The sequence below is a fragment of the Adiantum capillus-veneris genome, chromosome 24 (assembly GCF_014529385.1).
Source record: "Adiantum capillus-veneris isolate H3 chromosome 24, ASM1452938v2, whole genome shotgun sequence".
NCBI lineage: Eukaryota > Viridiplantae > Streptophyta > Polypodiopsida > Polypodiales > Pteridaceae > Adiantum > Adiantum capillus-veneris.
Genome location: NC_140954.1, coordinates 128,459,919 through 128,532,007, shown reverse-complemented (window position 1 = coordinate 128,532,007; position 72,089 = coordinate 128,459,919).

The following is a 72,089-nucleotide window of genomic DNA, read 5'->3' as shown; positions in this document are numbered from 1 at the left end:
GGGTCTTCCAAGAATGATAGGGTAGCCCTCCCCTTTGTGTGGCATGAAAAAAATGTCTACCTCCACTTCTGTGTTGAATGCCTTCACTTTGTTTGCATTCACAATGCCTATGCATTTGACTCTGATGTTATTTGTCATTTTGGCTCGGCAAGGTGCTGGCCTACTTACCTCTAGGCCTAGATGGTGCATCATTTTCTCACTCACGTGACGCATATATGTGTGCCACCATCTATGTAGACATTTGAGATATGTTGCCCCTTGATGTGGGTGTCCATGGTTGGCAGGATGCTGTCAAGGTTCCTCCTAGAGATAGCCCTAGCTATCCTTGGTCTTGATCTTCTTGTACTTACCATCTTCGTCCATTATCTCCTCATCCTTGGTGCAAGATGAAGTAATTGGGGCCAGGTTATCTTTGGACCCTGCATCAATACATCCTGAACTAGGTCATATAGTTTAACATACTCACCCAATGAGAAATCCACGATGTCGATCTTCCACTGAGGCTTAGATGCCTACTTGCTAGACTCGCCTTTTCCTTTCATCTTCTCCTCTCTTTGAGAGGCTTCTTCGTGCCTGGCATGCTTCACTCCCATGCCATCCACTTCTTATACCTTTCCTTTTCCTTTGTTCTTCTCTCGGACCGGCTCTTCTATCTTTGCCTTCCCTTTAGCTTCTAGGCTAATGACACTTACTTCTTGGTTCCAGCAGGAGGTGGAGGTATCGGCGGAATGAGAGGTTGTGGTGGTGGTGGTTGTTATACAGGTTGTCAAAGGATTTGAACCGCTAGAACCGGCCTTGGTTTCCTAGGTGGTGGTGGCCCTACCCTTGGTAGGGAGATTTGATTCCGTCTCCCTCCTCTTATGAAGTTCTACCTTCTTGGATGCTGGGAGATTGAAGAATGCTAGGTTGAAAATCAAGGACTACTTTGATAGACGCCACATGCTAAGAAGGAAGGTAATTAAGCAAGGAGATTGGGTTTTAGTGTATGACAGTAGTCTTGATAACCAGCATACTGTCATGCAAAAGGTTGCAAAACGATGGTTTGGACCGTATATAGTCAAGTACGTACATGACAATGCCACTTACACCCTGGCTGAATTGGATGGAACAGAGATAAAGATACCCATTGTAGGAAAACGAATCAAGGTATTCAAAAGAAGAGAGGATAGTCATCCGACTAATCAAGTAAGCGACAATGAAGGTTTGGAATCACCAAGTGAAGATTAAGAAGAAGAAACTCCAAGAGAGTCGAACCTGCAAACATTGGCTGTGGCACACACCGGAGGATGTTGTGAGGTCCCAGTCCCTTTTCGAGAGGACCGGAGTACCTTTGATAGGTCTCCAATCCTGAGAAAGAAAAACCAACGGACATTGCCTTAGCTACTACGTAGCCACGGGCATGAACCGTTAGTGAAGGATTGGTCCTATCTCGGTATGGCGGAGCGTGACCACCATAACCCTATCTAAAAACTATCTATAATCAATTATACCTAAAAGTATAAATCTTAGAGTGACCAACCTCTACGCTTTTTTCCCCATGTTTCAGAAGCATAGCCGCCAAGGTTTGTCTCTTTTAAGATTTATGACTAATAAAAAAAAATTCTAGCGTTGGAAAGTTACCCGAGTCATCAGGTCCACCCGTCCATAGAATGATACCGTCGGGTATCATTCTCCCACTTTCCACCCCGCACTCACCCTTCTTTTTTTATCTAATTACTACCACACTGTTTAAACATACATGTTCCTTTACTTTATTTATGATACTGGTTCGTTAAAACAGTTCTTCAAACAGTATTACAAACAATAGTCAAACAAGAAGTCGTCCAATTTTAAACCAACAACCCTTGGATTAGGTTCACTCAAGAATCTCTACTGACGCTATTATGTCCGATTGGTATATACATTATTTATAAAAACCCTTGTCCTCATGAGCGTCCCATACCGCTCGACAAGTACTCGTTGTGCTAATCTGGACACACTCCTGTCTGTGCAACAACGGTGCCAATCTGGGCGTCATCCTCACGCCACAGCAAAACAAAACTGCAGTATTCAACTGGGCTAATCTGGGTGTACTCCCACCATAGCATCAGTGGTGCCATCCTGGGCGTCATCTCACGCCTCGGTAACTGCCACATAATACGAGCGCTAATAAGTAGAGAGACTTGAGAGAAACCATACCGAAGGTTTTGGACAAACATTCGTTCCTATAGAAACCAGTTTAAGCAGACAATCTTTCCTACTTGTCAAACATATGACGAGTTTCTTGGGGTTAAGCCCCATGGTTTCGGTCCGTGTTTTCTTTTCATAAGGTAAATAATATATTCCTATGGTCTCGCATATGCAATGATGCATAACTTGAAATTGCAATGCTAACCTGTACCATAGCTCCGAATTGTCCGATTGGTGGAGACATAGCATGTTCCGCAGGAGTTCCACCATTACTTGTACTTGCTTCATGATCATTAGCACCTTGTGTTCGAGCACGCTTTGGAGCCATTTTTTGTACTTATTAGTCCACTAGAGTTTTTGCTCTCTTAGTGGTTTGTGGACGCCTTCTCTCTAAGAGAAGTGGCAGCACTTCGGGAGCGCTATAGAGGCAATCTCTGTCTAAAGTGTGAGCATGGATGCTCTATTTATAGCAGAAAGAAAAACGTCCAACTTGTTTTTCAAAAAAAATATATTTTTTAATAAAAAAAATAATTTTTTAATTTTTTAATTTGTTTTCAAAAATCATACCCGCGTTTTTGGTACCCTTGTGGTATCCATGAGCTTGACCATTTTGTCATTATCATCAAAAGATAAGGCCACACAAGGCCCCCCTCATTAAGATTAGTCAAGAGTAGCCTCTCCTTTTTCATGTGACAGTGTGTCCCACTTTGTCCCCTCCTATGTGATCCATGTGCCTTCATTTGTCATCCCCGTGTATTCTTTTGTCTTTATAATTATTTTATTTATTTCCTTAATGATAATTTACTTTACATTTTTAAGTTAAACTTTACAGTCTTATATTAACTTTACAGTAGTAAAAGAAAATTCTACAATCAGTAAATAAGTCTTGCAATAGGTTAGTTAGTGATTCATATAGCTAAACATGTCAGAATTTTGTAGCGTAAATTTTAATTTCTAGGTTTTCTCAACCTACGATTCATAATTTGAACTCGAATATCTTAAATAAGGAGTGATGGTTTAAAAAAATACAAATGCGTAATAGAACTCGTGTGCAATTTGAAAGTAGAGACCTTACAATCTCCCCAACTTAGAATTTGAGATGCCCTCATCTCAAGAACAGTGAAGGGTAATCCTTAAGAAGGGATGTCTCATCTTCCCAAGTAGCATCTTCTATAGGGGAATCCTTCCATAAGATAAGATGTTCTTTGATGGATCTATTCCTAAGCTTTCTCTCTCGAGTTTCTAGGATAGTGTCAGGTTGGAGTTGTAGAATATCTTGAGTAGGTAAAATGATTTGCTTATCATCAAGGACATGGTCAGGGTTATATACATAAGGTTTTAACAGACTTACATGAAATACATCATGCACTTTGAGATGAGAAGGGAGTTTTAGTCTATAAGCTTGATCACTTACAACCTTGATTATTTCGTAAGGTCTACAATATCGGTAGCTAAGCTTCTTATACCTTCCGAGAGACAGATTTCTCTTTTTGGGTTTTACTCGTAAGAAAACTTTGTCACCTTCTTTGAAAATCCGATCAGATCTTTTTAAGTCGGCGTACTTCTTTTGTCGATCTTGAGCCGCTTGAATATCCCTTCGAATAGCTTTGGTTTGAGCTTCCATTTCTTCAAGCATTTTCTTTGAGGCTTCTACCCTTATAGTGGGATCAGAAAAGTTAAGAGGTGATAAACATTCTTGACCATAAAGAGCATTAAAAGGTGTCATTCCAATACTTCTATGAGTAGAGGAATTGTATGCATACTCCACCAAGTGTAGGTATTGAATCCACTTGCGAGGTTCTCTATTGCAATAGGCTCTGAGGATGTCTTCAATTACTTGATTAACTCTTTCAGTTTGGCCATCAGTTTGAGGATGATAAGCAGTACTAAAACATAACTGGGTTCCAATAGCTTGAAACAATGATACCCAAAACTTTGAAGTAAACTTGGCATCACGATCGCTAACAATCCTCTTGGGTAAACCATGAATTCTGAAAACCTCCTTCACAAACAAACGAGAAATATCTGAAGCTGTAAAGGTTGTCTTGACTGGGATCAAGTGAGCCACTTTAGTAATCAACTCGACTATGACCATGATTGAATCATATCCAGCTTGGACAGAAGGAAACCCGGTGATAAAGTCCATGCTAATACATTCCCATTTCATTTGGGGAATATCTAAAGGATGTAATTTACCTGGCATCTTTAGTATCTCTGCCTTAATCCTTTGACAATACAAACACTGCTTGACATAGCGAAGGACATCACCCTTCATACCTTGCCAATAATAACTTCTACGAATTGCATTGATGGTTTTGGCATAACCTGGATGTCCTAAAGTTGGGCCATCATGTGCTTCATATAGGATAGCATTCCTTAGGGTAGAATCCTTAGGTATGCATAGTCGATTCTTGTAGTAAATTTTCCCATCTTCTAAGGAATAATGTAGAGGTTTAGGTTGATTTGATGATACCCTCTCTTCACGTAGGATACTAGCAAGCATCTGGTAATCTACATCTCTGATAGCAGCATCCAAGACCTTGTCTAAAATAGGGTTGTTAACCATGGAAATTGCCCCCAGAAAAGCTTTACGGCTTAGGGCATCTGCCACAACATTATCCTTACCTGGTCTAAATTTAATATCAAAATCATATTTGTGCATGAGCTCTATCCATCTCCTCTGTCTCATGTTAAGGTTAGGTTGGGTAAAAATCCACTTAAGGTTCTTGTGATCTGTTACCAATTGGAATTTGCGTCCCAATAGATAATGTCTCCATAGCTTGAGAGCATGAATAACTGCTAGCAATTCTAAATCATGTGTAGCATAATTCACTTCATGAATCCTAAGCTTCCGAGAAGTATAAGCTACAGGCCTTCCTTCTTGAGTAAGGACTCCTCCTAATGCAAGGTTACTAGCATCTGTGATCACCTCGAATTCTTGGGTGAAGTCTGGAAGTTTTAAGAGAGGTTCTGAAGCAAGATACTCCTTAAGCTGTTTGAAGCAAGATTCATGTTTTTCTTCCCAAAGTATCGTTTCTCCTTTCTTTAGCAAGTCGGTATGTGGTGCAGCTTTAAGAGCATAGTCCTTTACAAAGATCCTGTACCACCCTGTGATACCTAAGAACCCTCTGACTTTGGTTTGTGAAGTGGGTTGAGGCCATTCCACAATATCTTTGACTTTGTCAGGGTCAACAGAGACTCCTTCAGGTGAAATGATAAACCCTAAGTAACAGACCTTAGGGGTAAAGAAGGTACATTTGCTTTTCTTTGCATACAGCTTATTTCGGCGTAAAAGCTCTAACACTTTCCTAACATGTCCTTCATGCTCTTCCTCTGATTTGGAATAAATTAAGATATCGTTAAAGAATACTAGGACAAAATCGTCCAAGAATTCTCTAAAGATATCGTGCATCAGACGATTGAAAGTTGCAGGAGCATTCGTAAGTCCGAAAGCCATAACTGTAAATTCGTAATGACCATAACGAGTGTTGAAAGCTGTTTTGGAGATATCAGCCTTCTAGATCCGAATTTGATGATAGCCAGATCGAAGATCGATCTTTGTGAATATTTTGGCTCCATGTAATCTATCCAGCATCTCATCAATACGAGGAATTGGATATTTATTCTTGATGGTAACCTGATTTAAGCCCCTATAATCTATGCAAAGTCGAAGAGAGCCATCCTTTTTCTTTTGGAAGAGAACAGGTGCACCCCATGGAGATGTACTAGGTCGGATAAACCCTTGCTCAATCAACTGTTTGAGCTGCTCCTTGAGTTCTATAGCCTCTGGAAGTGACATCTTGTACGGCGCTCTTGAGACTGGTTCACTACCTGGAAAATTTTTGATTTCATGGTCTACCTCCCTAGGTGGTGGTAGTTCAGAAAGTTCACTGGGGAAAACATCCGAAAATTCTTCTAGCCACATTGGTTCAGGGTTGGAAGAAGATTTTTCTACTTTGTTTAGCTTGACTACAAAAATTTGTTGACCCTTGCGTAAGCCTTTCAAAAGACGATTAGCTTTGACCAAGTAAGCTTTTGGTCGTCCATTCTGGCCTTGAATAGTGACTTCTTGAACTAGGTTGTCCACAAAAGTAACACTTCCTTGGGCACAATGGATATTGGCATTATGACTGGCTAACCAATCCATTCCAAGAATTCCGTCATAGATTCCTATGGGTAAGGTTCAAAAAGTAGCAGAAGTAGAGTATTCTCCCAACTTGAAATCTATTATTCCCACAGTGTACTGAGATAACACGTCCTTTCCATTGGCTAATTCAACTCTCATCTTTCTTGCAGGGTGTTGATTAAGTCCTAACCTCCTTAAACATTTAGGTGATAAGAAAGAATGAGTACTACCACAATCAATAAGAAGCTCAAATTTTTCACCTTGGTGATTTGCAGGTGTTTGAATGACAACATATTGTTGTCTTGCTCTTGGGTTATCAATTGCAGCATGTAGAGTTGCTCTTTCCTCTTGTTCTTCTCCCAATGTTGGTTCTCCTATGATAGCATTGACTCTGGCAGCCATTTCGCGCCCTAGACCTCATCCTCCATTTCTTCCTCCACGATTTATTAATTGTCCTCGTCCTCTAGCTCGAGTAGGTGTATTTGTTGCGGAGACTCGCTTAGGAAATACATTCCTGAAATGTCCTAGCTCGTTGCATTCATAGCATCTAAGATCTGCATTTTGAGCTCCATTTACTGAAGCTGCAACTATTGGATGAGTTTGGTGAACTGGGTAAACTTGCCTTTGGTTCCACATCATAGGCCGTCCTCTCCTTCCAGCATTCCTTAAATTTCCATATCGTACCCTTTGAGAGTTTGACATCTCTTTAGCTAAGGGTTTAGCTCTTAAACGAGCATCTTGAAAATTTACAGGCCTCATGGCTTCTAGATGAGTATTTAAAGGAGAATTTATCCCTTGGCAGAAACGGGCTACTTGTTGATCTGCAGTCATTGGCGGAGCATAGCGCCTAAGAGTTACAAATTTGGAGTAGTATTCTTCCACTGTAAGATGAAACTGACGTAAGTTGAAGAATTCATTCATCTTAAGGGATTCGTGTGCGGGTGAAAGATAACGTCCTCTGACAGCATACTTAATGTCTTCCCAAGTTTGAGTGTTTTGAGCTACTTGGTTATCTTTGCAGTGTTGTTTCCACCAAAGCTTGGCATCCCCCGTGAGACGAAACATAGCCTGGTTATCGGGAGTAGTACCAGCAGCAACAAAATAATCCTCCATCTCTTCGAGCCACACTTCAGCATCGCGCTCAACTAGGGCTCCTTCCCCTTTGAAAGAGGGAAGTTTAGCTTGCTTGAGAAGTAGCTTTTTCTCTTGAAGAGATGTGTACACCGCACTCTGTGCAATATAGATTAAGTGAAACTTTATTGGGTACTCTAATTTTAATCCACTTTAAGGCAAGACTTGATCAGACAATAATACAAACAAAAGATAATATTAATCCAAACTTTATTTATACACATATTATTTGCTACCAAGGTTGGTAGTCTTTAGGTACAAGGATTGTAATGTCTCTATATTTTGAGTTTAGTGACTACAAAAGGATAGGCTAAAGGATCAAAATAATAAGTTTCTTTTGACCCCTGAAAGCTATGAGATACACATATGGATCGAATCCTACCACCATGGATAACTTTTGTAACTTGGTTATAGACCCATTGAGTCTGAGATATATTTTCTCCTCCCAAGGTAATGGTAGCATCCGGATTCTTAGTACCAATGAAAAGATAAACTTCAATGACTTTTAACTGCTCTGCCCATCGAAGTTTCTTGAGGTTGGTATCCATGCACCATATCTTGTCAGCATCGATGGTATAGATTCCTCCAGATGGACTCCAGTTGATGCCCCATCCTCTATGCACCCTTGGAATAGGTGGTGCAAACATCCTATCCAAAATCATCATCACCCTTTTTTGAAACTGATAATTTGGTGATTGGCATGCATTTTCAAACATGATGGTGAACACCTGGAATTTCTGGTAGGCTAAATGAACATTTTCCTGTACCAGGAAAGTTCAGTCTTCAATACCATATAAAAACTCAAAACAATTTTTCTAGGTTCTTCTATTATTTCAAACATTCGCATCCTTCAATATCCAAACATCAATCTAAAAATCTCCCCAAGCTTTAACCTAGGCTCTGATACCAGTGTGAGGTCCCAGCCCCTTTTCGAGAGGAGCGGAGTACCTTTGATAGGTCTCCAATCCTGAAAAAGAAAAACCAACGGACATTGCCTTAGCTACTACGTAGCCATGGGCATAAAACGTTAGTGAATGATTGGTCCTATCTCGCTATGGCGGAGCGTGACCACCATAACCCTATCTAAAAACTATCTATAATCAATTATACCTAAAAGTATAAATCTTAGAGTGACCAACCTGTGCACTTTTTTCCCCATGTTTTAGAAGCACAGCCGCCAAGGTTTGTCTCTTTTAAGATTTATGACTAATAAAAAAAAATTCTAGCGTTGGAAAGTTACCCGACTCATTGGGTCCACCCGTCCATAGAATGATACCGTCGGGTATCATTCTCCCACTTTCCACCCCCCACTCACCCTTCTTTTGTTATCTAATTACTACCACACTGTTTAAACATACATGTTCCTTTACTTTATTTATGATACTGGTTCGTTAAAACAGCCCTTCAAACAGTATTACAAACAATAGTCAAACAAGAAGTCGTCCAATTTTAAACCAACAACCCTTGGATTAGGTTCACTCAAGAATCTCTACTGACGCTATTATGTCTGATCGGTATATACATTATTTATAAAAACCCTTGTCCTCATGAGCGTCCCATACCGCTCGACAAGTACTCGTGTGCTAATCTGGACCTACTCCCGTCACAGCAACAACGGTGCCAATCTGGGCGTCATCCTCACGCCACGGCAAAAAAAAACTGCAGTATCCAGCTGGGCTAATCTGGGTGTACTCCCACCACAGCATCAGTGGTGCCATCCTGGGCGTCATCTCACGCCTCAACAACTGCCACATAATACCAGAGCTAATAAGTAGAGAGACTTGAGAGAAACCATACCGAAGGTTTTGGACAAACATTCTTTCCTATAGCAACCAGTTTAACCAGACAATCTTTCCTACTTGTCAAACATATGACGAGTTTCTTGGGGTTAAGCCCTGTGGTTTCGGTCCGTGTTTTCTTTTCATAAGGTAAATAATATATTCCTATGGTCTCGCATATGCAATGATGCATAACTTGAAATTGCAATGCTAACCTGTACCATAGCTCCGAATTGTCCGATTGGTGGAGACATAGCATGTTCCGCAGGAGTTCCACCATTACTTGTACTTGCTTCATGATCATTAGCACCTTGTGTTCGAGCACGCTTTGGAGCCATTTTTTGTACTTATTAGTCCACTAGAGTTTTTGCTCTCTTAGTGGTTTGTGGACGCCTTCTCTCTAAGAGAAGTGGCAGGACTTCGTGAGCGCTATAGAGGCAATCTCTATGTCTAAAGTGTGAGCATGGATGCTCTATTTATAGCAGAAAGAAAAACGTCCAACGTTTTTAAAAATATATATATATATATTTTTAATTTTTTTTAATAAAAAAATAATTTTTTAATTTTTTTAATTTTTTCCAAAAATCATACCCGCGTTTTTGGTACCCTTGTGGTACCCATGAGCTTGACCATTTTTTCATTATCATCAAAAGATAAGGCCACACAAGCCCCCCCTCATTAAGATTAGTCAAGAGTAGCCTCTCCTTTTTCATGTGACAGTGTGTCCCACTTTGTCCCCTCCTATGTGATCCATGTGCCTTCATTTGTCATCCCTGTGTATTCTTTTGTCTTTATAATTATTTTATTTATTTCCTTAATGATAATTTACTTTACATTTTTAAGTTAAACTTGACAGTCTTATATTAACTTTACAGTAGTAAAAGAAAGTTCTACAATCAGTAAATAAGTCTTGCAATATGTTAGTTAGTGATTCATATAGCTAAACATGTCAGAATTTTGTAGCGTAAATTTTAATTTCTAGGTTTTCTCAACCTACAATTCATAATTTGAACTCGAATATCTTAAATAGGGACTGATGGTTTAAAAAAATACAAATACGTAATAGAACTTGTGTGCAATTTGAAAGTAGAGACCTTACAGATGTGCAGGTTTAGAGGGGGTGGATGTCGTGCCGTGGCACGTGCATGGTGGAAACAGAAGCTAAGCCCTACAATATTATGGATTTTATGTGTATACCGTAGGTATGCATAAGTATATGCATTTTCTATTTAGCATGCAAAAAGCTAGTCGAAGTCTGATGTGTCACTCTTGGTGGGCATGGGCTTCGATCCCGGGTTTGTTTGTGAACGTCTTCTTGGAGCCATCATGAAATGAGCCTATAAAACTTACCTCCCATCTACTAGGAATCCTAGGTGGCGTATGACATGTATAGCATGGCCCAAAGTGGCTTTAGTCAGAGTATACCCCATGCGGTGTCATTCTACACATAGTAGGTGCACTTTGGAGTGATTATGGACCTAGAAAAATACCTTAGAAAAGTGGTTACGAGTTTCTTTGATGTCATCCATGATGTATTCCAAGCTCTCTCTCAATTTTTTATAAAGCTACTCTTGGAGGCTTATGATGACAAGGAGAAGAAATTTGGAGAAAGATCTAGAAGAACCTCTAGATATTTCTTGATGAGAAAGATCTAGAAATTTTGAAGATAATTTCAAGATATTTTTGAAAAGGGAGACACTTGTCACGCAAATCCCTTAGATATTTCTAAGCAAATATCTTCTTCAAGAGGCAACCTCACCTATAAATAGAGCCTCTTGCTCCTCACTTGGGCATCAAGCAATCAAGCGCTCAAGCAATCCCCATAATCAAGCCACTCTATCAAGCCATCACCCAATCTCCTAGCCATCTCCATGAGGAAAACTTTCTCTCAATTTCAGCCCACCACATCTTGAGCTTGCTACTTCATGCCTCAGGCCTTCTATCTCCTCACTTGTAATAGTCATACACTATATGTAACCTTCTTTCATCAATAAAGACGCATTGTTGGTGGCTTGCAAACGGTGTTGGGGACTACTACGCATCATCTACTTCATGAAGTTGGCTACAATATCACAATTCTTGAGGTGTGCTTCACTTCTTTCGATTAAGCTTGTGTGGGTCTTTCTGTGTTGGTTGTCTCTCTTATCTCTTTACTCCATTGTTTGACTGCTTTCTGAGCTTTCTTAGATGAATGACCCCAATGGTGTAACTTTTCAACCCTTTCACTTTGTGCAACATATTAGACTTAATGTTTGTATTAGCCGTAAAATCCACTTCCAACAGAGAATTGTGTTACTCTTTGGGCTAGAAAGACTGCAAGAAATTCTTCTTTCTCCACATACTCTTATTTTGCCACTACTGGACTACTCTAATTCTTTCGACGTGCACATATTTATTCTCCTCTAGGGGTTAAGTCTTGATTTCTTAATATTACTATGAACCAAGAAGACTTGTATACACGGCTCATTCCTATCGCTAAGAAAAATATCTACATCTTTGTAATCACTAAGTTACAATTTCAAAGAACCATTCGTAGTCTATTTGGAGCACAACAACTTGCTGTTATAAATGCATCAGTGAACCCTTTCATCTTACCTTTGATTAGATACGATCAAAGCCTTGATCTTTTTATCTTTGTCTTATTTTGAGGGTTTCACGTGTGCGTATGTGTGTGTCTGCGTGTAAGATCCCAATGGCTACACACAATGTATTTGTTACAACAAACACTAAGATTGCTTAAGTGAAAAGCTTCACAGTCTCCCCACAAACCCTCACAGCTAGAGGCCCGGCGTCTTCTTGGCAAGACCGCCAACTCTTTGACACACTTTTTGGTGAACCCGACGCAAAGTTTGTCAGGGTGAGTTAGTGGGGATCTATAATCTACTTCAACCATGGGTGATCATCATCCGCAGCAGCAAGGTATGCCTTTTGATCCCGCTACAATGCAAACGTTTCAAGCATTTGCCTTGTTTATGTAACAACAGCATGCTATAGAAAGAAGAGAAGTGTCAGCAACAAAAGCTATTCAAGCAGTGGTGCACAAAATAGATCACTTTAATGGGAAAGATGTGACAAAGTATCTTCATGGCTATGTAAAGGAGATGGAGTTGCATCGTGTGCCAGAAGATGAGATGCTCGAAAGCTTTGATCTTGTTGTGACTCCTAAGATTAGAGATCATGTGAGAGGAATCAGGAATGAGCATGGAAGAAATTGGGAGGAGTTCAAGCTAGCGATGAAGGAGTAGTATTTCATGGAGGACTCTGAGAGAGTAACAAAGAGAAATTTCCTGGAGTGGGTCGCCAAGCTGAAGGAGGGGCTCTCTCCAACAGAGCTACTCAGGGAGTTTGAGCGACGATATGCTCAACTCACAAGGATAGAGAAGGCCACACTTGACTCAGAAAAGACAGAGCTCTTCTTACAAGCACCAGGAAAGGAGCTCCAGGAGCAATTGGAGCTACTTCTTGAGGACAAATATGTTGAGCACGGACTGAAGACAGATTGGAACGATGTTGAAGCTACTGTTTCATTACTTGCCAAGCACCAAAGGAGATGGGATAAGATGGTTGTTGGTAGTGCACCATCTACCTCCACAGCTTCTGAAAAGATGGTAAAGCCTTCTTCCTTTATACTTCCAAAAGTTGATGACGCTGTAATAGATGAGCTTATGAAAGGTATGAGGGATTTAAAAGTAAAACTCACAAAGCTTGAAGAGAAGGGGCAACCATTGGCACCATCTTCAAGAAAAAAACAACAACCTAAAGAAGGTTTTGTTCATAGATGCATATGGTGTGATAGCACAGAGCATGCTAGGAGAGAATGTGATAGCTTCAGTGAAGCTTTGACAAAAGATCTTGTCTTCTTCAAGGATGGGAAGATTCACTTAAGGGAGACATGTTTACCCTTAAGGACTAACTTTGGGAAATGAGAATTCAGAGTCTGGTAGAGGATATGGCCACTACCCATGCCATCTCTGCATCTGAGGCATCTACTTATACAGTCAAGATTGAACCATTGAGGATTTTTGAAGAAAATGGTAAGCCGTGGCCAAGTGCTATGGAGCTAGCAAGGAAAGGAAAGCTTACAAGAGAAGTCCTACATGAAGCAGGTGACTGTATTCGTCTAGAAACAGGATGGAATGATCCTGTGGACTCCTTGTCAGTGCATGCCTATATTGTAAAATGTCAAAACAACGAAGTTTTTGTGGAAGAAAAGCGAAGGCGAGAGAGTGGTCACGAAGGACCATCAAAAAGAGTTACTAGAAGAAGCGATACAATACCTCCTCGAGCGCCTCCAACACAAGAAGCAGCCCCACCTGAAGTGATTATGGAAGAAAGTACAACTGGGAGGAAAAAGGAGTCATCAAAAGGTAAGCCTAAAACTCCAACTTATAAGTTACAGTCTGATATTGAGGCTGCTACAGACTTAAAGAAAGTTCTAGAAGAAAGAATTTTGAGTTGACCTTGGGAGAAGTCCTTGGCATAGCCAAATGCGAGTTTCATGAGGAGATCATTGATATCATCAATAGAAAGAGGCAAACTCTTGTTGACACCACTCGCCCGCAATGTGAGGGAGAAAGCTGAAAGACACAGGTAATACAGGTGGAAGACATAGAGCATGATGAGGATGTCGTAGGGTGCTACCATTCTTTTGGAAGAACAAAGCAAGTACAATTTTCAAATGGAGATGAAGGGTACGAAGCCATTCCAAGAAGTCACGTTTCTAGAAATCATTGGGCAAGAGCTACGACAGAGACAATGGTCAAGGTGGGTGATCTTGAAGAGCCATTTGTTGCCTTAATTGACCATGGTTCAGAAATAAACATAATGCCAAAGAGCTTATTCAACAAGTGAAGATTACCAATGGACACAGATCATGGAAGGATGGTTAAGGTAGCAAATAATTCATCAGGTGAGTTATATGCAGCTTGTCCAAGTGTGAAAATAACTATTGGAGATGTAAAGGAAGATCATAATTTCTTTGTACAGGACACATCTTCTTATGATCTCATCCTTGGACAACCCTACATTGTAGGGGTTAGAATGGAAACAAAGGTAATGGATGATGGTTTTGCTTATGGTAGGATAAGAAGTAAAGATGGAAAACATGCTGTTCAATTTCTCACTGTCTGTGTGAACCATGAAAGAAATCGTGACAGTCTCCGAGAGCGCCCATTGCCCAGGTTGAGTAAAGAGTTTTATGATCATCATCGAGAGAATGGGTTTTGGCTAGGTACCATTGTAGAGCAGGATTACAATGGTACAAAAAGGGAAAGGTTCTCACATAAGGAGGATTTCTGTACAGGTTTTACAGGTCTAACAGAATATGGATATGTCTCTTTTCTAAAATGTGAGAACTTGAGTCGAGGTTCCCACAAACATATACACGGTCTACAAAAGGAGTGGAAAGAGCATGGTCTGCTAGGTAACAATGAAAACATAACAGGTATGTTTGAGGAGTTTTCTTTTGTGGACACATTACACGATCTGCAGTCTATAGTAGATTATCCTTCGCATGACCAAAATGAGATAGTGAAAGTGTGCTCCCTGGAAATGTACAATGTGGTTGAGGCATTTCAAAAGGAACAGGAGGATAGAAAGCAAAAACATGAAGTAAATGTGGACACTAAGTACAAGACTATGGCAAAGAAGGTAAAACCAGTGGCACTTCCTTTGCCAAAGGACTGCAAGGAAAAGCTAGAACATGCTTCTTTGCAACCTAGTCTCAGAGATCCAAAAGGGATTGGACACAAGTTTACAAAGGAGTCTCTAAAGCAATTGAAGATTGGGAATGAGGACTCATTGACACAGGTTGAAAGGGAATGTTTTGAAGAGATGCTCTCTAAACATGGAAAAGTATTTGTATTTGAGCCACATGAGATAGGATGTGTAGATCCTACCATTGTTTCTCCTATGGTGATCTTTACAATCCCTCATGTACCTTGGAACTTACGACCAATACCAGTTCCAAAGGCTCACTTACCAAAGTTAATTGAGCTACTAAATGAGAAGATCAAGATGGGTATTCTGGAGCCTTCATGCGCTCCATACTCAAACAGGTGGTTCACAGTACCAAAGAAGAATGGAGCTTTGAGCTTCATCCAAGATATGCAGTCGGTCAACAAAGTCACAATCAGGAATATGGGTACAGAGCCAATTGTGGATGAGTTTGCAGAAGCATTTGCAGGAAGGGCAATATATTCTATGGGAGATTTGTACTCAGGGTATGCTCAATTCCAACTAGCAATGGAAAGCAGGGATCTGACTACCATGAGGACACCTTTGGGTTTGGTGAGGATGTGTACTTTACCACAGGGAGCAACCAATTCGGTTGTGCAAATGATGAATGGTATGAATAAGGTCTTGTGTGACTTTATTCCCCAAGTAACTATGCCCTTTCTTGATGGTGTTCCTATCAAAGGATGTAAAAAAAGTAATAAAGACAAAGCTTTGGATTCCAAGGGGTGTCGCAACTTTGTGGCACAACACATAGATGATTGTGACAAGATCCTATCCAGACTGGAAGAGGTGAAACTTACCCTCTCAGGACAAAAGTCTGTGTTTGGAGTGAAGGAGGTGTTGATTGTTGGGCACATGTGTGGCCCCAATGGGAGACGACCTTGTCCAGCAAAAATTGATGCTATTCAAAAGATGAAGGAGGTATGCATAACTGTGAGTGAAGTTCGCAGATTTCTTGGTGCATGTGTGTTTTATGTTATATGAATTCCACATTATGCACATGTAGCAGATCCTTTGTATCAGTTTGTTAAGGAAAAACCAAAAGTTTCATTGGGGAGACGCACAAGCAAGGGCTATAAGAAAGCTAAAGAATTTTCTACAACAAGCACCAACTTTAAGAAAGGTAAACTATGAGTGTGGAAAGCCAGTGGAAAGCCAGTAATAGTGATAGTGGATACGAGTCCGACAGGAATTGGATGGGCAATAGGGCACGATGACGAAGAGGGACATAGATATGTGGTAAGGTTTGGAGCCAAGGTTCTAAGTACTCGACAAAGGAACTACCCACAAGTAAAACGGGAGTTGTAGGGCATGGTTACAGCACTAAGGTGTGAAAAGGAGTACTTGATTGGAGCATATGTGGTTGTGGAAACAGATTGTTTGCCACTCCTTGGAATGATTACAAGCTGCTGAACACCCGACATTGCCATGCTAAGATGGATTGCCTACATTAAGTCCTTGAATCCTGAGTTCAAGCATATTGCAGGAAAAGACAATCCGGTAGCAGATATGCTATCAAGGGCAAGGTATGAGGATGAGCAAGACATGGTAGATGATAGTAGTGAACATGTAGGCACATGGTTCTACTCCATTAATCATGTTGAGCATAATGATGTTGGCACACCTAGTGAACTTGAGTTGTTTTTAGAAGATGGGTATGAAGGAGATTGGTTGCTTATTGGTCATTATTTGAGTACTTTAACAAAACAGGGTTATTGGTCTGAGCATGAGTTTAAGAGGATACGCAGAAAATCATATGGGTAATTTCTGCAGGATGGTTACTTATGGAAACATCCAAAACAGAGGGGTGCTATACCACAAAGGGTAGTATGTAACAAACAAATTCAAGTAAAGCTCATGCAAGAGTTTCATGAGGACCTATGGGCTGGACACCGTGGTGTGTGGGCAACCTTTTCAAAGCTAAAGGAAAGGTATGTACAAGGATGTATCCCACTTTGTAGAATCATGTGTAACATGTCAAATGTATTCAAATGTGCGACATCGTGATGGTTTACATCCTACTTATCCACTAGCCATGCATTACAAATGGGTTGTGGATCTAGTCACCATGCCTTTAGGACTCTGGCAAATGAGGTACTTGGTTCTTGCAAGAGAAGACTTGACTAATCAGGTTGAAGGGCGAGCTTTAAGGACAAAGACTACAGAGGCAGTATGTAAATTTTCCCTTGAAGATGTAATCTGTCGCTATGGTTGTGTGGGGAACATAACTGTAGACAGAGGAGAGCTGGATGCCGAGGAAGCAAGGGAATTCTTTTCCAGAATAGGAATTAAGCTTTCTCGTACCACCGCTTACAATTCGGAAGGCAACGAGAAAAGTGAAAGAGGGCATCCGTCAATCATCAAAGCCTTGGCTAAATCTTGTGACGGGAGAATTAGTGAGTGGCCAAAACTATTGCCTTATGCTCTATGGGTTGATCGCACGACACACAGCTTAGTAAAACTGGCTACATACCTGCAGAATTGATGTATGGTCAAAAGCGTGTAATGCCTATTGAAGAGACCACTCCCACATGGAATGTGCTACCTTGGCAAGATGGGCTTAGCAGAGAAGAGCTCATTGCCTTGCGTATAAGACAGCTAGAAAGAAGGCCTGAAACATTGAGGTTGCAAAAGAAAGATTGAAGAATGCTAGGTTGAAAAGCAAGGACTACTTTGATAGATGACACATGCTAAGAAGGAAGGTAATTAAGAAAGGAGATTGGGTTTTAGTGTATGATAGTAGTATTGATAACCAGCATAGTGTCATGCGAAAGGTTTCAAAAAGATGGCTTGGACAGTATATAGTCAAGTACGTACATGACAATGCCACTTACACCCTGGCTGAATTGGATGGAACTGAGATAAAGATACCCATTGCAGGAAAGAGAATCAAGGTATTCAAAAGAAGAGAGGATAGTCATCCGACTGATCAAGTAAGCGAGAATGAAGGTTTGGAATCACCAAGTGAAGATGAAGAAGAAGAAACTTCAAGAGAGTCGAACCTGCAAACATTGGATGTGGCACATACCCGAGGATGTGCATGTTCAGAGGGGGTGGATGTCGTGCCGTGGCACGTGCATGGTGGCATTGGAAGCTATGCCCTACAATATGATGGATTTTATGTGTATACCTTAAGTATGCATAAGTATATGCATTTTCTATTTAGCATGCAAAAAGCTAGTCGAAGTCTGATGTGTCACTCTTGTTGGGAATGGGCTTCGATCTCGGGCTTGTTTGTGAACATTGTGAGTGGGATGAAAACACACAGAATGCCTCTATAATGACCTGACACACACTCTTGGGAAGATACACACACACACACACACTATGGGGCACCACTCGGCTTACACAACCCACCTGGCCGAGACAGGGAACACACCTATGGAGTGAGAGGAGAGAGACTATCCACTTGCCCACTCCACACAGAGACACACACACACACACACACACACACACACACACACACACACACACACACACACACACACACATCCAAAAAACTCAGATCAAAAGAGGAGAGTTTTTGATGTTTAGATACAATAGAGCTTGGGCCAACACCAATGGGGCAAAGAGCTCACACAGTATGGGTAAAATATACCAGATACAATCACAAATTGGAGCAGAAGCTTCGCTCATAGGAGAAACTTACACAGCCAAAACAACAGAAAAACAGTGAGGAATTTGGCAAAATGGACAGTGCCATCGCGTCCGGAATGGCCCAACATCCCAGTCTACAATGTCAAAGTTCTCAAATCTGCCGACCTCGGGATGAGCAATTTACGGCCAAAACAGGCTCCAAAAGTAGCTCCAGTGGCACCCCAAACTTGCAACATATTTCATCATACATAAATTTTTCCACATCCTTTGCAGTGATCTGTTTTACTGCTATAGCCTCTGCCCATCTAGAGAGATAGTCCACTGCAGTCAAAATATAGCTTTTGCCCCTGCTTGTGATAGGTAACGGGCCTATTGCATCAATCCCCCACTTTTCAAACACATCAAACGCCATAATGGTTTTTCGTAGCTTTGGATTCAACACTCTCTTCCCAAATGCTTGACACCTATTGCAAGACCTACACCAATGGTGAACATCCTTGTGCAAACTAGGCCATACATACCCCTCTTGCAAAATCTTATGCAAGGTGATCTTTAGAGCAAAATGGCCACCACATACGCCTTCATGATTCTCTTCCAACACTCTATAAAGCTCCTCTCACCAAGGTACATGTCTCAACATGAGATCAGCCCCTTTCATGTATAAGACATCACCAATCAATTTTTACATGTATGCTCTACGCACAAATCCATACTTCTTAGACTTCTGAATCTCCTTTGGAATGATTCCTATTAGCAAAAACTCCTCTTCTTGAGCCAAACTTTCCCGGCCATGATAAAGAGGTAAAGTGGTCCTCAACACAAATAGCTCCCCAATCATGCCTTGAGCTGCTTCATGTGCCTCTCCATTTAGAGCACGTTCAATGTGTGTGATGCTCCATGCTTTGAACTTTTTTAACAGGCCTTGAATTTTGAAGCACATTTCCTTCAATGAGGTGTTCTTGCTCTTCCACACACCCAGCACTTGCTTCACCACTAACAAGGCATCACCTTTTATGGTCAACCTTCGAACCCCATGCTTCAAACAAATGTGTAATCCGGCTTCCAGAGTAGCATATTCAGCCTCATTGTTACTATGAGCATCCAATTTGAACCCTCTCTTGCATACTAGCTTCCCCTCTGGATCATAAAGTGCTATAACCCCTGAAGCTGCATCATGGCTCTTTCTGTATGAACCATCAAAGAACAACACATGTACATTGCTGATCTGTGGCACTTCTTCAACTACCTTTCTCACCACCTCTTCCTTAACAATAAGGGGATTCTCCTTGTAGGTCAACAAATCAGCTAGGGTATCCCTTCTACTATCTTCCACTAGAAAAGAGAACTCAAACTCTTGCAACTCAATTACCCATTTCTTCACCACATTTGACATGTTAGTGCCATTAATTAACTGTGGCAAAAAGGCATAACTCGTCAAGAAAACAAAAGGTCATGGTAGCAAGTAATGACGAAATCGTCGACAAGCAAATATCACACTGGCCATCACTAGCTCTACTTCCGAGAATTTTCTCTCTGCTACCAGCTTCACTCGGCTTGCACAATACACTGGCCTCGTATAATGGCTGCCCTTACCCTTTTGCAATAGCATGGCTCCAATGGAATCATCCCCTACTGAGGGATTTACATAAAAAACTATCTCCCAATCAGGAGCCTGCATGGCTAACAACCCCCCTAACACCTCTTTCACCTCTTGAAACACTTCTTCATACTTGTCATCCCATTGCAATGGATCATGCTTTGCCACTTGTTGTAATGGATAAAGGAGCTGTGAAGACAAGGGAATAAACCGCGCCATGTACTTCACTTTGTGTATAAAGGTTGCCAATTGCTTCGTACTCGTAGGTGATGGAAGAAGAATAATAGACTTAACATTATCTGGATCAGCCTCAATGCCATTTTCTGACACCATATGGCCCAATAACTTCACCCTTGGCTATGCTAGATGACATTTCTTGGGATTTAGTTGTCCTCCACATTCATCATATCAAGCCAATACCATCTGCAACTTCTCATGATGTTCAACCCTACTGCTATGGACACAAAAGTCGTCCATAAAAGCTTTAACACAACTACCAATGAATGGTTTCAATACCCAATTTTCTCTCACTTGATAGAAAGATGGTCCATTTCTCAACCCAAACGGCAATACTGTGTAGCAATAGCAGCCCCATGGCATAATAAAAGTTGTCTTTGTGTGGTCTTTAAGAGCAATCTTCAATTGAAAATAGCCTGAAAAACCATCACACACACTGTACCTCTCATAACCTGCCACTGAATCCAAGATCTGATCAATGAATGGAAGAGGATATGGGTTCTTCTTAGTGGCTGAATTTAAGGGTTTAAAATCTACAAAAATCCTCCACTTTCCATCCTTCTTTGGACAAACCACTAGTGGACTCACCCATTCTGTGGTCTCCACTGGAACTATAAACCCTGCCTTCAATAACTTGTCCACCTCTTCTCTCAAGGCTTCCATTTGCTCTTGACCCATCCTTCTTAGCCTTTGACGCACTGGCTTAGCACCTTCTTTCAGCTCTATATGCATCTCTTTGCCCTTGAACCCTCTGATCTCTTCATATGAAGTAATGAACAAATCAGGAAAACTAGCTAGCATGTGCAAATATATCTCCTTCTCCATAGCTGAGAGGTCTCCACTGATCATTTGTGTCATCAATTCCTGCTTCTTTGACAATTCAACCTTCGTTTGCATCAGCCCTTTAATCACTTCATAAGGCCCTTCACTCTCATCTTCAACTTCATTCGCAAATGCAACTAAACCAGACTCCTGGATTCCTTTGTCCATCAAAAGAAATGCAACATCAGCATCCTCATCACTGCTGCTAGTGCTATCACTGTCCTCATCTGTCACCATGGAATAGTCTTCATCACTAGACTCATCCTCATCTTCATAAATCTCCTCTAATCGTTTCCGTGTGTCCATATTATAAAGCTTCTTCGTACATGTCTTTCCATAGAGGCTAATCGTACCATGTCGCCAATCTTGAACAGCTCCCACTGCACGTAGCCATGGTCTGCCCAGTATAATAGGATATGTTCCCAAACCTGCTGGCATCACATGAAAATCAACCACTACTTTTGCATCATATGCTTCCACTTCTAAGCTCTTTACAACACCCAAACATTTTACTTTCTGATGGTTTGCCAATCTGATCCGGAAACCTGACACCCCAGCCACTGTGAGACCCATCTTCTCAAGGCATGAGTGTGTTATGAAGCATATTTGGGCTCCGCCATCCACATAACCTTGTCCCAAATTTTTCCTTACCACACATCTACTATTGGACAAATGTCTGGTATCTCATCCATTGCCAACACCTTTACTGAACCTCTCTCTAGCTCTTTCTCCATTGGGTTAACCACCCTCTTCCACTGTCGCTTTAGCTTAGGAACCATCTCTATGAGCTGCCCAAAAGTAACATCTGCCTTCCTGCTTGTCAGATCCTCCTTAAAGTCATAGCTTAATTGCCCATCCCCTAGTGGAAAATCGGAAACATGAAACTTGCGACGATCCCTCCTTTTCCTCTTGGCCTTGACATCTTTGCCTTCATGGCTCTTTCCCTTCTTCTTGCTAGGACCTGGGGCACTTCTTCCTTCCTTTTCCTCTGTGGTCCTCTTCCCAATAGGCATCACCAATGTATCCTCTAGCTTTGATGCCTTCTCCAAGGTAACCACACTTAGCACTTTTGTCTTTCCCTTTTCCTCCTGGGTTAATCCACTAGTTCCTTCCTCTCCCTTAATTTCGATGCCATAATCATTTGACCTAGTTAGCGCCTGTCTTGGCAATGGATACATGTCTCCCCCCATCCTTGGTGGCTTATCACATTGCGGGCTGATGTGGCCCAACTCTCCGCAATTATAACATGTGGGCGTCTGCCTCCAGAACCTACCATTGCTTTGTCCAACACCATTCCTAGGCCTTTCCTCACCTCGTGGCTGATTTGCAAACCTGCCTCGAACTCGATTATTTCCCACTTGACCTAGTATGTTTAGGCTGAGATTCTTCATCAAATGTACCACTTGCCTCATGTCTTGCCTTAGCCCATCATCTTGCACCGATGTAGTGACCACTGCTGGCATAACCTGAGTAGTAACAGGAACCACTGGTTCGTGATGAACCCCTGGCATGCGACCTTGTAAAGAGTCCATAGGCTGAAATTGAGACCTCATGGGCAAAGACTCCACCCTTAACAGGCTCATTTTCCTCAACTTCCACTCTTTGTTCCTTGCTACCTCCAATGCATCTTCATATGTCCTAGGCTTCTTTAGCTCCACTCTCCAACGTATATTCTCCCAAAGACCAGCCAAGAACCTGTCCTTCTTCATCATGTCAGGCGGGGGTACCTGTGGTGCTAAGGCCTTGCACATTCTCTCCCATGCCAATGAAAACTTTCGTATGTACGCATCTATTGGCTCACCTTCCTTCTGCACCAAACCTTGTACTTCTTGCCACACTTTGTCAGGATCTTCTATCTTCACAAAATCCACTTCCAATCCACGCCTTAGATTGTCCCAACTCAATCTTATAGGTGGATCATCCACATGCAACTCCTCTTCAAATGCTTTGGACCAAACTCGTGCATCACTCTTCAAACAAATTTGGAGAAGACGTAACATCTGCACAGGGTCATGAATCTAGTTGCTAATGCAGGCAACCTCCATCTTTTCCAAAAAGTCTTCCACATCTTCATCACTTCTTCCATGAAACTCCGGATAAGAGAAAGCCATGGCTACCCAAGTTACAATGCTTTGAGAACCCCTTTGAACACACGTGCAAGAACCCAAAACTTTTACTGACTCAATTCCCAAAAACTTCAACGGAGCTCAACTTTAGATAAGGACAAACACATGCACATCAAATGAGTTTTCATAGTTGATCATCGAAATTACAACAGGCAAAGGACATTCCAGGATCTCTCTTAATCTTCTTGGCCCGAACATAAAGACTATGCGCTGCTGGAAAAAAATCTTCCTGGACACATGAACATTTATCTGGATTCTTTGAGTTAAATGAAATGGAGTGAATTGAGGGCCATTTTGATCATCCATTAAAGCCAACTATGCAGCTCCCAAGAAGGCACACCTGACTTATCCTCTGATTTTGCCAAACTTTCAGCAGCATAACAGCATAAATGGCTCAAAAGACCAAGAAACCAACCATTATAACTTGGAAAATTTTGACAGAGTTTCCCCAGAAGTAGAGCAGTAGGAACCCAAAATATAGACTGTATATGTATGCATAAACTGTCAAGAATAGAACCCGAGCATCAAATAGGACTCACTAGTACATAGCCTATGGCGAGGTCACCAAAAGGGTGCTCCAGCTACCTGTATCACCGAAAGGATCTCCATATTTGAGAATCCCCGAGCTCAATAAAAACCTCACGCTATCGACCCTCACACGAAGGCTAATGCAAATCGCGTATAGTCAAGTCTCAGAAATGACTATCTTCCACACCAAGTCTCAGAAATGGCTGGGACTACCAAATAAAACCAAATATGGCTCCACAAAGGCGTACAATGGCAGTTTCCACAAGTAACGTACAATCTAGCAGACAATGCGCTCAAACAGGCGCCAAATGATGCATACCCACAACAACTGCAAGTGACACCACTGCTAGTATATCACTGTACTCTAGTTACTTGTACCTGTGTGAATCACATGTACCTGTACCTATCCCTGTAACCTATAACCTGTAACCTATAGTCTACAACCTGTAAACCTGAATCTCGAAGCTTGAAGCTCGAAGCAGAAGATACTCGAAGAAGATCCTCCGTGGGGGCGCCAAAAGAATGTGAGCAGGATGAAAACACACAGAACGCCTCTATAATGACCCGACACACACTCTTGGGAAGATACACACACACACACACACACACACTATGGGGCACCACTCGGCTTACACAACCCACCTGGCCGAGACAGGGAACACACCTATGGAGTGAGAGGAGAGAGACTATCCACTTGCCCACTCCACACAGAGACACACACACACACACACCCAAAAAACTCATCTCAAAAGAGGAAAATTTCTGATGTTTAGATACAATAGAGCTTGGGCCAACACCAATGGGGCAAAGAGCTCACACAGTATGGGTAAAATATACCAGATACAATCACAAATTGGAGCAGAAGCTTCGCTCATAGGAGAAACTTACACAAAAAAAACAGCAGAAAAACAGTGAGGAATTTGGCAAAATGGACAGTGCCATCGCGTCTAGAATGGCCCAAAACCCTAGTCTACAATGTCAAAGTGCTCAAATCCGACCTCGGATGAGCAATTTACGACCAAAACAGGCTCCGAAATGAGCAAAAAACACACCTGCGGTTGTTCCTCCTCTCCTCTCCACATTTTTTCTGGTATTCTTTTTTGTTTTTCAGTTCCCACATTTAGCTTTATTAGTTGGGCACCCTTGGCCTTTTCGTTGACCTCAAACGGACCCCGAACAGGCCAAAAACTGACCTCGCAGTGCATAGTTGTCACCTTTTTGCATCATCCGCACACCTGGCGCTCAGCTTTTCCCAATAATGCATCCCATAACCACATGAAGTGGCCCTAGAAAGTGGTCCTCATGATGAACTTTCTGCATAAGTATCATAAGAAAACACCCACGTCGTGTCGGTACTCATCCACGTGCAAATATTGACCCCGTTCGACCTTCTGACGCCACTAGATGTCATCTGACGTACCTGCTTACCTCACGTCGTCAGTCCGCAGATAGATTCCTCGAGAAGTTTTACGCGCTACCAACTCCTCATTATTATGGAAAAAACACACTGGTACTGGTGGTGGTGAAAAACGATGCACTATGTACATCTTGTCCTACCTGTACACATGTGGGCCCTACGTAACCACCTGGCTCTGGAAAATAGGCAATCCGTTATTCGATGCACCATGCATGTGTATATACATATTCGCAATCCCTTGCTCCAAAAAACTCCTGACAACATCTTCTTGGAGCCATCATGAAATGAGCCTATAAAACTTACCTCCTATCTACTAGGCATCCTAGGTAGCATATGACATGTATAGCATGGCCAAAAGTGGCCTTAGTCATAGTATACCCCATGAGGTGTCATTCTACACATAGTAGGTGCACTTTGGAGTGATTATGGACCTAGAAAATCCCCTTAGAAAAGTGGTTACGAGTTTGTTTGATGTCATCCATGATGTATGCCAAGCTCTCTCTCAATTTTTTATAAAGCTACTCTTGGAGGCTTACGACGGCAAGGAGAAGATATTTGGAGAAAGATCTATAAAAACCTCTAGATATTTCTTGAAGAGAAAGATCTAGAAGAACCTCTAGATATTTCTTGATGAGAAAGATCTAGAAACTTTGAAGATAATTTCAAGATATTTTTGAAAAGGGAGACACTTATCACACAAATCCCTTAGATATTTCTAAGCAAATATCTTCTTCAAGAGGCCACCTCACCTATAAATAGAGCCTCTTGCTCCTCACTTGGGCATCAAGCAAACCATCAAGCAATCAAGCGCTCAAGCAATCCCCATAATCAAGCCGCTCTATCAAGCCATCACCCAATCTCCTAGCCATCTCCGTGAGGAAAAATTTCTCTCAATTTCAGCCCAACACATCTTGAGCTTGCTACTTCATGCCTCAAGCCTTCTATCTCCTCACTTGTAATACTCATACACTCTATGTAACCTTCTTTCATCAATAAAGACGCATTGTTGGTGGCTTGCAAACGGTGTTGGGGACTACTACGCATCATCTACTTCATCAAGTTGGCTACAATATCACAAGTCTTGAGATGTGCTTCACTTCTTTGGATTAAGCTTGTGTGGGTCTTTCTGTGTTGGTTGTCTCTCTTATCTCTTTCCTCCGTTGTTTGACTTCTTTCTGAGCTTTCTTAGATAAATAACCCTAATAGTGTAACTTTTCAACCCTTTCACTTTGTGCAACATATTAGAATTAACGTTTGTATTAGCCGTACAATCCACTTCCAACAGAGAACTGTGTTACTCTTTGGGCCAGAAAGACTGCAAGAAATTCTTCTTTCTCCACGTCCTTTTATTTTGCCACTACTAGACTACTCTAATTCTTTCGATGTGCACATATTTATTCTCCTCTAGGGGTTGAGTCTTGCTTTCTTAATATTACTATGAACCAAGAAGACTTGTATACACGGCTCATTCCTATCGCTAGGCAAAATATCTACATCTTTGTAAGCACTAAGTTATAGTTTCAAAGAACCATTCGCAGTCTATTTGGAGCACAACGACTTGCTGTTATAAATGCATCAGTGAACCCTTTCATCTCACCTTTGATTAGATACAATCAAAGCCTTGATGTTTTTATCTTTGTCTTGTTTTGAGGGTTTCACGTGTGCGTATATGTGTGTCTGCGTGTAAGATCCCAATGGCTACACAAAATGTATTTGTTACAAACACTAAGCTTGCTTAAGTGAAAAGCTTCATAGTCTCGCCACAAACCCTCACAGCTAGAGGCACGGCGCCTTCTTGGCAAGACCACCAACTCTTTGACAACACATTGCATGAGCTCCACTCCATTTAGGTGTAGCTCGTCTCCAGCCCATTAGGTCTCACCCGTGGTGGAGAGTTTCATCAAGATAAGCTGTACGGGGAGAGGAGGAAGACCCTCTATCCGCCCTCCAGAACTGCGGGGACATTAGCCAAAAACCACTTCTCCCTAGGGCATGGGAACCTCCTTACCACTTCTGCTTTGGGGTTGTCAAAATAGACTGGCAGCACTCGCATGCGCCACGCAAATTGATAGGCGACCTTCCGCTGCTTTGGCTCGGATGACCTTCAATTTGGAAAACTAGGCACGCCCCTGCTTCCCGAACTTGAAGCACTCGTGTGGCCAGGTGCTTCTTCCTTTGGGGTCATGTGATTCCGGACTAGCCTAGCCCTTCCTTTCCTTTCGCTCGAGCGAATCCATTTGGACACTTAGGAGTAGAGGCTATAACTTTACTTCTAGACTCCTTAGGAAGGAGAGGCCTTACCTTCCTCCTTTGATATGGATGACCTCCTCACGGTGAACGTCGGTGTAGATGATTTCTGCCTCTTCGTTATCTTCGTTTGCTGGCATTCATTAATCGAGTGCTTTGGTCGGCAACCGTGATGGAATTTCGTAGTCTTCCCACCTGATGCTCTTAATTTACGATTATCACAAGCAATACAAGATGGGGAGCTTACCTCTTGGATACTGACAATGCTACAGCCTGGCAGTAGCACTTCAATGAAGGCAATCAATGCCTCTTCAGTCTCCTCATCCTCCGTTCTCCAGTTGGATAATTCTTGCAGCCATTCGTCCATGGTCAACGATGTGCATTGTCTTTAGTATTGTAAACCGGAGGTTTCCAAGAAGCCCTCCTCAGTGGGGGCACCAAATGAGGAGCACAAAGCATGGCATGGTCCCCGACGGCCTCAAACTCCAGGAGCCGATGCTCGCCGAGCTGGCCATGCACGTTGAAATGAAGAGGCAGCACCACCTAGCTTTGAGCGGCTAGGACGTGGACGATACTAAATTGAAATAACACGAACACTACACACCGAGAGAGAGAGAGAGAGAGAGAGAGAGAGAGAGAGAGAGAGAGAGAGAGAGAGAGAGAGAGAGAGAGAGAGAGAGAGAGGTGATGAAAACCCCTCGGGATGTGAGGGAAATTGGTTAAATGTTATATTTACAAAAAACTTATCTCCGGTGAGACGGTGACCATGGTGATGGGGAGAGAGAGAGAGAGAGAGAGAGAGAGAGAGAGTTATTCTAATAATGCATTCTCTAGAGGTGGCTCATAGAGATGGATATTTATACTCTCGTGAGTGTGTGCGACCATTGGAGTCAAGGTGTAGACATAGCCCCTCCTCATTGTGCTAATTCCAAAAATGCTACACTAAAATCCCCTCTCTCTTGATGCAAATGTTGCCAATCCCTACCACCAAAATGCTACCAAGTGCTGACCCCCCCTCGATAGTGACCTCTCAGTTCCTTTTTATAGGTGCAAGCTGCATTAGTCTGGGCACTCTGAATAGGTTAAGGCCCAAATTAGGAGAGATAAAGCAAGGGATTGGGTCCTGGATGGTTGACCCTTGCATTGTCTTAGGATAATTTTAAAATGGATACTCCTAGCTGGGCCTTTGCAACCATCACCTAGAGAGAGGTGACAATTTACAATTGGGGTTTTTCCCAAGATTTTGGCTTGAAACTGGGAAAATAATGATAACCTATGGATATTATTGCAAAGATGCATCGTGGATGTTGTGGATAAGATACTAACGAATGGCGGGCCTTGCTGGTGTGTTGGTGTAGCACATTTACCCATTTCGGGGCCGGCCGGGGCATGCCTTTGGCGTCTTTCCTTGATTTGGTGTCGGCATTGCACGACTTGGCCGTTTTCTTTTGTCGATGGCGTCGAAGTTCATAGATTTTTTATTTCTTGTGGGTGCGTAGGGCGTACGTGTAGGCATGTGTGCATAATGTGTGAGTGTCGGGATGCTTGGGAGTGGGTGTGTGTATGTATATAGGTTGTGTGGGTGTGTAAGTGTGTGTGTGTGTGTGTGTGTATTGGGAGTTCATGTGTGTGTGGGAACGAGAGAGAGGGAGTAATTTTATTATATATATAAATATATATACTTTTTTTTACGTTCCTTACTACGCAGGTTGGGGGGGGGCGATGGTGTGAGTGAGCGCGAGGGGTGAGGGGTGGGGAGAGGGATGGGGAGTGTGTGTGTGTGTGTGTGCATGCGTATGAATAGAGAGAGAGAGAGAGAGAGAGAGAGAGAGAGAGAGAGAGAGAGAGAGAGAGAGAGAGAGAGAGAGAGAGAGAGAGAGAGAGAGAGAGAGAGAGAGAGAGACCTCTATAATGTGTGCCTACGGGCTTGACGAGGGGGGAGAGAGAGAGAGAGAGAGAGAGAGAGAGAGAGAGAGAGAGAGAGAGAGAGAGAGAGAGAGAGAGAGAGAGAGAGAGTGAGCGGAATCGGGTTGCCTGTTTATAGGAATGAGAAGGGGGAGAAAAAATTAAATAGGGATGGGGAGTTGCAGGCCAGGGGGTGTGTGTTTTATGAGAGAGAGAGAGAGAGAGAGAGAGAGAGAGAGAGAGAGAGAGAGAGAGAGAGAGAGAGAGAGAGAGAGATCCACTGTATGCGCCTTCGAGGTGCCTGGTCGATAGAGGGAGAGAGAGATTAAGAACGAGGGAGGGAGAGAGAGAGAGAGAGACTAGGGATGGGAGAGCGAAGGGCTGAGGGGGGTAAGGGGGGTGAGAGAGAGAGAGAGAGAGAGAGAGAGAGAGAGAGAGAGAGAGAGAGAGAGAGAGAGAGAGAGAGAGAGAGAGAGAGAGAGTGAATAATGAAAGAGAGAGAGATAGACTTTTGTCCAAGCATCGTGGCCCGCCAGTGGAAGAAAGAGGGTGTCCTCTTGTTTTATGTGCCCATGGGGCTAGGTGACATAGAAGTTGGGTAAGAGAGAGAGATGGTGTGCTGGTGGAGCCGAGCAGGAGAGATAGAAGCTGTCCTCTAGTGATAATGGAGGGGTGTGGCCAAAATGAGAGGCGGCCCGCCGAAGGGCAATCATAGAAAGGGGTCGTGAATGTAAAAAAGGCTCTTTTTCATTTTGTTTCTCGTATTGTGCTCCTCCCCGATTGGGGTTGGTTCTTGCAGCCGCAGTTTCGGAAACCATCCATCACTATCATCACATCCTTGCACAAATTTCTCCTTAGTGATTTCGGGACTCGCTTTTGCACCCAAAGCCTAGCTTGCTTCCTCCCCTTCAAAATGTAGCTAATAATGGGGTCAATGACTCCAATCCCTGGTATCTCGGTTGCTTGACAGTTGCTGCCACCATGATGATCTGCACTACTTTCTCAACACATGTAACTACTTGTTGTACAAGTAAATCGGCATCTTCATTTTGTTTCCTAGGAATATGATATAGTTGCACTTCTTCAAATTGATTAAACAATCTACGAATGGAATGAACTTTTGTCCTTAGACTTTCATTCTTGCATGCCCAAATGCCTAAAATTTGCTTCACAATGAGAAGTGCATCCCCTTTTACCATGAGACATTGTATACCTTGGCCAATGCATATCTTTAAACCATGAAGTAGTGTGTCGTATTCTTCTTCATTGTTGCTAGTTGAACCTGGTAGATTGACCTTCTCTTTCATGACCACCTCTCCACTTGGGTTGAGCAATACTAGCCCTCCCCCTGCTTTTCTTGTGACTCACCGAAAAGCTCCATCAAAGAAAAAGGTAAAAGCATTAGGAATACTTTTAGGTGCTGGCAATGGTAGGGTCTTCACTTCAGGCACCTTAATCTCCTTCTCATGTACCCTATAAGTAAGGATCCCTGCCAATTGTGCACGAACACTATCTTCTACCTTGAAAGAGTATTGGAGCTCTTGTAATTCCATAATCCACTTCGAGATCCTAGTGCTACGAATCATTTGAGATGACACCCAAGGAAACAAATTTTCTGCGGTGAGAATTACAAAAGGTTTTGGTAGCAAGTAGGATCTAAACTTTCTCACTGCAAACATGAGAGAAAGCATCATGAGTTCTGCCTCCGTGTAACTTCTCTCCAAAGCATTCATGACCCTACTAGCAAAGTAGATGGGTCGCATCCTAGTACTGTGGGGATCTTGTTGTAGTAAAACTGCACCAATTGTTTCCTTCCCAACACTAGAGCTAACAAAGAATGTGTACCCCCAACAAGGAGGCATGAGTGTTGGTAGCTCTGACAATATGACTTTAATATTACAAAAATACTCTTCAAGATCATCAGACCATGCAAATTCTACTTGTTGTGTCAACTTTTGCAAAGGATGAAGCAACTCCGAAGCTAAGTGAATAAAGTGTGACATATACTTCACCTTTTGAATGAATGAGATGACCTCTTTGAGATTCTTGGGTGATGGGAGCTCAATAAGAGCCTTTGCCTTTGAAGGATCCACCTCATTGCCTTTATAGGAAACCTTGTGACCAAGCAAGATCACTTCATCCTCACCTATGTGACACTTGTCGGGGCTGAGTTGACCTCCCATGTCGTAGAGCTTCTTTAAACCTTCTTCTACCCTTTGTAGATGCAATGATTTTGAGCTATAAATGCAAAAATCATCAATAAAAACCCTAATGGACTTTCCAAAGAATGCTTGAAACACCATGTTCATGAAGCATTGGAAAGTTGCAGGAGCATTTGTCAGTCCAAGTGGCATGACTCTAAAAGCATAACAACCCCAAGGAGTGATGAAGGTTGTTTTCAACTGATCTTCCAATGCGATACCTATTTGAAAGTAACCCAAGTAGCCATCACACACAGTGTACTTCTCATGACCAGGTACCTCATTTAGTATCTCATCTTGAAATGGGAGGGGAAAGTGATCTCTTTTTGTTGCCTCATTGAGTGGACGGTACTCCACACACACCCTCCACTTGCCATTTTTCTTAGGAGTGACAACAACGGGAGAGACCCACTCTGAATTCTCCACTGGATAAATGAAACCTATTGCTAGACGATTTCTTACCTCCTTGAGTAAAGCCTGCTCCTTGATGACTCCTAGCCTTCGTAGCTTCTGAGCCTTAGGTGTGGCCTCTGGCTTCAACTCAATTTTATGTTGAACAGCATCTACTCCACGCACATCGGTGTAGTCTTTAGCAAAAAGCCTAGGAAATTTCCTTAGCACACATTTGAACTCCTCTCTTTCGTCCTTTGTAAGTGTTGTAGACAACATACCTTCTAACATTCCTTCATCTTGCACATTTTGGTTCTCTTGGGAACCTACCTCTTCCAAACCTGGGCAAGAGGTCTCTTGGTTGTTTGGATTAAACCTTACCCCCATGACTTCGATGGAAGACTCCTCTTCAGTAATGCTGCCGCTACTTTCTCCTTCTGAAGTGCTATCGGTCCAGCCTTCCTCCGTCTCACTTTGAGATGATTCTTCATGGAGCTCCTCTTGGCGTTGCTCCTTCATGTCAAAGACAACCTTCTTATGACTTTCATTCCTGCAAATTAGCTTTCCACTCTCCCAATCCTACAAAGCTCGCATTTTCATTAGCCATGGTCTCCATAGGATAAATGGATAACCATTTCCTTTCGTAGACATAACATAAAAATCCACTACCTTCTTAATGCCAAAGGCCTCTACAAAAACATTTTTACAAATGCCTACACACCTAGCTTTGCTATTGTTTTCCATCTTGACTTTAATTTCAGGTGTCTCATGGATGTGCATGCCTAGTTTTTGCATGAGTCCCTCTGTCATGATGCAAATTTGTGCACCCCCATCCACTAGACCTTTCCTAACCAATCTTCCTTTGATGTAACAATCTAGCACAGGTGTAATATCCTCATTCATTTCAGCATGTGCAATTTTAACAACAGGCACACTCTCCTTTACCTTTCTCCTAGTGCTAACTGCCTTTGTTAAATCCCTCCTAACTTGTGGGCATAATGCAAGAAACTGAGGCCATGAGATATTAGGACCCTTACCTCTCATGTCTTCCAATAGGTTGTATGGATCCATACCATGTCCAAGAGGGAAGTCTTAGAGATTGATACGACGTTCAGTCTTCTTAGCTTCCTTGGTCTTCTTTGCCTTCTTGCCTCGTCCATGGTCACTCTGTGATGTGACACCTTCTTTCTCCTTACCTTTTCCTTGGCCATGCTTAATGCCATTTGCTTCCATGTCAACCTCATTTGAGTTTGTCACCTCTACCACATGCACATTTGGGTCTGGAAAAGGTGGAACTCCTTCCACTCCTTGTGGAGGTGGTCTTGCTCCATTTGGCCTTTGTAGAAGCCTTGGTTGTTGACCAGTTCCTTCACCTGCATTCATCACTGGGTAATTCAAGTTAGGTCTCCCGGGCTCCCCACGGGGCCAAGGACAATTATACATCCCATGTCCAGACTCTCCGCAATTCCAACATTGCAAGACTCTCCTAGGTCGTGGATCTCGCTCTTCAGACTTCTTTGCTTGTCCCTTTGGACCTACAGCTTGTGCAAGGTGAATTGACAAGCTACTTAAAGATTCATTTAACTTCTCAATCACTTCCGTCGTTACCTAAGGAAGCTCCCTAGATGTTGATGATTGTGACTTACCTTTGGGTCTAAGACCTTCTATTGGAACCTCTCCCCTTACGCACTTGAGTTTTATATATTTCTCAGCAGCCCTAGTTTTAGCTGCATCAAAGGTAGCAGGTGCACCCACCTCAACTTTTATCTTAAGGTCAGGAAAGAGTCCGGCTATGAACCTCTCCTTCTTTAGGAACTTTGCACCATCACCAGGGTTAGCAACATTTCTCACCCATACAGCCCAAAGACGTAGAAACTCTTGCAGGTTTTTATATTTTTTCACTTATTTTTCTTGATATCTCTACTATCTCCTCGATTTTTGGTTGGGTAAATCAAAGAAGAACGCCTCATGTTGGTTTGGTTTAGTCTCGTTTTAGAGCTACTTGATAGTTCATCCTCAATGTCATTCTCTGAATCCTCATCCCATGAATTTTGGAACTCTTCTCTGGCAGAATGCTTGTCCACTATGCATTTGCAATTACTCATTTTTTTAGCTTTAGCCTCTTCAGTATTGACATTGGCTCCAAGATAACGTTCACCATTTGAAATGGCATTATTTCAAAACCCTTATTGTCACAAACTTTTATTGGGGTTAGCTTGTTCATGCACTCTGGAGGATCCGCCCAAAAGGTTCAAACAAGTTTTCAAATAATGGCTCCCAAATGTATCTCTTATACTCTACTGACCTCTCTAGGATGCAATCTTCTTTTCTCAGGCTTCCACATTCGGACGCTCCACACATCCAAATATGTGTTTAGTTTTGCATCCATGCAAGTATTTGTTTTCCATCAACCGTAGTCAATTCAAAGTCTTCCATAGGGGTTCAATTAACATCTCTATAAATATGGTCCTTGATGTTGACCCTCGTCGTAATACACTTATGTTGGAAGTAGAGGTGGTTGTATCCCCAATCTTGTACCCTTTTGAGTTGATGCATGAATTGTCGCCTCAAAATAATTCTTTTTTTTTTTGCTATTCCCAAAGTCCACTATGGCAAAAGTATGTTCATATTCAATGCCACAAGAGGATATGATTGTTCCCAAAGTTCTTTCTACAAACTGAGCTACACTCTGGTTTGTTGCAACTCTATCTCCAAGGAAGTCTTTTCCCTTAGCCTCTCTTTGCTTTCCACGGTTTCCTTTGATTCTTGACCATTAGACTCTCAAATTTAGTTTGATTTGGCAATTTTGCATCATCCTCAATGAGCATGTTTATTTCGGATTTTTGAGGTTGAGCTCTAGTTATGACATTGATAGGAATTGTTGGCTAAGTTTCAAATCCACTCAAACAATGCAAAACTCCAATGGTATTCATCATTGCATTTTCCTCTAGGTTTGTAGTTTTGATTTGCTATGAGCATAAACATATTTTTTTGTTCATCGTGTAATAATTTTTTGTTGGTTGAGCAATATATGAAGGCTATGCAGCCTCATCTGAGCTAACCCAAGATCAATAACCTAGCATATGTAACTCCTTTTGGCTCTCCCCCGAAAGTTTCCACTGGATCTTCATAGTAAGATGTTGATGGCAACATCTATTGACTTGTGAGTGCTTCTAAAGTCTATGTATATTGAAAAATTTCCCCATCGTCTTGAGATAAAGGAGGTTGTGGGCCCAACATAGTTTGTGGTTTATCTCCCCCCTTGTGCTACATTGTTTGTACCTATCTGGTACCTTGGTGGTGGCAACAAAGGTTGCACCCTTGGAGGTCCATATGGCCTTTCCATCATGTAATTCTGGTTGTAAAAAACACTCATTTGTCTTGTGGTTGGTGAAATTTCTTGTCTTGTGATAACTCCCTTCAAGAACATCTCTCGATGTATTTCTTGAAGTGAAGCAAAACTTCCTTCACTTTTTCCTTTTCCTTCGGCTTAAAGGCGTAGGTCTAAGACAGCAAGTTATGTTTGGTTCCTCTTTCTGAGAATTCCTCTCAAACTCTTGCAAGAGTTTTTTGATATTTGGGAAATCTTTTTGCTATTTAGTGATTGGAACCATGGCAATGTCATTCCTTCCAGAGTTAACCCAAATCCCTCGTACTACTGACTCGTGTGAAAATCCATAAGTTGTTCAGATCTTAAGACTTGCTTAAACAGTGAAACATGTGCATATGCATCCCTTGACCCATTATGCTTTTGGGCAACACATTTCTCCGCTTGAGATGGTTTCATTTTTCATGTTTTTGTTACCATTCTCATCACTCTAGGTGCCCATAAAACAACATCTCTAGCTTTGTATCCACCATTAAAATCTCTAATTGGAGTTCTCTCCATTGTTCTCTCATCTCGATGCACATCCCTAGCTTCAATCCATATTTTGTAAAGTTTTGTACTCTGTTCATTTTCAAACTAATATGTCAAGTGCAATATTTTCATGGTTGGTGTGGGTTGGGATGGTCCTACCCCCATGTTGGTTCTCTCTTTGAAACTCACATTCTTGAATCCTTCATTCATGTAGGTGTAAGATCTCTCTAAAGTAGTATCATGCAAATTTTCCTCAAGATTTGGCTCTAAGGTCGGCAACAGTCCCTAATTAACACTCTCTTCAATTGAAATGTGACTAACATGGTCTCTCGGTTTTCTACACTGATATAGACTCTCTGATCGCAAATACATGAAGAAAAGAACTATTGCAAAAACCTAACATGTTACCCCTTTGGTTACTCACAAATTCTTTGATTGAAGTCACTTCAAGCTATACACTCTAGCCGTTGCAATGTGTACAAAAAACACTTGGTGACTATGAGTTTACAGCTTCTCTCTTCGTCAAAAACAAAAGTCGACAAAAATTTATCATGCTTTTGATAAAAATTAATATTTTCTTGTAAAATCCACAAATTAAATCCATATTCAATTTTGAAAAGACCTCTAGGCTCCTAGTGACTAGCTCTAGCTATGGTACAAGTGTGGTCTCAGTCTGTGACAAAGGAACATGAATCGCAATCCATGTACCTGTGTGTCACAATATGTTGAAACTTGGTACAAAGACTTCCCTTGGTATATTGATCCTAAATATATAATTTTTGTGTAATTTGAACCAGCTTAGGTCATCCAAAAGTCAAACCCTACTTCTGCTTCACGATTTTTGGGCCTTAGAACATTTTTTTCCCTTTTGACCCATCTTTTGAACCTTTTTGATTCCCCTGCTTTTGAAAGTATTGTTCACAATGATCTTTGTTACATGCTGGTATAGTCTCTGTCAAAAAAAAAAAAAACAAGGCACATGGATCAGATCCATGTTCCATCAGATCTGGACTTCAAATTTGGCTTGCTAGTTACTTATGATACTAATAGTGTACTCCGAAAACATTTTTGAATGTAGATCACTTTTTGCCAATCAAAAGTAAAATTTGTGTCTGTTTGGGATTTTTGACATGTTTTTGATGTTTTGATATTTTGATCAACTTTTGGTTAATGTGCCTTTTGGTAAAGTTGTTCCAAATCGGATCGGCTACCTGCTACCCAAATCTCAGCACCAAATCATAAAGGGTATATGGATTACAATCCATGTTTGACAGCATTTTGGCATGAAACTTGGCGAGCTCGATGCATGTGTCCTACAAAGACTAATTCCCAATCTGCTTTGAATTTGGATCACTGAAAGTTGAAAAATCCCAAATTTAGGGCAATTTTTCAAGTTTTTGTAGGTTTTGTCCAATTTCTTGGTTTTGAGTGTATTTTTGTGTCAATTTTACTTCAAAGTTTTAGATTCTATTGCTTGAAAGCACACTCAGTCTAATGGTATCAATTTTTGCTCAAGCTGCCACCCACAGAGGTACATGGATTGCAATCCATGTTCCTCCACAAAATAGGGTGAAAATTTCTAGTTTGCCTCTTGGGAGTTTGTTGGTCCCCTTTTGCACAACATTTTTTGGTTTTGATCAGCTTTTAAGCTCTAACCATCAAATTCTCCAATTTTTAAAGTTATGGTTTTTGATGTTTTTTGCCCTAAACTTTTAGCCCAATTTTGATGGTAGTAATTTCTACTTACCCTACTCTTGGGCATTGAAATGAATCTATGAACAAAAAAAAAAACAAAAAAAAAAAAGCAAATTAAAAGTGAAATGGATTGGAAAACATCACTTTTAGAGCATCAAGAACATTGAAAAATGAAATGCATTTTGTATCTTATGACTCTTATTGCCTATTTATTAAGAGTAGGTCTACCAAGTCCTCGACTTCTAGCCTCCACCAAGCATTAAACTCTGTGTCTAGGTGCTTCACTACTAAGGTAAGGTGTAAACAGAATGGATTAAAATTTTTTTAGAAAAGAAGGCTATGAATACACCTAGGTCACTCACCACATAAGGATCATATCCTAGAAACGACGCAAATGCTAGCAGGTCGCCATGATCAGACATCTACAACATAGATGTCTGGCACTAATATAATGTCAATACTTAGGGAAGTGACTTGAATGGGGCATGCAGACTTTTTGAGGGTGTCAACCTCAAGAATTAAACCTATGAACTAAGATATCATCAGCACTAGGAAAACTATCACTCTTTGATCTGCGAAATCTACCTATGTTCTGCCTAGAACCGCTCTAGCTCATCACGCTATTTTGTCAACCAAATCATTAGGAAGAGAATGGGGTTTAAGAGGGGCCCTTTATTTGGCAGTTTAAGGGATTCAAACCTCTAGTATTAACAAATCAATCAAAGGACAACTTTTGAATTTAAACATGAAAAATGGCTAGTTTATTTGAATTCAAATTTTTTCTCCAAAATGAAATTTAAAATTGAGCGGGAAAAACCATATCATGTGATATATCTACAAAAAGAGCTCGATGTGTAGATTACAAATCTATAATCTCTACTCAAATTGAAGATTGTATGTAGAAGTTATGGAAGGCCAAAAGTCATAAAGTTTTTCACCTCTTTTTTGGGTGGAAAAAGTGCATCCTTTGACCACTCTTACACACCCACCATTCTTGCACACATGATGTGCATCTATTTCTCAAAATGTTAATCACCTCAATAATCTCATGGAAAATAAAGAGGCCCTTCTATAGCCCATTCTCTTCCTAATAGAATTCGGAATGCGATAAACCTTTAGGAGGAGCTATAATACTAGAGTTAAGTTGATTGGGGGCATCAATGCCCGGAGCATCAAAGATATCATACCACTCATAGAGATTGAGGTCAAGGATCAATGAAAAGATTATGCACATGCTAGGGTTAAAAGTGAATGAGCGCACTTCTTGCACGCAACGATGGCCAACAATGTAAGACCTGGGGTAACTGAACATAGGATCCTCCTCTCTACCGCCCCTTATATAGGCTATCTCCTAACACTTGCCCTAAGCGGATCCCCAATCCGCACTGGTCCAGTCCAGGCCCTTGGCCTAGGTCCCTGACCCCTTAGGTTGGGCCTTGCCCCGTAGGACCCTTGTCCTGACATTACTCCCCCCTTAAAGAAGAATTTTCATCCTCGAAAACACAAGTAATAATATCTTCTTAAGAATACTGATGTTTTTTTTACTGACGTCCCATAAGTGAGCCAGTTGTCTGTATGACCGATAATTGGTGCAGTGAGGAGGTTCAATGAAACCAAGAGCAACATCTTGATTTTCAACATTGTTGTCCATTTGCAACTACTTGGGTCTAAATGGTAATTCCATTTATGACTCACTTGAGTGTTGTAAAGGAGTAACCACAACTAAGAGTCACTTGGTTCTAAATGGTAACTCCATTTATAATTCACTTGAGTACTGTAAAAGGAGTAACCAGAACTAAGAGTTGTCCAAAGGGATAACCAGTTTTTAGATCTTCTGAAGGTACTGGAATAATGCAAGGAAACTTGGCGTAACTTTCCATGTAGTTGTGAGCTAGATTTCCTACTCGCCCGAGTATATTGAAAAGTCCGTAGATAGGGAATGTCCTCGTGTTAGAATTCTGAAAAGTTTGGAACACACAGAACTACATGATCATCCCTAATGAAGGTTACTTGCCAACATACTTTGTCAGCACACCTGGTAAGTCCTTGACGTTGTCAGGAGTTTTTTGGAGCAAGGGATTGCGCATATGTACATATACATGCATGGTGCATCAAATAAAGGATTGCCCATTTTCCTTAGCCAGGTGGTTATGTGGGGCCCACATGTGTACAGGTAGGACAACATGTACATAGTGCAGCGATTTTCACTATTACCAGTACCAGTGTGTTTTTTATACAATAATGAGGAGTTGGTAGCGCGTAAAACTTCTCGAGGAAGCTATCCGCTGGCCGACGACGTGAGGTCAGCAGGTGCGTCAGATGGCATCTAGTGGCGTCAGGAGGGCGAACGAGGTCAATATTTGCACGCAGATGAGGACGGACACAACGTGGGTGTTTGCTTGTGAGAATTATGCAGAAAGGTCATCATGAGGACCTTTTTTTGGGGCCACTTCACGTGGTGGCGAGATGCATTATTGGAAAAAAGCTGAGTGCCAGGTGTGCGAATGATGCAAAAAGGTGACAACTATGCACTGCGAGGTCAGTTTTTGGCCTGTTCGGGGTCCGTTTGAGGTCATCTAAAAGGCCAAGGGTGCCCAACTAATAAGGCTAAGTGTGGGAACTGAAAAAACTGAGAGAAGACCAGAAAAAACGTGGAGAAGAGAGGAGGAACAGCCGCAGGTGTGTTTTTGCCCATTTTGGAGCCTGTTTTGGCCGAAAACTGCTCATCCGAGGTCGGATTTGAGCACTTTGACATTGTAGACTGGGGTTTTGGGCCGTTCCGGACGCGATGGCGCTATCCATTTTGCCAAATTCCTCACTCTTTTCCTGCTGTTTTTCTGTGTAAGTTCCTCCTATGAGCGAAGTTTCTGCTCCAGTTTGTGATTGTATCTGGTTTCTTTCACCCATAGTGTGTGAGCTATTTGCCCCATTGGTGTTGGCCCAAGCTCAATTGTATCTAAACATCAGAAATTCTCCTCTTTTGAGCTGAGTTTTTTGGGTGTGTGTGTGTGTGTGTGTGTGTGTCTGTGTGGAGTGGGCAAGTGGATAGTCTCTCTCCTCTCACTCCAGAGGTGTGTTCCCTGTCTCGGCCAGGTGTGTTGTGTAAGCCGAGTGGTGCCCCATAGTGTGTGTGTGTATCTTCCCAAGAGTGTGTGACGGGTTGTTATAGAGGCGCTGTGTGTGTTTTCATCCCGCTCACATACTTTTGGCGCCCCCACGGAGGATCTTCTTCGAGTACCTTCTGCTTCGAGCTTCAAGCTTCGAGATTCGGGATTACAGGTTGCAGATTACAGGTTACAGGTTACAGGTTACAGGTTACAGGTTACAGGGACAGGTACAGGTACAGGTGATTCACACAGGTACAGGTAGCTGGAGTACAGTGATATACTAGCAGTGATGTCACTTGCAGTTGTTGTGGGTATGCATCACTTGGCGCCTATTTGAGCGCATTGTTTGTTGGATTGTACGTTACTTGTGGAAACTGCCATTGTACGCCTTTGTGGAGCCATATATGGTTTTATTTGGCAGTCCCAGCCATTTCTGAGACTTGGTCTGGAAGATAGTCATTTCTGAGACTTGACTATACGCGATTTGCATTAGCTTTCGTGTGAGGGTCGATAGCGTGAGGTTTTTATTGAGCTGGGGGATTCTCAAATGTGGAGATCCTTTCGGTGATACAGGTAGCTGGAGCACCCTTTTCGTGACCTCGCCATAGGCTATGTACTAGTGAGTCCTACTTGATGCTCGGGTTCTATTGTTGACAGTTTATGCATACATAGACAGTCTATATTTTGGGTTCCTACTGCTCTACTTCTGGGGAAACTCTGTCGAAATTTTCCCAAGTTATGATGGCTGGTTTTTTGGTATTTTGAGCCATTTATGCTGTTATGCTGCTGAAATTTTGGCAAAATCAGAGGTTGAGTCAGGTGTGCCTTCTTGGGAGCTTCATGGTTGGCTTTAATGGATGATCAAAATGGCCCTCAGTTCACTCCTTTTCATTTAACGCAAAGAATTCAGATTAATGTTCATGTGTCCAGGAAGATCTTTTTCCAGCAGCGCATAGTCTTTATGTTTGGGCCAAGAAGATTGAGAGAGATCCTGGAATGTCCTTTGCCTGTTGTCATTCCGATGATCAACTATGAAAACTCATTTGATGTGCATGTGTTTGTCCTTATCTAAAGTTGAGCTCCATTGAAGTTTCTAGGGATTGGGAAGTGAAAAGTTTTGGGTTCTTGCACGTGTGTTCGAAGGGGTTCTCAAAGCATCATAATTTGGGTGGCCATGGCTTTCTCTTATCCCGAGTTTCATGGAAGAAGTGATGAAGATGTGGAAGAATTTTTGGAAAAGATGGAGGTTGCCTGCATTAGCAACCAGATTCATGACCCTACGCAAATGTTACGCCTTCTCCAAATTTGTTTGAAGAGTGATGCACGAGCTTGGTCCAAAGCATTTGAAGAGGAGTTGCGTATGGCTGATCCACCTATAAGATTGAGTTGGGACAATCTAAGGCATGGATTGGAAGTGGAGTTTGTGAAGATAGAAGTCCCTGACAAAGTGTGGCAAGAAGTACAGGCTTTGGTGCAAAAGGAAGGTGAGCCAGTAGATGCGTACATACGTAAGTTTTCATTGGCATGGGAGCGAATGTGCAAGGCTTTAGCACCACAGGTACCCCCGCCTGACATGATGAAGAAGGACAGGTTCTTGGCTGGTCTTTGGGAGAATATACGTTGGAGAGTAGAGCTAAAGAAGCCTAGGACATATGAAGATGCACTAGAGGTAGCAAGGAACAAAGAGTGGAAGCTGAGGAAAATGAGCCAGTTAGGGGTGGAGTCTTTGCCAATGAGGTCTGAATTTCAGCCTATAGAGTCTTTACAAGGGCGCATGTCAGGGGTTCATCATGAACCAGTGGTTCCTGTTACTACTGAGGTTATGCCAGCAGTGGTCACTACAGCAGTGCAAGATGATGGCCTAAGGCAAGACATGAGGCAAGTGGTTGATCTGATGAAGAATCTCAGCCTAAACATGCTAGGTCAAGTGGGAAATAATCGAGGTCGAGGGCGGTTTGCAAATCAGCCAGGAGGTGAAGAAAGACCTAGGAATGGTGCTGGACAAAGTAATAGTAGGTTTTGGAGGCAGACGCCCACATGTTATAATTGTGGAGAGTTGGGTCACATCAGCCCGCAATGTGATAAGCCACCAAGGATGGGGGGAGACATGTATCCATTGCCAAGACAGGTGCTAACTAGATCAAATGATTATGGCATCGAAATTAAGGGAGACGAAGGAACCAGTGGACTGACCCAGGAGGAAAAGGGAAAGACATTAGTGATGCCTATTGGGAAGAGGACCACAGAGGATAAGGAAGGAAGAAGTGCCCCAGGTCCTAGTAAGAAGAAAGGAAAGAGCCATGAAGGCGAGGATGTCAAGGCCAAGAGGAAAAGGAGAGCTCGTCGAAAGTTTCATGTTTCAGATTTTCCACTAGGGGATGGGCAATTAAGCTATGACTTGAAGTAGGATCTGACGTTCAGGAAGGCAGATGTTACTTTTGGGCAGCTTATAGAGATGGTGCCTAAGCTAAAGCGACAGTGGAAGAGGATGGTTAACCCAATGGAGAAAGAGCCAGAGAGAGGTTCAGTGAAGGTGTTGGCAATGGACGAGCTACCAGACATTTGTCCAATAGTAGATGTGTGGCATAAAAGGAAAAATTTGGGACAAGGTTATGTGGATGGCGGAGCCCAAATATGCGTCATAACACACTCATGCGTTGAGAAGATGGGTCTCACAGTGGCTGGGGTGTCAGGTTTTCGGATCAGATTGGCAAACCATCAAAAAGTAAAATGCTTGGGTGTTGTAAAGAGCTTAGAAGTGGAGGCATATGATGCAAAGGCAGTGGTTGATTTTCATGTGATGCCAGCAGGGTTGGGAGCATATCCTATTATACTGGGCAGACCATGGTTACGTGCAGTGGGAGCTGTTCAAGATTGGCGACATGGTACGATTAGCCTCTATGGAAAGACAGGTACCAAGAAGCTTTATAATATGGACACAAGGAAACGATTAGAGGAGCTTTATGAAGATGAGGATGAGTCTAGTGATGAAGACTCTTCCACGGTGACAGATGAGGATAGTGATAGCACTACCAGCAGTGATGAGGATGCTGATGTTGCATTTCTTTTGATGGACAAAGAAATCCAGGACATTGGTTTAGTCGCATTTGCGAAGGAAGTTGAAGATGAAAGTGAAGGGCCTTATGAAGTGATTGAAGGGCTGATGCAAACCAAGGTTGAGTTGTCAAAGAAGCAGGAATTGATGACACAAATGATCAGTGGAGACCTCTCAGCTATGGAGAAGGATATATATTTGCATATGCTGGCTAGTTTTCCTGATTTGTTCATTACTTCATATGAAGAGATCGAGGGTTCAAGGGTGAAGAGATGCATATAGAGCTGAAAGAAGGTGCTAAGCCAGTGCGGCAAAGGCTAAGAAGGATGGGTCAAGAGCAAATGGAAGCCTTGCGGGTAGAGGTGGACAAGTTATTGAAGGCAGGGTTCATAGTTCCAGTGGAGACCACAGAATGGGTGAGTCCAGTTGTAGTCAGTCCAAAGAAGGATGGGAAGTGGAGAATTTGTGTGGATTTTAAACCCTTAAACGTAGCCACTAAGAAGAACCCATATCCTCTTCCATTCATCGATCAGATCTTGGATTCAGTGGCAGGTTATGAGAGGTACAGTGTGTGTGATGGTTTTTCAGGCTATTTTCAATTGAAGATTGCTCTTAAAGACCGCACAAAGACAACTTTTATTACGCCATGGGGCTGCTATTGCTACACAGTGTTGCCGTTTGGGTTGTCAAATGGACCATCTTTCTATCAAGAAAGAGCAAATTGGGTGCTGGAACCATTCATTGGTAGTTGTGTTAAGGCTTTTATGGACGACTTCTGTGTCTATAGCAGTAGGGCTGAGCATCATGAGAAGTTGCAGATGGTATTGGCTCGATATGATGAATGTGGAGGACAATTAAATCCAAAGAAATGTCATATAGCACAGCCAAGGGTGAAGTTATTGGGCCATATGGTGTCAGAAAATGGCATTGAGGCTGATCCAGATAAGGTGAAGTCTATTATTCTTCTTCCATCACCTATGAGTACGAAGCAATTGGCAACCTTTATACACAAAGTGAAGTACATGGCACGGTTTATTCCATTGTCTTCGCAGCTTCTTTATCCATTACAACAAGTGGCAAAGCATGATCCATTGCAATGGGATGACAAGTGTGAAGAAGTGTTTCAAGAGGTGAAAGAGGTGTTAGGGGGGTTGTCAGCCATGCAGGCTCCTGATTGGGAGAAAGTTTTTTATGTAAATCCATCAGTAGGGGATGATGCCATTGGAGCCATGCTATTGCAAAAGGGGAAGGGCAGCCATTATATGAGGCCAGTGTATTGTGCAAGCCGAGTGAAGTTGGTAGCGGAGAGAAAGTTATCGGAAGTAGAGCTAGTGATGGCTAGTGTAATATTTGCTTGTCGACGATTTCGTCATTACTTGCTACCACGGCCTTTTGTTTTCTTGACGAGTTATGCCTTTTTGCCACAGTTAATTAATGGTATTAACATGTCAAATGTGGTGAAGAAATGGGTAATTGAGCTGCAAGAGTTTGAGTTCTCTTTTCTAGTGGAAGATAGTACAAGGGCTACCCTAGCTGATTTGTTGACCTACAAGGAGAATCCCCTTATTGTTAAAGAAGAGGTGGTGAGAAAGGTAGTTGAAGAAGTGCCACAGATCAGCAATGCACATGTGTTGTTCTTTGATGGTTCATACAGAAAGAGCCATGATGCAGCTTCAGGGGGTATAGCACTTTATGATCCAGAGGGGAAGCTAGTATGCAAGAGAGGGTTCAAATTGGATGCTCATAGTAACAATGAGGCTGAATATGCTACATTGGAAGCCGGATTACACATTTGTTTGAAGCATGGGGTTCGAAGGTTGAGCATAAAAGGTGATGCCTTGTTAGTGGTGAAGCAAGTGTTGGGTGTGTGGAAGAGCAAGAACACCTCATTGAAGGAAATGTGCTTCAGAATTAAAGGCCTGTTAAAAAAGTTTGAAGCATGGAGTATCAGACACATTGAACGTGCTCTAAATGGAGAGGCACATGAAGCAGCTCAAGGCATGATTGGGGAGCTATTTGTGTTGAGGACCACTTTACCTCTTTATCATGGCCGGGAAAGTTTGGCTCAAGAAGAGGAGTTTTTGCTAACAGGAATCATTCCAAAGGAGATTCAGAAGTCTAAAAAGTATGGCTTTGTACGTAGAGCATGCAGGTACAAATTGATTGGTGATGTCTTATACATGAAAGGGGCTGATCTCGTGTTGAGACGTGTACCTTGGCGGGAGGAGCTTTACAGAGTGTTGGAAGAGAATCACGAAGGCGCATGTGGTGGCCATTTTGCTCTAAAGATCACCTTGCATAAGATTTTGCAAGAGGGGTATGTATGGCCTAGTTTGCACAAGGATGTTCACCATTGGTGTAGGTCTTGCAATAGGTGTCAAGCATTTGGGAAGAGAGTGTTGAAGCCAGAGCTACGAAAAACCATTATGGCGTTTGATGTGTTTGAAAAGTGGGGGATTGATGCAATAGGCCCGTTACCTATCACAAGCAGGGGCAAAAGCTATATTTTGACGGCAGTGGACTATCTTTCTAGATGGGCAGAGGCTACAGCAGTAAAACAGATCACTGCAAAGGATGTGGCAAAATTTGTGTATGATGAAATATGTTGCAAGTTTGGGGTGCCATTAGAGCTACTTTCAGATAAGGGGCCAGGATTTAGAGCTAAACTGCTAGACTTCTTATGCACAAAGATGAAGATTAGGCACCAGCATACCACTCCTTATTACCCGCAGTGTAATGGCTTAAATGAAAGGTTCAATGGTGAGTTGGTACAAATTCTTTCTAAAGTGACAGAGCACCAAGGAAAGAATTGGGATTTGGAATTGCCTAGTGCATTATGGGCTTACCGTACTTCGGTGAAGACAGGTACAGGGTTTACTCCATTTCATTTGGTGTATGGAAAGGAAGCACTATTGCCTGTGGAGGTAGAGTTGCCTGCGGTCAAGATGTTAGAGAAGTTGCTTGGGCCGCCTAGTGATGCATTCAAAGAAAGGCTTTTGCAGCTACAAGAGGTCCAGTTGGATAGGATGAGCGCATTGGAACATTATGGGCAGATGCAGGATAAGGCTTTGGCAAAGATAAATGAAAAGGTTAAAAGTAAGGGTATCAAGAAACATGACTTGGTTTTGCGCTACAATAGTAAGCTGGACAACACCTTCCAAAAGAAGTTTCAGATTAAGTGGGAAGGCCCTTTCAAGGTAGTGGAGTGTTTTCCAAATGGCACATATCAGCTGGCTAACCTGGATGGTGTTCTACATACGTCAAGGGTAAATGGATTGCGTCTTAAGTTGTATCATGCCAGGTTGATGATGGTGGAGCAAGATGAGCTGTCTGTGGATCAAGCTGTGTTGGTGAGGGATGAGGAGACCTGTGATGCGGCGAGTCTCATATCTCTCTTTGCTGCTGCTGATCATGAATGATCTAGCAGGCTAGGGGATGGGCAAATTATGTCAGGAGTTTTTTGGAGCAAGGGATTGCGCATATGTACATATACATGCATGGTGCATCAAATAAAGGATTGCCCATTTTCCTTAGCCAGGTGGTTATGTGGGGCCCACATGTGTACAGGTAGGACAACATGTACATAGTGCAGCGATTTTCACTATTACCAGTACCAGTGTGTTTTTTATACAATAATGAGGAGTTGGTAGCGCGTAAAACTTCTCGAGGAAGCTATCCGCTGGCCGACGACGTGAGGTCAGCAGGTGCGTCAGATGGCATCTAGTGGCGTCAGGAGGGCGAACGAGGTCAATATTTGCACGCAGATGAGGACGGACACAACGTGGGTGTTTGCTTGTGAGAATTATGCAGAAAGGTCATCATGAGGACCTTTTTTTGGGGCCACTTCACGTGGTGGCGAGATGCATTATTGGAAAAAAGCTGAGTGCCAGGTGTGCGAATGATGCAAAAAGGTGACAACTATGCACTGCGAGGTCAGTTTTTGGCCTGTTCGGGGTCCGTTTGAGGTCATCTAAAAGGCCAAGGGTGCCCAACTAATAAGGCTAAGTGTGGGAACTGAAAAAACTGAGAGAAGACCAGAAAAAACGTGGAGAAGAGAGGAGGAACAGCCGCAGGTGTGTTTTTGCCCATTTTGGAGCCTGTTTTGGCCGAAAACTGCTCATCCGAGGTCGGATTTGAGCACTTTGACATTGTAGACTGGGGTTTTGGGCCGTTCCGGACGCGATGGCGCTGTCCATTTTGCCAAATTCCTCACTCTTTTCCTGCTGTTTTTCTGTGTAAGTTCCTCCTATGAGCGAAGTTTCTGCTCCAGTTTGTGATTGTATCTGGTTTCTTTCACCCATAGTGTGTGAGCTATTTGCCCCATTGGTGTTGGCCCAAGCTCAATTGTATCTAAACATCAGAAATTCTCCTCTTTTGAGCTGAGTTTTTTGGGTGTGTGTGTGTGTGTGTGTGTGTCTGTGTGGAGTGGGCAAGTGGATAGTCTCTCTCCTCTCACTCCAGAGGTGTGTTCCCTGTCTCGGCCAGGTGTGTTGTCTAAGCCGAGTGGTGCCCCATAGTGTGTGTGTGTGTATCTTCCCAAGAGTGTGTGACGGGTTGTTATAGAGGCGCTGTGTGTGTTTTCATCCCGCTCACAACGTATGAAAGTATTGACACAATCTCCAACCCCACCACAAGAGGTTTTCAAAGTCGAAAATCGTACTTTAAAAATTTTTAGAATAGGGAGAAAATCATCTATTCAAAAATGCGTTGTGATAATGTATGCTCTTAGCAGATCCTTTAGCAAAAGATAACTCTTTGTAATCTGCCTATCCCCTTGGATAATTGACAGTACTGAGGTGTGTTTTCCTCACGGTTTACACACAGTCGTCCCAGATGACTGGTAAATGGGGAATCACAGTAGTGTTTAACATTGGTGAGGAATCAACAATGTCTGAAATAACCATCATGGTTAACTTGAAAAAATCCACAAATGCCCAAACCAAGCCATGACCTCTACTGGTGATTAGTAGACCCAAAAGTAATATCATAGAGATAGTGCACATAGAGTGCAAAATGCTTCATAAGCAACAACGTGAGGAATATGCATGCCGTGCCAAATCAGTCTTTGCTAAACACTAGGGCCCATAACACCTAGTGTACAAGCATTTAGCAAAAACTAACCCGAACCTGTATATCCATAATGAGCCTTGCCAATACTTATGGCAAAATGTGATGCGCGTAGCACACATTAAAAAGAATGTAAATAGTTCAGAAAAGAAACTAAATACTTTCAGTTGCAATCTTTTGCAAACCTTGCTGAAACGTCTGAATGGAAATAGAAGGTAAAACATTGATCACTTCTAGGTACAGTCAATGAAAACTTTTCATAAACAACTTATAGATTTTTCTATATGTATAAACAACCATCTCAAATGTTGTTTAGCAGTACTTGTACCTTAACAAATCATTCTAAGTATCCGACAATTTTTGGCCACGAAATTGCTCCTAATAAATTGTGCTAAAAATGGTCCAGAAAACAAATGTGACCAGTACCTAGGGACTTTGTGGTGACACATAATTGAATTAATGGCGCCCGTGTGAGTCTAGAGACTCATATTCTCCACATGTGGAATATGTCGCATGTAAGGATGTGTAAAAAAGAACATCCTTCAAGTACAAGATGTACTTGTGTGGAGAGATAACTGCAAACACTCTACGACGAGAGTGAGAGGGACCCTCGTTAGCCTTGCTCCACACTGGCTAACCGAACTCCTTGAGTGCCGAGACCATGTTGTATCCCATGTGACAACATGTGCCAAATTGAACCCTACAAGTAGGTTTGTAACAACATAAAGCAGAAAGATAGATTGGACACTTGGCCCAAAATACTTTGTGCTGACATGCCCTTGGCATGGATCTGTAACATTCAAGCGTACTTATACGTCTTGAAAAACCGAGCAAAGCATACTAAAAATGGAATAACACCAAATCAATGGATGCGTACCTAGAGATTTGAATGTAATGTACACTTACCTGGATTCAAATGGAGAGGAGCACGTCCCCTTAACTGAAAATACAAACAGCATTGCACTGGGAACCCTGGGTGTTGCCTTTGCAATCCAAGCTCTTGGATTAGAATCTACGTAGTCAAACCTCTTGGTAAGATGCTTTGTAGAAACTGCTTGACTAGCAGATAACGGTAACCAACATAGTCAACCGTGTTCAGAATGATTGGAATAAAGTTGAAAAGGGTATCCGTCCGCTACCACGTTTGGTAGATTGCGGAATTATTTCCTTGAAAGTATAACTGGAAGAGATCAACTGTGATCCTCAATGAAGATCAAACTGTGATCCTTAATGCCTATGGGGTGATGTAACAATCACCTGCCGCCGGGTCTTACCCCAAAAAAGTATGTCCATAGACACGCCGTAGTGCTATAGTGAGAGCAAGAAATCCACATAAGTCAGATGTCTAGCTCGTATTTACATCCATGCTATCTCAACTTGTGCTCCCTCTAGACTCCATGGTATAGATCAGCTGATGTAAGTGCAAGAGTATCAAAAACTCAAATTGAGCATCGCACTAGAAACATATAGTGCAAAAATGACACCCTAAACATCTGTAATAATGAGAAGACTCTTGCTTGTCCATTAACATCGATGTGTACTTCCTTGGGTATATCTTGAAAACAATCACCCAAAGAATACCAATAGTTGGGTCTTACCCTTCTCCTGACATCGGCTCTTAGCCCGTTTGGCTCATAGCCCTTATGCAAAATAGTGTTCAATCGACGAACCGATGAAGACTAATTTGAGTAGCATCTTAGCCACGTGCAAGCTGTGAGTTAGAGCACCTTGGCTCAAGCTGACTCAAGAGCAGAATATGTATCAAAAGCTTCTTAGAAGAGTTTCATTATTCTTGAAAGAAATAAGAAAAAGAGAGAAAAGAAGAGCATGATGGGCTGAGGAACTTTCCTTAAATTTGTAGAGTGTGTGCCCAGAATGTGTGCTCTTAGACATCTTATGCCTGAATTGCAGCTTATCCTATAAGCATTCCACAATCTGTCTGTATGACGCACTCATCGAGAGAGGCAACAAAAAACACAAGTTAAATCTTGACCGTCTACCGTGTAGGGTCGTGACTGTATGAGGATGACTTGAAAGGGGCACCTTGCCGGTGAATGTACATGAAATTGTAGGTTCTTTTTAGTATTGTTGAGTGTTGATAGCAACCAACAATCCATCCATACTTTGTCTTGACAGAGCTGCAAGTGTGTTAGCGGAAGCGTAATGCATGAAGCGCCAGAATTGAATTCACGTCACTAGCATGCCTTGCATAAATATTGGTAAGCCCTTGCACAGAGTGATGGCCTCAACTGTGAGAACCAAAATTGTAAGTATCTTGCAGAATTTAAACCGGTAGGGATTCTGTGAGCTGATATCCCCTATTTTGCCAGTTCCCTGAAGCCGTGCTTCCTACAAAATTGCCAAAGCACTTTGATTTGCACAATGACAGTAATTGTCAAGTAAAGTGTAAACAGGAAGAAACAGGAAAAACTTATATCCCCTATTTTGCCAGTTCCCTGCAGCCGTGCTTCTTATAAAATTGCCAAAGCACTTTGCTTTGCACAACGACAATAATTGTCAAGTAAAGTGTAAACAGGAAGAAACAGGAAAAACTTATACTTGGCTAACCTGGTCGTTGTTGTTGCTGCAACCAGTTGTCATGAAAGTTGGGACATTCCAAAACGGCCCATAGCCATATCTGCACAGACGCACTCGTATGTCCTATACACTCGCCTGGTACATAAGGCCATAACCTGCAAAATTGAATTCACCTGCAAACACCTTACCTATTCCTTCCCCATTGTGTATGCTCATAGCATATGCCAAACGTGAGAAGCCACAATGCAAGATCCCTAAATTGAAGCCTTGCTGCACCAAAATCTGTTAGTTCTAATAGCCAACTGATGCGGCTATTGCCACTTCAATTGTCTATGGAGTGGCATGAAATTGAACCGCTGAGAAACCGTTCTCATGAAGTACACCTGCCAAACAACTTTTTACCCTTGAGCAGAAAGAATTATCGGCAGTGCCGATCCCTATAAGTATCAGTTCCTTTAGCATGGCTTGAATAGTGTGTAGTCAAGCCCTGCTCAATGTTGATCTCTCAACCAAATAGTGGCTCTTTGCAAACAAAGCAGTGGAAAAAAATTTGACTGCGTACGAAACTTGTCACAAGTTGTGCGTGTGCTGCATGCAAGAGCTACATAGATGTTTGAAATCATAATCAAACCAAAACAAAAACTATTCCATACCTTGGCGATGATTTTTGTGGACTCTCGAGTCGTGCTTCAGGACTTGTTGTAGCCCTAATGAAGGTTTATCTTTGTCAATTTCCACCTCAAGAAACGTGTCTTGAATCAACCAATAACCATCATCCATGTTGTACTCTCCTTGTCGGGATCATTCCGTGATAGAAGACATGGCCTTGCCATTGCATTCACAATTGTGAATGCTAACAGTACATTTATTCGCCTCGGTCTTGACCTTGTTGGTTGAAATCGGAGAGTTGTGGTGTCATTGCTCGAGTTGCACCAAGAGGATTGCATGCTTTGTCAATCCTATCGGATCTTCCCGTAGAGTGTATGATTATCTGCATGTCCCTGCGTGAACTCCATCATCGGACTACTTTCCAATCAGTTCTGCTGCTGCTGGGACATCGTCCTAAAACTCGAGAGCTCCTCAGTCCCGGACTCCGAGTTGGGGGAAGCAAGACGTCAAACTCCGAGGGTGTGTGCCCGGGGTGGGCATACCCCCTTCACTGTTTTAATTTTCAAAGGCCCCCCCCTTGGGCGGCCGCATGTGAAAGAACAAAAAAAAAACTAAAACCCTGCGTTGCCATGGCGGCTTTGCGTGACAGGGAAAACCCCTCACCACAGGAGCTCGGCATCGAAGTGGGGCTCGGCACTGTGTCAAAAAATCCCCATCTCCGCCATGCGCTCCCATTCAGACCATCCGCGGCGGTTTGGTGGAGCTTTTCTCCCTCCCCACTGCAAGCGGCCGTACCCACGGCATTCCGTTGACTCTTCCTTCCTTGCTTGTCAAGCGGTACTTCCCATGCGGCCATGCCTTTGCCTTGTCGGCTTATCGGCTTGTCCACGACCTGAGAACGAGAGAGAGAGAGAGAGAGAGAGAGAGAGAGAGAGAGAGAGAGAGAGAGAGAGAGAGAGAGAGAGAGAGAGAGAGAGAGAGAGAGAGAGAGAGAGAGAGAGAGAGAGAGAAAGAGAGAGAGAGAGAGAGAGAGAGTGCTAGCAGCAAATCGACCCTTCTCCTTCCCTCCTCCATAGCTTTCCTCTGCCCTAGCTCTGATACCAATGTAAGACCTAGGGTAACTGAACATAGGATCCTCCTCCCTACCGCCCCTTATATAGGCTAGCTCCTAGAACTTGCCCTAAGTAGATCCCCATTCTGCACTGGTCTAGTCCAGGCCCTTGGCCTAGGTCCCTGACCCCCTAGGTTGGGCCCTCCCCCGTAGGACCCTTGTCGTGACAAACAATGTTTGTGTTGTATGCATAGGCAAGGTAAAGGGAGTAAAAGTGTTTATTTTTTGGGTGAGTGTGTCAATAGATGCATATGTTATCTCTGCCAATCCGATTCAAGCCTATTTAAATACGCTGTCAGAATGTGTGTGATTTAGTTGGGAAGGTGCAGAACCTATGGCTGCGAGAGTTCGTGATGAGAGTCACAAATACTCTGTGAAATTTTTTTTATGGAGAATTACCAACACTCTTCATAAAGATGGTTTAAATTCTAAGAGAGTTTGTGACAAGACAGTCACAAACCCTCTCCCCTATTGTGCTTGGAAATTGCTTGCTTTTGTAGACAAGTTCGTGATGAAAGATTCACCAGTTCACATCCAATTTTACTTCGAAAGAGCAATTAAGAACACTAAACTTTCAGCCATGGAACTTCAACTCTCATAGGAGCACAAATTCCATTCAAAACCCAAAGCTATTTCATGGAAACAAGTAGCCTCGCCCCCAATCACATAGTCGTAACTCAAAACAGTTGAAAGCAGTACTTGAGCATCCACCTTCATCGCGACCATTTTCTGATTTTTCAAAGATTTAAGAGCTTCTATATTGAATCCCACACACCATTTTGATAAGTGGAAAGCCCAATTCACTCCCTCAAAGGCTCAGACACAAGATTGCGAAGAGGCGGGACTGCCCTACACATAGATTGAGCACCCATGGAAGTAATTGCACAATAGAAGAAAATTGTAGGGTTTTTTCAGTAAAAATCAGACCCCTCTTTCTCTTCCCCATGAAAAAAGGAACTTATGCATCAATTTTTGGGCCATTTTGCCACTTTGGACCATAAGTAGGTCATTTTCAGCTCATCCTCGATCCAAAAAAATCTTGTTTTTTGCGAACAAATCCCAAAACGGAGTTTTAAAAATCCCTAAATTTGTGGGATCACTCACATAAGCATAAAAAAGCATAGATATGCATATTTTTTCATCAATATACCATTTTGGGTTACTTTTCATGCAATTCTACAACAACGCATGTTAGCTACTATTTTTGGCAGTTTTTGTCTGCATCAGTCTTTATAGGTGAGATGCATGTGCCACTATAAAACACTTGGAATATGTACATTGGCAAACCATTTTAAGAATCTTATCAAGTGGAAAAGCACGCAAAAGCACCACATCAAAGGCCATGATTCCCCGGATAGGTATGTACATGATAGCGATCGCAATAAACGCTTTAGCATATATCACGATATGTACATTATTGCTTTGCTTTCCATACATTGAGAAGTGCCAAAAGTGAGGTGAATGTTTTTATTTCACACTATGTACGTGCCACGGCAGGACAATGCTTGCGGATGTAGAGAAAGACAATGAAGAGGATCAACTAGTGGGATGAAATGTAGAAAATGAAGCACAAAATGATTCTTTCCTTGTGTCGTATTTAGTTGGCAATCATTTTAGTAGAAGAATATTTAATTTGTGTGTATATACTTACTTTATTTGGTGTCAAATTACCTTACTTCTGTTGTTCTAGGTGTCTTCTTGGGTAGGTATTTTGTTGAACTATCTCAACATTTATAACAAGGGAAATGTAGATGACCTTCACTAATAACTGCTAATCAACAAGAAAAATTCACACCTTTGATATTTAACGACCCATAAAAAATCAACCCTAATCTTCCAAGAATGAGCCCACCTCATGATCTTTACAAAATTGCTTCATGATCTGACCATGATTGTGCCTAATGAATGAAAGATAGTCCATATCATACTTTTTAATCAATCTAATGTAGCTTCAATTGTAGATTGGTCGTGTGATGTTCATCTCAAGGCTACGTCACGTTAGATATAGCTTGGATGTAAAGGTATGCATTTTGTGGAACATGAGAAAACTCATTCCCAGATATTTGGATATCACCATGGAGTGTTTTGGAGACTTTTTGCAAGAGCTAGTGTTTTCTTCCTTCCCCAACACATCATTAGGAAGAGGATGAGTTCTAGAAGAGCCTTTTTATTCTCTATGAGATTATGGAGGTGATTAGCATTTTGATGAATATGTTCATGCCATGTGTGCAAGGATGGTGGGTGTGTAAGAGAGGTGTAAGAGTGGTCAAAGGATGCACTTTCTCCCCCAAAAAAGGGGGGAAAAACTTTATGATTTTTGGCCTTCCATAACTTCTACATAATATCTCAACTTGAGAAGAGATTATAGATCTGTAGTTTACACGTCCAGCTCTTTCCATAGATATGTTACACGATATGGTTTTGCCTGCTAGATTTTGAATTTCATTTTGGGGAGTAATTTGAATTCAAATAAACTAGCTGTTTTGCCTCTTTGAATTCAAAACTTTTTCTTTGATTTCTTTCTTAATACTAGAGGTTTGACTCCCTTAAATTGCCAAATAAAGAGGCCCTCCTAGACTCCATTCTCTTCCTAATGGTTACAATTGTCATAGAATTGGCTACTATGCTAAGAACTACCCTGAGGTTGTGATTGTGTGCAAACTGATGGTCAAGTGCACTTGGAGGTTTGTCTCAAGAGATGAAAAGCCACCTAGGAATGCAAAATCTCCAAAGGACGTGGATGTGATTGTGCTATTACTAAGAATCAAGTTCACCCTGTAGCAGAAAAGCAGGAGGAAACAATTTAGCCAACCAAATCCTTGCGAGAGGTTTTGACGGCCATTAAAACCCACAAACATAAGCTCAAAGTTAAAGATACTCAGGAGCAAAAGATAGAGCTACTTAGCCACCTTGTGGATGTCTCTAGGTCTTCTAATAATACTAGTTTGAGGAAAAACAAGAGACAAAAATATTAGCGACCTCTTATTGTTATTTGAAGTATATGAGTGTAGTATGGCTGCTAGCTCCTTATAAAAGCTAGAAAAAGACTATTAGGAAACTCTTTGCAATGAAAAATGTGTAAAAGTGAGTGAACCTAGATTCTTATCACAAGAAAATCATATCTTTTAAACATCAAGGAACAATATGCCAATAAGTAAGCTAGTTTTCTCCAAGCTAGAAATGATACTTCTCACATCACTACAACATGGGGAGAGACCCACCTATAGTAGGTGCCATCACCCTTTCCCCCTTTGCATAAGCCCTGCATGGTTGCTGCCATTATGTTTTCTTATCTTGTTCAAACCCGATTGCCCAAGGGAATAGCCATTTGATGTTGAACTCATCTACGGAGCATGCCCACATGGGCATACCCCTCCACACCTCAGATACAGTGGGGAGGTGGATAATTTTTTACAAAGACAAAAATCTACATCTACATTTTGTTGCAAAACATCTACAATTTCTGGCAAGCATCGGTTCTAAATTGCAGCAAACACAAATTTTGAAGCCTTGGGAATTGTGTGCCTCTACGATTGACAACTAGTGATGGTGGAAATGGGAAAAAGGAAACACACCCAACACACAACAAATTTTTCTATCTTTAGTCCAGGGTTTCCACAGTATCCACTAGAAATCACTATCAAAACACCACACATCTGCAGGTAAACCACCATTTTCACATGACATGACGCACACACTTGCTGCAACACCACAAAAAAATATACTCACGCTGCACTACTAAAATCACATCCTTCAGCACACACAACACCTCTCCCTCTTTGTGTGTGTGTGTGTGTGTGTGTGTGTGTGTGTGTGTGTGTGTGTGTGTGTGTGTGTGTGTAAGGGCCTCCTTCTATCCCTTACTCTTAAGCAATGCATCTAAACCATTGAATCAAAAAATAAAAAATGTTCAGAGTGAATTTGAGCTAAATCCAAGCTCCAAGGTTACCCACCTGTTGCTTTCAATTTATACCATGGGAACATGGGCATAAACAATGCATGGAACATTATCTCTTCATTTTGAGAAAATTAGCATAAATAAAATGATAAGAAAAATGGAGAAGGAAAAGAAAGAGAAGATAAGGATAAGGATAATGTCAGTAAGTATCTTGTTGAAGAAGTTTTGAAGAGCAAGATAAGTTAACAAGATAAGTAAAAAGAACTTATCTATAAGGAAGATAAGTGAAGGCACTTATCTAAATTTTGCATAAAAAGAGGGATTCTCTTCTCATTTTCAAATTTACACTTCTCTCCTTCATTTCTCAAGGTGTAAACTTGAGAGTAACCTAGAGAAAGCCATCGCTAAGCTTCTTTCACACACACACACACCTCTCTCCAAGAGAAGCCATGGCTAAAATCCTGATCAAGTTTTAAGTGAAAACTTGATCTTCTTCTCTACATTTTGCTCTTTATATCCTTTCCCGTAGCCCTCAAGATTTTCATAGCTTGAATCTCATTGATCTATTTCCTTTCCCTCAATCCAAGTAGAAAACTTGGGGGTGATCTTCAAGTGAAGGTGAAGAGTGAGAACCGACTACATCCAAAGCAAGGAGAAGACTATACCATGCACACACTAAGGTAATGTTTTCTTGTTATCTTTATGTTGCTGCACTTTATTGAAAGTGGTTTACTTTCATGCTCACTTAAATTCATGCTTAAGCTCTCACATTTCCATAAACAAGCCTTTCTTCTTGGGAAGAATAAATAACTTCTTAATTTTTTTGTTTCCTTCCCACTATTCATTAGTGATCAAAACTAACCATGTTTCTAACAACTAGCCACGATGTTATAATTTCAAGTTCCGTTATTTCAAGTTTCTTAGATTACTATACTTAGATGGCATAGAGAGAGTAGAAAGCACTCTCTTTGACCATAGGTGAGATCATATTTACCTAGGTAACCATAGGTAAAGCACTCTCTTTAACCATAGGTGAAATCATATTTACCTAGATAGTATGCATGATTGAATGGTGACTAATATCTTTAATTATCCCTTAATCTCTCATATAAACCTTCTCATTGATTTTTAAGTTACTTTTATACTCTTATAAAAGTAATTCCATATATCAAAGGCAACTGAGTAATGAAATTGTTTTTAGAACTAACCTTATTTTCCAAAAGAGGAATTACAATTTCTCCACAAAAAAATGCTCTTAATCTTACATAAATTATATGTGTAAACGTTTTAGTGGCATACTAAGTTAATATCTAATTTTCAAAAGGAAATTTAGTTTTTGAAGGGTAAGTTTATCACAACGAAAGGAGTTTTCTTTGAGAAAGAAGATTCCCCCAGGTCATTCCCTCCCTTTCCTCTTTCCAATTGAAAAATACCAAATCTTTAAGCCTCTCCTAGTTGTGTGATTAATCCTCTCCATGGAACCAAGTGGTAAGCCTAAAAACCTATCTTGAGAAGAATTTTCCATTGCATGAGCATTTTGCATGACACTAGCATGTCCACTCTTAGCATTTTCACAAGTTACTCTTAGACTACCACTCATCGAAGGATTCTACTCTTGCATAAACCATCATGCAAAGAAAAACAAATGGGATTCGTCCAAGTTGGGGTTAACGTGACATTTATGTCAAGGAAAAACCTTAACTTCCAAGAGACTCGTTGTTTTATTAAGGACTTGTTTGAGTAGAAATTAAAAGGAAATAGGAACTCATTGATTATAAATCAAACGAACATAATCTAAATTTCAACTAAGACTAAAAAATTTACCGAGAATATTTAATGTGGATAGCCCTAGCATAACATAGAATTTTTAAGTAGTATGAATCTTTTCTTACATCTTTGGAAAAAGGTCGACGTAAATGTTTACCTGTGGAATGCAATGGGGAATGGTCCTTCCTAGATATGATTGATAATCATTGGTCTATATTTTGAGTTTGAGTTCATTCAATGCCTTGGAATTGGGATTGGATGTGAGTGAGTCCTGGCAAGGTGGTGAGACCCATGGATACGTCTAGAAATTGGCTTAGTTCGGATAGGCCTGATGCCAACAAAAAAGGAGGAATAAAAAAGGGATTTCAAGAAGGGATCCGATAAGGGAAGAGGATTAATTTAATTAAGAATCTCTTCTAATTGTTTGGTAAAAAGGAACCTTGGAAAGGGTAGGAACCTAAATGGGCAATCTTGCAATTGTCCTCATCAGTCGGGGGACCTTTGCTCTACTTCTTGGAATATTTATTTAAAAGTAACTTAAGGTAGATTTATTGTAAGACTTTCCCAAACAATTTAAAGAAAAATAAGAATTAGAAGCTGTGTAAAGGTGTCATCTCCATACGTGGCAGAGGAGACAAAATATCCAAGTCCTTAGACGAGGATAGGGATATGCTTGAAGAAGTATATGTGATTGCTTGAAAGACAATTGGATAACTATACTAATACTAAAGGAAAAAGGAACTAAACTATTTTTAAAGAGAAAAAGGTGGGAACAACCTGATAAAGGAACACTTGCAAGGGTATGCAACAATTCTCATGTTGCTTTCAAATGCTTAAAATGTATTCTTGGTTCAATATGTTTGGAATACTAATTTGTAGTATCATAGTAATACCTTGGAAAGGTGCATTTATCAAATGGCTTGGGGTGGGAGGGTGGATTTGGAGGGTTGATTTGTTGGTCAAAAAGTTGAACCCAATTTTATGTTGTACAATAAGTTAAGTTAAGAGTGGGGAAAGGCATTTTTATTTACAGAGTAGGGATCAAACTTGGGAATGAGGGACTCATGTAGTTAGTAAATACAATCATCTTAGGGGAACACACTGACGGCTATGCTCACTCATAACCGGGGGGGAAGCGTTAGTGACCTTGAACCAAGGGTGACTTAGAGAACTCTCACGAGTGGGCCCTGGAAGGTAGAGTTCAAATTTAGTCAGATGGATATGTTTGGAATGTTTTGAATCGATAAGTCAAATTTTAAACAAATTCAAGTGAGGAGATGCAAAGCAAACTAATCCTTGTGCTAAAGTCGAATGAATGTGAGATCTTGAAGCAAAAAAAGACAGAATGAGTCACCATAACCTTGATGAAAAGATCACTTCAAGGATTAACTCAAAAACTTATGAACGACAATGATAACTTTAGTGTATATTCTAGGAATGATATATGGTGGTTAGGAGCTTTTGAAGTACAAGAACTTTTGAGCTTTTTCTATTTGATGAAGTAGGGCCGCCCAATTTGAGAAAAATGATAATTCTTTCAAAACATTTCAAATGCATAAGTGAAGGGTAAGTATAGGAAACAAAAAGGCCCATGAAAAGGAAAAGTCATAGGAAATGAAAATCCCATTAAAATGGAAAGTCAAAAAACATTTCATCCCATATAAAAGAAGTGGTTGAGTGTATTTCTTCTCCATTACCTTTCTTTTAGCATTTTTGTCTCTTTAGAATTTCCTTGCACTATGTACGTAGAGTTTCCTTGCGCCATGTAAGGTCGAGAAATCATATCGGTAGGACTCTGTTATGTAAGTTTAGTGTAATCCCACCATTTTTAGGTGGGATTACACTAAACCTAGGCTTTTTGGAATTTTTTGAAGTCTTTGAGCTTTTTCTATTTGACGTATTAAGTAATATTAATAACAAAAAATGATTTGTGTGGGTTGACAAAGAAGATCATGACATTTTGTATTAGACATTTTACCAGATAGAAACTCCTAATGTAATTTGTAGTCAACAAAAGGGATATCTCCTTCATGTTGAAGATATTGGAAGCTTCCAAGTATAGTGGCATCTAGCTAATGATCTCAAGACACGCAAGTGCATGAATAACATTGGAAAAGGTTCTAATTTTAATTCACCTTGTCTATATTGTATGAATGAAACTCACTCTTTGAGGTCAAAGTAGCACAACCAAAAACCCTCTATATCAAATGAGGATCCTAACTTTTGAGCCTTTCTTGATATTCCACTTTCACACACACGCACACACACACACACACACACACACACATATATATATACTACATGCATTGTGAAAGATTGTTGAGAAGCTTGTACATTTATACATTTAATATGTAGGAAATTAGAAGCCAAAGATTGAGTTAGAAAAGAAATTGAAAAAGTAGAGAAAATAATATTAAAGATAGGGATCCATAGAGGTAAAATAAAGATAATTGCTTGTCAAAAGATTGTTGGGATTCATGCCAACTGGTCAGACATCCCACTTACTACTAACCCATCTACTAACTTAACCATATATACACTTATTCTTTAATACAAAAAAGAATAAGGAGTTGCAATAGGATAACGTTGTTGTGGGTTCCACCCAGCAGTAGGGGTCTCTCTCTCTCTCTCTCTCTCTCTCTCTCTCTCTCTCTCTCTCTCTCTCTCTCTCTCTCTCTCTCTCTCCTCTTGCACTTGCACTTGCACATGCTCCCCGCGGCACCCTTCAATTGGTATCAGAGCAAGGTTTGTACTTGCAGTTTTTGTGTCCGCGCACGCTCGCACTTTCAAAAGTACAAACATGTTTTCGATTTTGGCATCGGTAAATTCAGCATTTCAAAAGCGTTTCCATTACGTGTTCTGGGGTTTTACCCCCTTTTCGAAGTTGTTCGTGCAGTCAAAAGATTCATTCGAGCTACGCTTTAGGAGTTGTATTTTTCAACTACACTTTTTCTACAATTATAGGTACAGGTACAGCATAGGTGCAGGTTGTTCAGAGACTATTTTGGAATTGTATATAGCCGTTCTATGGCTATTATGTGCTGTTGAAATGGTGTTTATGGGCTGATTAGGATCACTTTCCGGCTTCGGCATTGTCTTCAGTTTTTCAAGCATCCATCTCCTCACAGGTTCTTGCATACATACACGACATCCAAGTTTCTTACAGGTTGCAATGTTTTGCATCAGCACAGATTCTAGTGGGAGTACTTGATGCACGCATATGCATTGTTTTGGCACTTTGGATAGTGCTTGAGCTCTTTTCAAAGCGTTTTTATTCCCCGTAGGGATTTGTTTATTGCTTGCACATTTTGTTTGGCGCCTGTTTCAGCGCGTATATTTCATCTTGCAGTATTGCTGACAGCGAATGTAGGTTGAGTTGTAGAAACTTCCATATGTACCTTTTGTGGAGCCGCTTTGGCTTGTTTCTCGCAATCTCGACCGTTTTTGAGACTCGATTTGGAGGCCCTTTCTGAGACTGGGCTAGTTTCTTGTCTGCATAACCTTTTGTGAGGGTCGATAGCATGAGGTTTTCTTGAGTTGGGGGATTCTCAAATGTTGAGATCCTTTCGGTGATACAAGTTCTTGGAGTACCCCTCGTGGCCTCGCCATAGATCATGTATAGAGAGGGCTAGGTGCATTTGATGCTGTGCTGGCAGTCTTGGGTCAGCTTTTGACTTTTTTTTTTATTCACAGCTAGTGGTTGACGCACCTGTCTTATGCTCTGAGAGCATTATTTTTTATGCGTTACTGATCTCTTGTGACAGTTTTGGATTGAGATTCTATCAGCTTTTTTGGGGAAACTCTTTCGCATTTTTCCACGAATTACCAGTGTTTATCACCATATTATCTTTAGCTTGCATCCATGTCATCTAGCGGTGAAAAGGATATTTATAATATCCAAAAATTTGATGGGATGAGTTTTGCTATCTGGAATGAGCATATTCAAGATATTATTATACAAAAAGGCCAGTTGGATCCTATCATGGAGCACCCAGAGGGCGAGTATATAGATGTCGAGTGGGAGAGACTTGATGCTAAGGCCAAATCTACCCTCCATTTGCATTTGGCTGAATCTGTGTACTTTACTATAGTTGGAGAAAGGACTTCTAGAGATGTATGGGATGAGTTGTGTTCCAGTTATGAGAACAAAAGTGCCACTAATAAGGTTTTCTTGATGAAGAAATTGTTTGATCTTTGTATGAAGGAAGAGAGCACTATTTCTACGCACATTAATGAGTTCAACATCATTTTCAATCAGTTGACCACTCAGGGTTTGGTCTTCAATGAAGAAATCAAATGTATCTTCTTGCTATGCAGTTTACCCTTGTCTTGGGATATGTTCTGTATTGAGATTAGCAACTCAGCACCCGGTATTGGTCTTGTGTACAATGACATCCTTGGGAGTCTATTTACCGAGGAGATTTGTAGTAAATATTCTCGAAGGCAAGAAGGATGGTGATGCGTATGTTGCTAGTGAAAGACAGAGGGGTCGCACTCAAAGTCGTGCCAAAAGCAGGAAACATGAGGGATCACATAGTAAGTCGTGCCAAAAGCAGGAAACATGAGGGATCACATAGTAAGTCTCAAGGTTCTATGCGTAATGTTGAGTGCTATCACTTCCATAAAAAAGGGGATGTGAAGAAGGATTGCAGGAAATGGTAGCAAAGCAAGAAGGATAAAAAATCCAGTGACACTTCTAAGTTTGATGATTCAAACAAGGGCAAAGCAAAGTTAGAGGAGATCAATGTGCTAGAGTCTTCAAATGCTCGTATTGTAGATACTCTTTCAGAAGTTGTTATGCCACTTACCACTAACATATTGGTCTTCACAGCAGATCTACCTGTCGAGGCTCTTGTTACAAAAGATTTGCAGTATGCACAAAATTGGATAGTAGATTCTGGTGCAAGTTTCCATTTGATACCACATAGAGAGTGGTTCTCTACTTATTCTCACTCTTGTGGAAAAGTGAGACTTGGTGATGCTTATGAACTAGACATTGAGGGTGTCGAAAACATCAAATTGCATCTAAGAAATGGCATGCACTTTATGTAATGTCAAACATGTGCCCAAGTTGACTAAGCGCTTGTTTTCTATTTGTTAGCTTGATGATTTGGGCTACAAAACCACATTTGGAAATGGTTCATGGATAGTACGCAAAGGTTATCTTGTTGTACTCAGAGGTCAGAATCATGGTACCTTGTATTCCATGCATGTGTCAGATGTTAGTCATCATTAGATATATATAGATGAGTTTCCCTCTACTGAGTTGTGGCATTGCTAGCTAGGTCATATTAGCCAAAAAGGAATGAGAACTCTGACTCGTTTTGGTTACTTACATGTCTTGTCTTATGTTAAATTTCTTGTTTGTGAACATTTTATCTATAGCAAACAGACTAAGTCCGTCCACTTACCATTGGGTCAAAAGTGAGCTGAACCTCTAGATTTAGTACATAGTGATGTTTGTGGTCCTATGTCAACCAAATCTCTAGAGGGGGTAGCTATTTGGTGACATTCATAGAAAACTCTACTCGAAAGGTGTGGGCATATCCTTTGAAACATAAGGATCAAGTTCTTTCTATGTTCCAGAAATTTTGGCACTCATTGAGAATCAGTCTAGCAAGAAACTCAAGAGGTTGCAGACTAACGAAAGTGGAGAGTATGTCTCCAAGGAGTATGACGGATTTTGTGCTAAAAGGGAGATTAAAAGGCAGTTTATTACACCATACACACCAGCTCAGAATGGAGTTGCTGAGTGCACGAATCATACGATTCAGGAAAGAGTCAAAGACATTCTTTCTATGGCAAATCTCACAAAAGGATTTTGGGCAGAAGCCGTCTTGACATCAGTGCACATTGACGGCCGGTTTTTGAATCCACGGCCGCAAGAACCAAAGCCAACTGGGGAGGAGCACAATACCAAAAAAATGATAAAAGACGTTGCTTTAACATTCACCACCCCCTTTCTATGCGTACCCGCGGTAGGCCGCCCCTCAGTTTGGCCACACCCCTCCATTATCACCAGAGGACAGCCTCTCTCTCTCCTGCTTGGCTCCACCAACCCACCATCTCTCTCTCTTACCTTGCTTCTGTGTCACCTAGCCCAATGGGCGCCTAAAACAAGCCGCCACCCTCTTTCTTCCACTGTTGGGCCGCCATGCTTTTACAAATTCCTCCCTCTCTCTCTTTCATTATTCATATGAGTAATCTCTCTCTCTCTCTCTCTCTCTCTCTCTCTCTCTCTCTCTCTCTCTCTCTCTCTCTCTCTCTCTCTCTCTCTCTCTCGTCCATACTCTTCCCCCGGCGGGCCGCCATACCACCCTCTCCCTTTCCCTCCTCGTCCACACTCCCTCCACCTCACTCTCCCCTCTCTCTCTTTCCCCTATATTTCTCCCTTTGGTGGGTTGCCACTCACCCAAGCTCATTCTCTCACTCTCTTTCCCTACTCTTTCTCTCTCCCTCCTTTGTTCTCTCTCTCTCTCTCTCTCTCTCTCTCTCTCTCTCTCTCTCTCTCTCTCTCTCTCTCTCTCTCTCTCTCTCTCTCTCTCTCTCTCTCTCTCTCTCTCTCTCTCTCTCTCATAATCAACACACACCCCCACAACCCTCATCCTCATCCCCCCCCCCGGCTCGTTGCTCGTCCTCACCCCCCATCCCGTTGACCAACTCCTCCCTCTTCGTTGGCCACGCGCAGTCCGAGCCCGATATCTCTCTCCCTTTCTCTCTCGCACTCCTCTCGTTCAGGCCCGTCGGTGTAGCCAGCAAGTTTACTCTCTCTCTCTCTCTCTCATTCTCTCTCTCTATATATGTACACACACCCATACACTCACCCTCTCCCCAGCCCCTCGCCATCCCCTCTCTCCCCTCTCGGCCATCTTTTCCCCTTTATCTCACTCGCTCTCTGTGGTCGGTCGAACCTGCATAACACAACCCTCTCGTTCTCTCTCTCACTTACACACACACACAATCCCCAGTCCCTCACCATCCCCCCTCTCAATCACACCATCTCTCCCCCCTCCCCCCCGTTCTCTGTAAGAAGTTGCACATAAAAACATTATATATATATATATACATATAACTCACTCTCTCCCTCGTTCCCACACTCACACACCCTTGGTGCTTACGTAAACACTCTCACACACTCTATACACATACACACAACCCATGGCACATACACTAGCACACATACCTACACGCACACATATAAACACACAATACACGCATGTCATACGCACCCACAAAAAATTTAAAAAGACAAAGGATTCGACACCGACGTCCAAAGAAGAAGGACGGCCAAGTCATGGACGAAAACACTAAATCAACCGAAGACGTCAAAAGCATGCCCAGGTCGGCCTCGAAACTAGTGAACACGCTACATCGATGCACCCGCAAGGCTCGCCATTCGTCAGCATCGTGTGCACGATGCATCGTTGTAGTAATACCTGTAGGTTGTCATTAGTTTTTTTGAGTTCAAGCCAAAATCTTGTAAAAACTCCAATTGTAAATTGCCACTTCTCTCTAGGTGATGGTCACAAAGGCCCACTTAGGAGTTTTCAATTTTTTAAATCCTCTTAAGACAAAGCAAGGTTCAACCATGTGGGACCCACACCCTTGCTTTGTCTCCCCTGATTAGGGCCCTAACCTAATCAGACTACCCTAAACCTAAAGGAGCCTGCACCTATAAAAAGGCACTAAGAGGTCACTATAGAGGGGGGTCAGCACTTGGCAGAATTTTGGTGGGAGGTATTGGCAACATTTTCATCAAGAGAGAGGGGATTTAGTGTAGCATTTTGGGAATTAGCACTATGTGAAGAAGCCATGTCTACACCTTAACTCCCATGGTTGCCACACACTTGCGATAGTAGAAATCTTCGTGTCTATGAGTCACCTCTAGAGAATGCACTATTAGGCTCACTATCTTCGTATCTATGAGTCACCTCTAGAGAACGCACTATTAGGCTCACTATCTCTCTCTGTCACCATGGTTACCACCTCGCAAGATAAGGTTGCTGTAAATAATGCATTAAATCAACCAACAGAAGATTGTGTATCTGTTGGTTGCTGCCCCTTTTGGCCACTTAGAAGTAGAGGCCAACAGAAGATTGTGTATCTGTTTGGTGCTGCGGTGCTAGGAGAAATCCTTAGCTCCCCAAACCCTATTATTCTCCCCGTACTAGATTACCACCACTCTTTCAATGTTTCCATTTTTATCATGTTTTAGATCTATCCACCCAACCCTATAAAAAGCTGCTATGCGCCACCAAGTCATTTGTGATATTAAAAAAACAAGAAAAATGTTTGTAATTTCCTGCTCATTGAGTTACTACCATGGCAAGTGTCTCTTTCCCCACATTCAATAAAAGGGAGAAGACATCACCACCGATTTTTTGGATGACTTTGACATCGTTTGTGTGGTTTCCAACAAGGATGACGATGCCTCACGACTATGAATTTTCCTCTATTGATGAAACTAGAGGCAAAGTTTTGGTACAATTCTTTGCCCCAAGATACCAAGAATGCATGGGATGTACTACGTGCTGCCTTTGTAAAGAGGTTTGGTGGAGGCACAACCTCAAAAAAGTTATGGCAGTTGTGCTGACAAAAAAAAGTAGGGAAGTCTACTAGAGTATGTCACTTATAAATCCAATTTTGTGGATTTGTGGGAGCGATGCGTTGCCTCACAAGAGGAAGGTAAAGGAGCGCCTAATTTTCTGAAGAAGGACCGTTTCATTGCTGGCATGTTGTCCCCGCCTTAAGAGAAGGTGAAGGAGAGATTCCCTACAACGTATGAGTTGGCAGTGGAAGTAGCCCGCCTTAAAGACAAGAAGCTGCACATGCAAGCAAGAGTCAACAAGTCAAAGGAATCAAGCTCAGTCCGACTAACCCCAGTGACTGCAACAGCTGCTCATACAACCCAACCACAAGAGGCATCCGAAGAGCAGCAAGTCCTATTGATTCGCATCACTACTCATCTTGAAAGTTTATCCGTGCATTTGGTGCAGCAAGGGCATGCACCTATCAAAAATCCAGAGCAAGGGAGAGGACAACGTAGGCAAAACCAAGAATACCTCTGCTACAATTGTCGGGAAGACGGCCATGGCATGTATTACTGCCCACATCTAAGAAGACAGAACTTCAATAGAGAAGGACGATAGAATCAGGTCTCCCCACCAAGGGCAAGACCACCACCACCCAGGAAACCAGGGCCGATTCCACCTGTCCAAATCCTTCGACCACCTGTACAACAACCACCACCACCACAACCTCTCATTCCACCGCTACCTCCACCACCTGTTGTAAACCAAGCGGTGAGTGTTATTAGCTTGCAAGCTAAAGGGAAGACAAAAATAGAAGAGCCTATCCGAGAGAAGAACAAAGAAAAAGGAAAGGTAGAAGAAGTGGATGCTAGGGGAGTGAAGTGTTCCAGGCACGAAGAAGCCTCTCAAAGGGAGGAGAAAATGAAAGGAAAAGGCGAGTCTAGCAAGCAGGCATATAAGCCTCAACGAAAGATAGACGTTGTGGATTTTTCACTGGGTGAGTATGCTAAACCATATGACCTAGTTCAGGATGTGTTGATGCAGGGTCCAAAGATAACTTGGCCCTAATTACTCTATCTTGCACCACGGATGAGGAGACAATGGAAAAACATGGTAAGTACAAGAAGATCGAGACCAAGGATAGCTAGGGATATTTCTGGGAGGAACCTTGATGACATCCTACCAACCATTGACTCCCACATCAAGGGGCAATGTATCTCAAACATCTACATAGATGGTGGTGCATAGATATGTGTCATGAGTGAGAAGATGATGCACCATCTTGGCCTAGAGGTAAGTAGGCCGGCACCCTGCCAAGCCAAAATGGCAAATAACATCAAAGTGAAGTGTGTAGGCATTGTGAATGCAATCAAAGTGAAGGCATTCAACACATAAGTGGAGGTAGACATTTTTGTCATGCCACACAAAGGGGAGGGCTACCCTATCATTCTTGGAAGACCCTAGCTCATGGCTATGGAAGCTAAGCAAGACTGAAGTACGGGAATGATTGAAATGAAGGATGCTAAAGGGAAGTCCATATTCTATGACATGAGGAATGGGAAGCAATGCAACATGCTTTTGGAGGCATCAGAAGATGATTCCACCAGTGACTATTTGTCTACCTCAGGATAAGAGGCAAAAACAACTGAAGAAAGTAATAGTAGCATCGAAGTAATGGGAGTCATCCTCAAAGACCCAAAAAGATTAACACAAACTGAAACACCACCGACAAACCAAGAGGGACCATCAGGTATGCAACCCTTGATGGATACAAGTAAGTTACATTGGATGCTCTCCAGTGAGTTAACCGGTGAAAAGAGGAAAGATTATGTCTCTATGCTAGGTAGCTTCACCACATTGTTCATTGATGGTTATGATAAGATCATAGGAATCACAGTGTTACAACACCGCATAAGACTCAAGGAAGGGAGTAAGCTTGTAGTGCAAAATCTCAAAAGGCTTGGGGTAATTCAACAAGAAGCATTGCTCAAAGAGGTGATGAATTTGCTACAGGCAAGTTTCATTTTCCCCGTCGAGGACTCAGAGTGGATCTCCCCAGTGGTAATCACGCCAAAGAAGAATGGTAAGTGGAGAGTTTGTGTAGACTACAAACCTCTCAATGCAGCGACAAAGAGGGACCATTTTACCCTCCCATTCCAAGATGAAATTCTCAATGAAGTAGAAGGTCATGAGTGCTACACAATATGTGATGGCTACTCAGGCTACTTTCAGATTAGTATCACAGAAGAAGACTAGAAAAATACAACTTTCATTACACCATGGGGATGTTTTGCTTACAGAATAATACCTTTTGGCCTCACCAACGCTCCAGCCACATTCCAACACTATGTGAGTTTTGTCTTCCAACCATACTTTGGGACATCAATACGAGTCTTCATAGATGATTTTAGCATCTACAGTTCATGCTCCCTCCATTTGAGCAAGGCCTATGATGGCCTGGCTAGGCTGTAAACCTTGGGTAGCCAGATCAACTTGGACAAGTGCAACATTGGTGAAAGCAAGGTCACTCTTCTTGGCCATGTAATTTCAGCAAAAGAGCTTGAGGCTGACCCTAGCAAGATTCAAGCTTTGGTATCTTTGTCATCACCCACCATAGCTAGGCAATTGGTCTCTTTCCTTCAGAAGGTAAGGTATTTGAGTAGGTTTATTCACTTTCTCTCTCAGGTGGTTCTCCCTCTACAATAGGTCACCCATAGAGATGTCTTCTCATGGAGTGAAGAAAATGAGCAACAGTTTACCAAAGTGAAACAAATCCTGGCCACACTCCCCACCATTGCACCCCCTAGGTGAGACGAGCCATTTTATGTGAACCCCAGTGTAGGAAGTGATACACTTGGAGCCGTACTAATGCAAAAGGACACCCAAACCTCATTCATGCATCCTATCTATTTCTCTAGTCATGTCATGACTCCATCAGAGAAAGGATTCACTGCAGTAGAGCGCATGGTGCTTGCATTAATGTTTGCCACTACAAAGTTCCCCTCTTATCTATTGCCTAGACCCTTTGTAATTCTGACAATGGAAGAGGTATTTCTGTATGTAGTGCAACACATGGATGTCTCATCTAGGATATCTAAGTGGCTAGTTAGATTACAGGAGTTTGACTACACCATGCATTTAGAAAACTCCACCAGTGCTAGTCTATGAGGTATTCTTACTCATCGTCACTATGAGAAGAAGCTAAAGTTCAACATAGAAGGTAAATAAGTGACACCAATGGTAGAAAGTCCTAAGCTAGAAATAGCTCATTCTCTTTTCTTTGATGGAGCCTAAAAAAGAACAGTGGACCAGTCTGTAGCTGGTATCATCATTTTCAATGAGCAAAAGGAGAAGGTATTCTCCATTGGGCAGCTGCTACACTCCCACTCCAACAACAATGAAGCAGGTACTAATTTTTGGATTAGGACAATGTATTTTGTAAGGGATTCAACGCCTAAATGTGTTTGGTGATGCTCTACTTTTGATAACGCAAATAAATGGCACTTGGATTTGTAAAAATCGGGTTTTACTTGGCCAACTACGCCAAGTTAAGGATCTTTTCAAAAAAATTGAAGCAGTGCAGTTATTTCATGTGCCTAGGGTAGAAAATCAAAAGGTAGATGCTCTAGCCAAGGAAAGAATACAAGATGTTCCTATAGGAGAAATCAAATTGAAACTACCCCTCTTTCAATGTAGCGATGATATGCTTGATATCATCAGCTTCTTAGATATAGGAGAATGTCCTGAAGCGTACACTAAGGGCCAAAAACAATGGCTGATCAGAAAGGCTACAAGATACCGCCTTGTAAACAACAACTTATTTTGCAAAAGCAAAGACCAGATTCTCAGGCGAGTGCCAACCTCCGATGAGATCACAGAGGTAATCTCAAGTTGCAATGATGGCGTCTGTGGAGGCCATTTTGCTCTAGACATTATCAGTAAGAAGATTCTATAGGTAGGATTCTCTTGGCCTAGTCTGAATAGGGATGTGCATCATTGGTGTAAAACATGCAAGGCTTGTCAAGTATCCAGTGATGGTACACTAACCTATGAGCCACAGACTTCTATCATCTCATATGGTCCATTTGAAAAGTGGGGAATAGATGCAATCTCCAAAACCACATCCTGGATCTAGAAAGGCTCCGACTAGATAGAGAGAATGCAATCAATCACTTTGCAGCACAAGCAGAGTGATGCCAACTCACGTTCAATCAAGGGCTTAAGGAGAAGGGGCTGGAAAAAGGCATGTTAGTGTTGAGACACGACAAGAGATTTGACACTAGAAAAGACAAGAAATTTCAAACCAGATGGGAAGGGCCATTCATTGTCAAAAGGCGCTATGCCAACGGTAGTTACAAATTGATGGAAGCATATGGTAGAATCCACAAGACCAGAGTCAATGGATGGAGGCTCAAGAGGTACTTTTTAAGGTTTGGCCCAGAGTTCATGCTAGATATTCTAGAGGAGGGAAAACCCTCCAACTCTGCTGCTAAAGAAACAAAAGTAGGGCTAGAAGCATCAATGCCTCTAGCCAGAAGGAAGGGCTAATGACGGCCGGTTTTCGAAGCTACGGCCGCAAGAACCAACCCCAATCGGAGAGGAGCACAATACCAAAACAACAATGAAAAATTTTGCTTTAACATTCACCATCCCACTCCTATGCTTACCCACGGTATTCCACCCCTCAGTTTGGACACACCCCTCCATTATCACTAGAGGACAGCCTCTCTCTCTCATGCTCAGCTCCACCAACCCACCATCTCTCTCTCTCACCTTGCTTCTGTGTCAGCTAGCCGCATAAAACAAGCCACCACCCTCTTTCTTCCACTCGTGAGCCGCCGTGAT